Here is a 72,089-nt window from a genome sequence, read left to right as displayed (position 1 = left end):
TAGTTTTTGCATAATAAATTTTTTGTTTTTTTGCTAGTTGCATCATTTATCATATCATGATTGTTTGTTCCTTAATGCAAAATACTAGCACGTTTATTATCTAGATTCATGATGTTGTAAATGATGCTAGTAGTAAGCTTTATGTACTTCTTTTCTCTATCTTGGGTATCATGAAATAAGCTAAGAATCATATGGAGATGAGCTTTAGTCTTGGCTTGACCTTAAGAATCTTACTTTCACTACACTTTGACTTGATACTTAAATGGTTGATATCATTGAAATAGTCATGATTAGGGGTGAGCAGTCAATCTGTCAAACCGACCAACCCGCTTATACCGACCCGAACTGAACCAAAAAAAAATAATCCGCCGAATATAGGGCCGGATGTAGGGTCCTAATATTGCATTATCTGATCTAGTAGGGCCGGATAGTTTTTTATCCCAATAACCGAACCAACCCGATCCGATCACCCCTACTTGTAGCAACTAATGTTGATAAGCTGTTATACGTTGTAGTAACTACTGTCGATAAGCTGCTACACGTTGTAATAGTTATTTCCGATTAGCTGCTATAACGTGTAATGAGTAATGTCTATTATCATTTTAAAAAATTTTATTTTTTTGTTATATTTATATTTATATTTTATATTTCATTGGATATAGGGTCGGATATCCAAATAACTGACAACCCGTCGGATATCTGAAACATAAGAACTGCTGGATATAGGGCCGGATGTAGGTCCCGATTTTGCATTATCTGATCTAGTAGGGCCGAATAGTTTTTTACCCTAATAACCAAACCAACCCGATCCGTGATCACCCCTAGTCATGATTCATCTTGTTTGCTTAGTACTTGGTTTCCATGGTGATTTTTCAAACTTCATTTTGGTTACTGGATGAGGCTCAACTCATAAAAGCTCATTTGGAAAAATCAAAATATCCCAACATTTGTGCTAAAAGTACACTTGTGAAATAAGATTTGCACAATGCAAATGCTCATGAAAAAAAAATTGAAAAAAAAAAGCAATGGAAAAAAAAAAGTGAATATGGGATATAAAAAACAGTTGTCGCGAGTGGAATCTAGCAAGTCACCCCTTTGAGAGCGAGTTAGGTTACTGGGGAAATGACTGCTTAGCTTCTCTTGAGATTGAGCACACCTTTGAGACCTTGGGTTGGTTGAGAAATATGAACCAAGTGAGTGGCAAGTAAGTGTCTATCAATGATTACTTGTCTTTCACCGAAAACATTAGGAATTCAAATTTGATGACGACTTGACTAGGTCATAGATTGAAACTTGAAGGGTTTTTTAGTTACTTTTACACTGTGCACAGGATACTTAAGCTTGTGCCATACTTGATTTGTTTCCATGATTATGCTTGTTAGTGGAACTCTTTGATAGAGTTAGGAAAGTACATTAGGGTTTATGAATGCGTTGTAGAACATATGAATTTAGATTGCAACATTTTGCTTGAGGACAAACAAAGGTTTAAGTCTGGGGGTGTGATGTGCGTATATTTTATATACTTTTATGCATGTTTAGACGCACATTTACATACTTTGAGCATGCTTGATCTATGTATTTTTGTACTTCCAGTTTTCCTTTTAACATATTTACTCTTTTTGTTCGGAGATCTGCTTTTGTGCATTTTCTGTACACAGGAGTCGAATTCGGTGAAGATTCTGCATTCTTGGACAAAACTTATGAGCTAAGCAAGCGAGAAGGCACCTGGCCGTGTACTAGACATGACCCTGCATTGGTAGGGAGCTCTGGCCGTGTGGAGTTCAGAGGTCGTGTGGCAGCAACAACAAAGGAAGAAGACCTGGCCATGTGAACCTCACACGGCCGTGCCAAGTTTTGAAGCAAATCAGAGTTCAATCTTTACATGACCGTGTGGATCTACATGGCTGTGTAAGGTTTCCAGAGACCAAGAAGGCCCTGGTCGTGTGCATCACACGGTCGTGCAGGTTCCCAGCACTTAAATGTGTTATGGTCGTGTGCACCACACGGCCGTACCAAGTTTCCAGAAGCTGGGGCAGTCCAGGCCGTGTGGATCTACACGGCCGTGCTTGGAGGTCTTGATGGGAGTTGTCCACGGCCGTGTACACCACACGGCCGTGTATGGATGGTAGAGAGGGGAAAGGCTCTGGCCGTGTGATCCTCACACAGCCATGCCTCAGGGTCGTGTGGCGCCCGAAAGCCTCCCTCTATTTAAAGCCTCTTTGAAGATTTGAAAGGGGATCTTCTCCCCTTTGGGAGAAAGCAAGATTTGGTGGATTCCTCCCATTCTTGGGAGGATTTTTGGGTGATCTAAAGGGAGATCTTGGCGAATTCGACTCCGGGAGCAAGGATTGGATCCGAAGATGGAGCTATATTGTAGATAAGTTTTCTTTCTCTCCTCTTCTTGGATTGGGATTGAAGGAATTCTTGTAATCTTCCTATCTTTGGTTTTCTTTCTTCATTTCATGGAGTAGATCTTGTTGTTCTAGGATGGAGGGAGTATTTGTGAGATAAATTGATGTAAACTCTTGTGGATTTGTCATTTCTTTGTTTCTATGATGTTGCCTAGTTTGTATCGATTGGATCTTGTAACACCCCAAATTTCCTCAATTAGAGTCCTAAAAGTAATTTAAAAATATTTAAAAATTCTATAGAAATATTCTAGGGATTTTTAGAAATTTTTAGAGTATTTTTATGTAATTTTTGGAAGTCATTTGGTATTTTTACTAAACGAAGGAAGTTTCGACAAAAAATTATCCAAATCGAGAATTGAACCCACGACCTTTGACTCGGTCAAAACCCAACTGACCAGGTGGGAAAACAGATTTTTCTGTTTAGAAAAGGTAGCGAATTTATTTAAGATAGTTAACAGAATATTATAAAAGGGATAAGTTGATCTTGGATTTGTTTGTTTAGAAAAGGTAGCGAATTTATTTAAGATAGTTAACAGAATATTATAAAAGGGATAAGTTAATGTTGGATTTGTTTGTTTAGAAAAAGTAGCGAATTTATTTAAAATAATTAACAGAATATTGGATTATAAAAGGGATAAGTTGATGTTGAATTTGTCTGTTTAGAAAAAATAGCAAATTTATTTAAGGAGTTAACAGAAATATTAAGTTATAAAAAGGGATAAGTTGATGCTCTGTTTTCCCGTGACTTAAACCATTCTCTCCTTCTCTTTTGCGTACGATGGCAGAGCTCGGGCAGAAAATGAAAGGGAGTTAGGGCATCATCTCCGGCGGACGGCCAAGGTCCTAGAAGCCCTTTTTGTTCGGTTGTGAGTCCAAGAAGCAAGGTAAGTTGCTACTCACCTACAGTAGGATTGCTCCGAGATTTTCTTTCCTTGCTGTCGTGGTTTAAGGATTTTGGTTTTATGCTTATTGGCGTGAGTTAGATTTCTGAAGCATGTAGTAGGAGTAGTTTTCGGACTTGTTCTTCTTGATTTCGAATCATGCTGTAAAGATTATGCTTGTTCTTCTTGATTGTTGAAGCATGCTGTAAGGAGTTTTGTCTTTGAAGATTTCTGCCGTGAGTGTTCTATAGGTTATCGCTTGATTTCTAATTCTTTTTGGAAGTTAGAATGTTGGAGCTATGTAGCCCTATCTTTGCATGATTGTCTATTCCTTTATATCGAAAAGGTTAGTAGTTGTTTGAATTTTCCTTGTTCTCCGAGTTTGGAATGGTAACTTAAGGATAATGAGCAAGTGATTCTATTTCCTGTATCTTTTCTGTTCGAGTACTTTGTTAGAGAAGGTTATTAGGTTTGTTCTTCATATCTAATTTGTATAAGGATTATTCTCTTTTATTAGCAGCAGTAATCTTTTTCTTATTACTTTGCTTAGTTGGAAATAATTCAACATGTGTAGATCTAGTGATGCATGCTTCAGTATACCACGTGTAAAGGTCGTTAGCAGCAGTAATCTTTCTTATTGCTTTGCTTAGTTGGAAATAATTTAGGATGTGTAGATTTATTGAGTTATTGTTCTTGAATATGCAGATTTATTTTCCAGTTTTGTTTGCTATGAGTTAAGCTTAAGATGCAGATTTTTGATAAGCTTAGTATGCAGACCTTAGATAAGCTTAGTATGCAGATTTTGTTAAGCTTAGTATGCAGATTTTAGATAAGCTTAGTATGCAGATTTTAGATAAGCTTAATATGCAGATTTCTGTTTAAACTTGTATGCAGATTTTGTTTAAGCATTGCAAAGTTAGAATTTGTTTAAACATTTCAGTTTTGTAAGAAGCATTCTTTTATAAGAAAAGTATAAGAAAGATTAAGAAAAGAAAGAAAAAGGCCAAGGCCTTAAGTAAATCCCAAAGTCAAGACTTTAGGGATTTTGGCACACAAGGTGCTAAAGAAATGCCGAGGCATTATATAGAAGTATTAAAAGATAACAAGTATTTTACTTTTATCAGTGGCACTGTGTTGGACTCTTTGTCCTTGGGCTGGGCTCCCATAGTCGTCCCTAGGTTTAGATAACCTAGTAGTAACGGCTCGGCCGACGGTCGACGGTCGACGACCATAGGGTCGCCAAATGGGCCGCCAAATGGGCCGCCGAATGGGTCGGGTCGTTACAAAAGTAAAAGCACAGTTGTCGGGCCCAAGAGAAGTTGATTATTATTTTGAAGTATTATAAGTATAAGTTTTTGAACAAGTAAAATGAGTTTTACATAAGTATAAAGTATTAAAGAATAAGTCTTTAAACAAGTGGAATAAGATTCAGAAGGTGTTTAGAATTCAGTAAGTTTAGTTCTTTATTCTACCATGTTTATCTAGTGGATGAGTAGTTTCATGTCTACCTATTAGATGAGTAGCATGATTAGCGAGTAGAATTACATGAGTAGATTTCTTAGCTTTTCTTTGCTATTAGTTTGACATGAGTAGTTATGTTTATGCTTTATTTCTTTTTAGAGCATATAGTTTTTAGTTCTTTTCGTATACATGCACATTCATGATTTTGTGAGTTAGATAGCGCTTACTAAGCAAATTTTGCTTATAGACTACACTTCCTCTTACTGCAGATACAGGAAAGGAAAAGATATAGAAAGGAAGGCGACAAGGTGGCGCGGATGGTGTGTGATGCCAGGACTATGGAAGCCTTGGGACTTAGTTTAAGAATTTATTAACATTGCCATTTATTAAGAATGTATTAGATGAGTCATTTAGTCTTCCGCTGTTAGTTAATTGTATGTTTTTATTTTGTTTTCGCTATTCATTACTTGCATGATTTGATTTCATTAAACTGCGTGGTGATGTTATTCCTTCTGTGTGTTTGATATGTGTTCCAGCCGCATGTGGCTGTGTATATTATGTTATGTATGTCAGTTTAAGGTCACCGGTACAGGGGAGACTCTGCCGAAATTTTTCGGTAGGGTTTCCATGTGATTTTTAATCATACCGGTTAAGTAGAGTTAGTAGTTAAGTAGCGGTCATCCTTAGAGAGTAGTAGTAGTAAGAAGGGTGGTCGTTACAGATCTTGAATGATTAATTATGATTAGGGCTTAATTCTCATTCTTGATTAATTGTTTGGATATCTTATGTACTTTGTAGAGATTAACCCTCACTCGATTTTTCGAGGGATCCATGTGACAGGTGCAAGCCCGTGTAAGGACGTTTGAGGGATAACCTTGAAGGGGAAATGAGAATATTCAAGAGGGTAGGATAGAATTTATGATTCAATCCTTGTATCTTTATGGGTTAAGAAGCTATGAACTTCTATGTTGGTATCCGAGGGAAGCATAGTAATAGGTGCAATCCTATGTAAGGACAACGTAGGTTCATATCTAATTGATCACATTTAGGTACATTTTTCAGTCCTAAGCCGGTTATCTATTGCAAGAGAGAACCGGCAACCTTCTACAAATATTAGAAAATTGAGAAATAAGAATTGGTAAACCATTTACATTCAAGAGATCTTACAAAGAAACCAAAAGTCCTAGAACTTCCCTTTTTCATAACTCAAACCCCAAACTCTTATTTGTTAATCTTTCATTTTTTATTTGTTTTTCATCCTTAGCATTTGAAACCAATTGATTAGTTGTTTAGCTAATTCGCTTTGAGATTTTTCTAGTGCTTATTCCAGTCCCTGTGGATACGATAATCTTTTATATTACTTGCAACATTTCCATACACTCGTACACTTGCGGAGAGATAGGAAGATTACAAGCATTCCTTCGATCCGAATCCAAGAAGAGGAGAGAAAGAAAACTTTTCTACAATATAGCTCCATCTTCGGATCCAATCCTTGCTCCCAGAGTCGAATTCGCCAAGATCTCCCTTTAGATCGCCCAAAAATCCTCCCAAGAATGGGAGGAATCCACCAAATCTTGCTTTCTCCCAAAGGGGAGAAGATCCCCTTTCAAATCTTCAAAGAGGTTTTAAATAGAGGGAGGCTTTCGGGTGCCACACGGCCCCAAGGCATGGTCGTGTGAGGTTCACACGGCCAGAGCCTTTCCCCTCTCTGCCATCCATACACGGCCGTGTGGTGTACACGGCCATGGACAACTCCCATCAAGTCCTCCAAGCACGGTCGTGTAGATCCACACGGCCTGGACTGCCCCATCTTCTGGAAACCTTGCACGGCCGTGTGGTGCACACGGCCATAACACTTTTAAGCACTGGGAACCCTGCACGACCGTGTGATGCACACGGCCAGGGCCTTCTTGGTCTCTGGAAACCTTACACGGTCATGTAGATCCACACGACCATGTAAAGATTGAACTCTGATTTGCTTCAAAACTTGGCACGGTCGTGTGAGGTTCACACGGCCAAGCCTTCTTCCTTTGCTGTTGCTGCCACACGGCCTATGAACTCCATACGGCCAGAGCTCCCTACCAATGCAGGGTCGTGTCTGGTACACGGCCAGGTGCCTTCTCGCTTGCTTAGCTCATAAGTTTTGTCCAAGAATGCAGAATCTTTACCGAATTCGACTCCTGTGTACAGAAAATGCACAAAAGCAGATCTCCGAACAAAAAGAGTAAATATGATAAAAGGAAAATTGGAAGTACAAAAATGCATAGATCAAGCATGCTCAAAGTATGTAAATGTGCGTCAAAACATGCATAAAAGTATATAAAATCTACGCACATCAGCTATCTCCCAAGATTCATCCACTCTGAAGTTCTATTTTGTTGCAGTGTTCAACTGGATTCACATCAGACTTGCCAAGGAAAGCTTCTGGTGCTCTTGAAGAAGATGAGGCTATTTGGGTAATTTGCCTGTCTTGAATCTTTTGGTTTGTTCAGTGTTGTCCATTCTTTGAGTGAGTTGCTTGATTTCATTTTTCATTTTGAATTACGTTGCATGGACCTCTTCAAGCAACTTTTCTAGTTGGGATAGTTGGTAGCCTTCTTGTTGTGGTTGTTGTTGTTGTCCCGGTTGGTAGCTTTGCCTTTGATTATAGAATTGACCTTGGTCTTGGTTATTTCTATAGGAAAAACTTGGGTAGTTCCTCAATCCGGATTATATGTGTTCGAGTACGGATTATTTTACCTTGGATTGAAACTTGCCATAGCATCACATTGTTCAAACTATGAAATCTAAGAAGAAATGGCCCCAAGTGGGTAAGCTTCTTGTGCATGCTCCGTACTACCACAAAAATCACAGATTCCTACAATAGCATTCATCGAACTGGTTCTCATTGATTCGAGCTTCTTTGATAATGCATCAACTTTTGCTGACATAAGTGTAAGTGCATCCACATCAAATTTGCCCTATGCCTTCATCGGATTTCTAGGGAAAAAGCCTTCACTTCGCTCTAATACCCATTTGTAATAATTTACTGCCACACTTTCGATAATTTCCTCAGCTTCTTCTAACCCTTTGTTCATTAGTGCCCCTCCAACTGCAGAGTCTAGGGACACTTTTGTATGATAATTTATGTCTTTATAAAACGTGTAGATGACTAACCATTTCTCCAAACCATGGTGGGGGTACATTTTGAGCATGCTCTTGAATCTATCCTAAGCTTTATATAATAATTTTATGTCAACTTGCTTGAAACTAGCCATCAGATTCTGCATATAAGTTGTTTTACTTTGCGCATAGAATTTATTTAGAAATAATTGCCCATATTGCTCCCATAAAGTTATATTGTTGGTCGGCAAAGAAGTGAGCCACATCTTGGCTATTTCCCTTAAAGAAAACCTCAATAACATTAATCTCACTGCTTTTGCTAGAACTCCATTCATTTTCATCGTACCATATATTTCATAAAAGACTTCCAATTGTTGGTATAATCTGACTCTAAAAATAGGTACCAGAATACATGCACTCTATAATTTAGTTGAGGTTAATACAAACAAAAGATTTAACAAGTTTAAACTTCCATTTTCACAATACAAGTGGATCATGTTTTCTATCTTGAATACCCTATGAAGAGAAGATTTTCTAGTGAATGGTTGGTTGTTTATCGAATGAAGCCTCGCTTGACCATAGAAATATTGAACACTATCACTACTCAAAACCATAATGTATTTCAAAATAATAAAGTGGAGAGACATTCAATTGATTCACAACTTCAATCCACATCTCAATTACTTGTAGATATTAATGTCACTTATGAGGAAATATATGATGGAGAGATATCTAACAGTAAGGAGCTTATTGAACTAATAGAGTCTAGTGATGAGCACTTAGAAATTGTTAAAGTTCATGATTTAGATTGTAATGATAATTAAATATTAGCATTATTATCATCAAGTAAGATATGGTTTCATCTTATTTTTTTCATATATCATTATGTTAGTAATAATATTATGATGAGTTGTAATATTATTTGCAAATATCTAGACCAGGCAATTGCACCCCATGGCTAGATTATGGTGAGGGCTATTGGGGACTCGTAAGTATTTATGTTATTAGTAGTTTAAATTTATATATGACTTTATTTATAACACATTTCAAATGCCTTAATTTTGTTCATATAGTTTTACTCCATATTGTTATCGAGTAGTGACATACATTATCGAAAATTTTAAAGAATGAGAGTGTGCTTCTGGTGCTATATATAGGATCAAGACATGCTAGGGGGGTGAATAGCACTCGTGGTTTTCACATTCATTTTTCAGAAAATACAAAATACATAGTGGAAATAAAGAAATAGACAATCACAAATCCACCAAGATTTACTTGGTTTGGAGCCTGTGGTGACTCCTACTCCAAGACCCGCACTTGAGAGTGCTTTCATTGGGAAATCACTATAGTTTTAGAAATTTAAATACAGAGATGAAGTACAATGATAATGTAATTAAAGTAATATGAACAATTATACCGATGACTTTAGAGAGTTGGAGATGTGAGCTTTCAATCATCGGAGCGGCGTTATGGCTTCGGGGACTTGTCTTTGGAGCAACATGCACTAGAGAGATCGTTAGAGTTCGTTGTCGAAGTGCTTGGTTGAGGCCTCATTTGATAGCCAAGTTGAGCCAGATCCAGATCCATGGATCAGGGTTAACTCGACGTTGATCGATCGATTGAAACATCTTAATCTGCCCAGCTTCCCATCCAAATTCTGTCGCTTCGGATAAAGCCTTCGTTCAGTCGACCGATCATGCCATTCGGTTGACTAATCCTGTCATTCGATCCACCGATCTCACTATCCTTTCTGGCTTATTTGGTCCGATCAACTTGGTTCAATCAAGTCTCTACTTATCCACTGTTTGGTCGATTAAACCCGAGGTTCGGTCAACCGATCCCTTGGTTGAAAGTTGGTTGTGACCTGATATGTACTATGGAGTTCAGTCGATTGATCCCGATGTTCGGTCGACTGAATAAGACAAATTCTAACCCTGTAAAATATTAGTCTTCCTACAAAATAGAGTTAGAATAATATGCAAACAATATATAAAAATTAACTTTTTGATAGTCTCCAGGTTGTCTGGTCCTAACTTTGAGTTTCTTTGAAACTCTAGATCGGATCGACACCTACTGTTTCCTCTTCGGGGAATGCGTCCTCACTTACTTCTTTCAAGAGAAATTATCTTTTGTCAGACCAATCCTCCAGACCATCTAGACTTTTGCTCAACATCTGAAATTTCAAGATTTTTCTGTTGGGCGTCTGATCCCCGACCCATCCAGTCTTCCGCCCGGTGTTCGAGACCCCCAGGACTTCCACCTAGAATCCATAATCCTAGGATTTTGCCTGACATCCTCAACTTGCCAAGACTTTGCCCAGTCCCTTGGACTAGAACTTTGTTGCCTAACCGGAAGTAGAACTTTCCTTTGCCTAAGATCACTTAGGGTTTTCCTGCACACTTAGTTCAACTTGTTAGATCACAAGATAGCTTAACTTTGAACCCTTTGCCATAATCAAAACTTAGATTCGATTTTCTGGTGCTCTCTGTACGAACAATCTCCCCCTCTTTGATTATAACAACCTGGTTCAAAAGTTAAGTTTAAACCAGTACATAATATTTCAAACAAGTTAAGAGCAAATGTTTTCATAAGTAAGATTTTGAAAGAGTTATTAAACAAATAAAGTTTTTCAAAGGAAAATTTCTAAGTTTGAGATTTTAAACTCCCCCTGGAATATAACACTTTCTTAGCTTAAAAAAAATTTAGCTAAATTCTTAGTTTTAAAACTAGACTTAATTAAAAAACACTTAGCTAATGACTTAGCTTTTAAAAAAACTTATCTTTTTCAAAAAACTTAGCTAAATTTTTAGCTTTGAAAATGACTTAGCTTTGAACACTTTCTTTTCAAAAATTACTTTAAGTTTTTTTTTAAAAAAAAAAACTTAACTTTGAAAACTTGCTTTTCAAAAATTCCTTTAAGTTTAAAAAAAAACTTAAATGTAAAAAATTGCTTTTAAAATATTCCTTTAAGTTTAAAAAAAAAACTTAATTGTGAAAACTTGCTTTTAAAAATTACTTTTAAGTTTTAAAAAAACTTAACTCTGAAAAATTACTTTTAAGTTTTTAAAAAAACTTAACTGTGTGAAAACTTGCTTTTAAAAATTACTTTTAAGCTTAAAAAAAAACTTAATTCTAAAAAATTACTTTTATGTTTTTAAAAAGACTTAATTGAGAAATCTTGCTTTTAAAAATTAATTTTAAGTTTTAAAAAAACTTAACTTTGAAAAATTACTTTTAAGTTTTGAAAAAAAACTTAATTTTGAAAACTTGCTTGCTTTTGCTCCCCCTTTGACATAAATCAAAAAGGAATTTCAAATGAAGAAAATCTATTAATTTTAAAAACTTTAATTTTGAAAAATTAACTTTAAAAAATATTTTAAATTTAAATTTCCCCTTGATTAGTACCTTAAAAATTTTAACTAAGTGCTTTTAGTATAAGGGGGCAATAGTGCTTATTCTAGAATCCAAGCAAAAGGGAGTTTAAAAAAATATTTAAAATGATCATCTATTTTCCTTAGAAGAAATGTTTGATCATTAGTTACTAGCTTTTTATCATAAGATAGTAGCATTCACTTTGTTAGTTAAGTTAATTATGTAATTCAGTTAGTTTGACTAAAAAGGATAACTTAACTTGATCAATTTGAGTTGGTATTTAGAGCCCAGACTTATGTTGATGCACAGATATAAGTATTTTGAAGTCTAGGCAGTACCCTATGCATCTCACTCTATTCTAAGTATTTTTCATATACAAGCAAGGTATTTCTAGTATGCTTGTGAGATGCTCTGGCTGAAACCTATAGGTACATGCTTTCTAGAGGGATAGAGACCTAGGCTAGGTCTAATCTATGAAAATACTAGTAAAATTAGGAGTTTTGAAGAAAATAAAATAATTTATTGTAGAATTTTAAAACCAAGTTGATTTTGAAAAGATAATATAATTTTGAAAATTCATAACTTCTGAAAAAAAAACAACACTATAAAAGGAATGATTTTGAAAATTTTAGAATATATTCTATTAAGCACATACCTAATTGTCTTCTAAGTATACTGAACTCAAGTTCAGGTAAGGGTTTTATGAAAATATCTGCTAGATTTGACTTGGACTCAACATAGTCAAGTATAATATCTCCCCTAGCTAAATGATCCCTTACAAAGTGATGCTTAACCTCTATGTTTAGTCCTTGAGTGGTGTATTGAATTTTTAGTTAGATTGATTGAGCTTATGTTATCAATTAAAATTTTTATATTTTTATATTTTAATTGATAATATCTTAAAGTGTGTATCATCCATAATAGTTGAGATGCACATTCTCCCATGGCTATGTGCTCTGTTTCAATAGTGGAGAAGGTAACACAATGCTGCTTTCTATTGGACCAGCTTACTAGGCACTAACCTAGAAGTTGGTAGCTTCCACTTGTACTTTTTCTATCTAGTTTGTACCTAGCATAGTCTAAATCAGAGTACCTAGTTAAGTCAAATGTGCTAGTCCTAGGGTACCAAAGTCCTACATTTAGCGTCCTCTTAATGTATCTAAGTATCCTTTTTACATTAGTTAAGTGTGATTCTTTTACACAAGATTGGTACCTAGCATACATACCTACTGCAAATAAAATATCAGGTCGACTTGTAGCTAGATAAAGTAGACTTTCTATTGTACTTTTATAATATTTTAAGTCTACTAATTTTCTATTTAAGTCAGAATCAATTTTAACATTAGTTTCCATTAGGGTATTAATATTTTTAAAATTTTCCATTCCAAGTTTCTTAATTAATTCTTTGGCATATTTTATTTGAAAAACATAAATTCCCTCTTTTGTTTATTTTATTTGTAATCCTAAGAAAAAATTAAGTTCTCCTACTAGACTCATTTCAAATTCATTTTCCATTAATTTAATGAACTCTTTTAAAAATTTAGTATTTGTTGAGCTAAAGATTATGTCATCTACATAAATTTGAGCTATAAAAAATTATTTTTCTAAGTTTTAGTCTATTTGGCCTTGGTTAAATCCTTTAGATATTAGGCATGTTGATAGTCGTTCATACCAGGCCCTAGTTACTTGTTTTAATCCATATAAAGCTTTTTTTTAACCTAAAGACATGGTTTGGGTGGTCTAAATTTTTAAATCATAGGGGTTGTTTTACATAAGCCTCTTCTTTAATGAACCTATTGAGGAATACGTACTTTACGCCTATTTGATATAACTTGAATCATTTATGTGCTGCATAAGTTAGCAGCATCCTAATAGATTCAAGTTTGCCTATAAGTGCATAAGTTTCATCATAATCTAACTCTTCTACTTGGCTGAACCCTTTAGCTACTAGTCTATCCTTATTCCTTACTATTTCTCCTTTATTATCTAGCTTATTTCTTAATACCTACTTGGTATCAATTATGGATTTATTTATGGGTTTAGGCACTAGTTCCCAGACTTGGTTTCTTTCAAATTGAGTTAGTTCCTTTTGCATCGTAATTATCCAATTTGGGTCAGGTAGGGCTTCCTCTATAGTTTTGGGCTCAATTTTGAAAATTAGTGCTATTTGGTTTAGATTTCTATAAGATGATCTAGTTCGAACTCCTAAGGTTGGGTAACTCAAAATTTGGTCAGGTGAGTGGTTGATTCTTACCCTAGGTGGTCTTATTTCAGGGTTAACACTTGGTTCTTGTAATTCACTTGATTTAGGTTTAATTTCATTATCTTCATCATCTTCTATGTTTCTTGTATTTTGATTAATATTTTCATTGATTGAGTTAGGTAAATTATTTTCTTCATCAAAAATTATATTGGTTGTTTCTTTAACTTTTAGGGTATTTTTGTTATAAACTCTATAATACCTAGTGATTTGAAGTACCCTAAAATGATCCCTGTTATTGATTTTGATGTAAATTTATGTAAAATACTGAAAAAATGGCGAATAATGATAAGAGAATTTTTCGAAATTTTTAATAATTTTTCTGAAATTTTTCGGAGAATGTATGGACGAGTTAACGGGGATAAAAACGGGGCCCGGGAAAGCCTGTTTAGGCTACCCCATTTTAACGAGGAAAAGTTTATTTATTTTATTTCTTTTTCCTTTTCCTTTTATTTCCTCCGTTGCTACTGTGTCGTTCCCTTTCCTCGACTCGTGCCTGTGCCTCACGCCATTTCTGTTTCTTCTTCTTCCTAAAACTGACGACGCCGCCCCCTGCGCCGGTTCCTTTTCTTTCCCCCTGCATACAACCGCCGGCCGAAGGAAGCCTCCAGCGCTTCCTCCCATTCTTCTCCTCTCCTGCCCGGTGCTCTAGGATTTTTGTTTTCCCTCTTCCTCCCTTCTGTCGACACCGCGGAGTCTTAGATTTGATTCGCCGGCCCTCTCCGATCTCCTCTATGCTAGCCACTGAGATTCCTCGCACCTCTCCCTCACGTTGCGCCACCCCTACTGGATTGCCACCGTCGATCTCGCCGGTAGTCACCACCATGGATCTGTGCCCTGACCACCGTCGTCTCCACTCTGTGCCCTAGACTTGTCCCTGCGCGCCACTGCCGACCGCCGGATCGGGTTATTCTAGCCTCTCTGAGCCCCCCTCTATGAACCATAATCACTGCGTGTTGCTACCATTGTTGCGACCAGAAACGGCTAGCATCTGTCGTTGACCTAGGACCATCGTTGGCTCTGGCATTGCCGACATAAATCTGTGGTAAGGTTATAGAATCAAGCTTGATTTGATTTACAAGACTAATTGGTGGATTCATTAATTGGATTGTTATGCTGCAAGGGAAGGAGGTAGAGGACAACAGTGGATTGTTGTTGTTGGTCGTGAGTCATTTCCTGTACTCCTAGCTGCTAAACTTGGGTAAGACATGTTGAGATTTGATTTGATTTCTACATTAGATTTAGTCTGCTAATTGATGATGTTAACCATGGATTTTGGAGTTAGTAAATCTATTATGGTTTGTGTAATTGGGATTGGTTGAATATCATGATGGTATGTTTGTTGTTAGGCTCATTGAATTGATTAACATACGTGGAGTGTTTGATTATTGATTGAGGATCATTGGATTTATTCGATGAGTTAGGAATGTTGGATTAAACCTGACTCAATCAAATGGATTAGATGAATCGAGATTTATTGTTGGATTGAGGTTTCCTTAATTAGTTTTAGGGATTTTATTTAGCTATTTAATCCATGTGAATTTAGCTAAATAAAATATATTGATATAGGACTTTGATTGAGACGAGCATCTCGACGTCGGATTTAGACTGGATTGGACCTTCCTATTGGAGGCGGGTACCTCTTGACTTATTTTTTATGATATTGTCAATTGGATATGCATAGTATTTTATAGCTACAACCAATGATCATGTTTGTCTTTGGTATGTCACGGTTTGATACCCATAGCATGTTCTGTTTTGTCGCTTGTTATGTATCCATGTTTATACCTTGTGATTATTGCCATGAGTACCTTAGTTCCTAGAGTAAGTGACATACCATACTTTATTGAGTTTAGGACTAGATTCTGGATTTTTATTATCTGGCATGTGTACCTATATTTTTATATCATATCTGGTCTATGTACCTAGACCCTTTTGCTTTGATCCATGTATATTATTGGTACATATTTTATGGAGGTGGATATGTTCAGGACCTAGGTTGTTATGCCATAGAGGACATGTATACCCTAGATCTGTGGATTTGACTTACTAGTACTAGGGTACACATTTATATATATATATGGATTTGGTTCAGGATATTGCCATGCTTAGTGTCATGCATCATTCACATGATTGCATCCTGTGCGATTGTCAGCTCCATTATTGTTAAGCACATCGCCAGTTACATGTATCTGCACACACGACCACTCATGGGTTAGTGGTATATTCAGGCAGGGTGTGTTGCAGCAGGTGCTCTGTCAAGGGATCCGTTGGTCCACTCATGGGTTAGTGTGACGCAGCATTGTAGCAGGACAGGGATCCCTCCCCGTCATTGTGTACCGGGGGATGAGAGCATTGAGCTCCCCCATTTATGATTTAGGGTAGGAGGATAGGTGTACTCCGACAGCATCCCGTCCACTTGGTCACTCATCAGGAGCAGTGACGGCAGAGTGCACGGTTGTCATAGCCCTACCCACTCAGTCTCACCATTGTGTGTGAGATGGCTGACTGGCGTCAGGGGTGACCATGTCATTGGCATCATACGCATTGATGCATTTATTGCTTGTGCTTGCTGCATTTATTTGCTGTATTTGGTTGGGTGCATATGTTTGACATGCATACAGGATTTATGACACTCTCAGTTTGACGACCCTTTTGTTCTGGATAGGAGTTCCTGGTGAGTACAGCTTCCTCAGTTACCTTTCAGTCTTGCATTTTTCCTATATATGATTAGGAAGCTGTATTCCATGTTTATTGCTGTTAGATATATCTTACTAGACATGTCTATTGGTATTCGCTGAGTTGTTGAACTTACCTCCGTGGACACTATCTTTTCCAAGTACCAGGTTGTTTATGGAGTTGCTTGGAATATCCTGTCTGCTGGTCCCCACGTTACATCAGAAGACCTGTCTCCGCTTGTGTTTATTTTGTATTGCTATATGAAATTTGTGTATTTGTCTTTGTGTTCCGATTTTGTTTACGTAGTGTTATGTTGTTGTGTGGTGTAAGCCTAGCCGGCTAGCAGTGTTTTGTTTTATTTTGTATGAGCTTGTATTTATGTTTTTCCGCTGTATTGGTTTTGATTTCAGTCGAGTGGGCTGATAAAAATATATATAACTGCGTGGTTGTTATTATATTTGTCCAGCCATGTAGGCTGAGATTATTAACTGTGTGGTTGTGTATATATTCCAGCCGCATGTGGCTGATGTATATTGTGTCTGTAGAAATGCTTCAGATTGTCACCCGTATAGGGGAGGTGCTGTCGAAATTTCTTCGGACAGGGACTTTCCCGGGGCGTGACAATTTAGTGGTATCAGAGCAGGTATACGATACTTGCTATGTGTTCTGGATTATCGAGATTTATCTTATACCAATTTATTTGGTATCAGAGCACGATTTACGAGTTTTATATCCTGTGTTTTAGATTTCGTGTTTTAGTTTTCTCGATGTAACTTTTCGAGTTTTGGGACCTGGCAGCAGCAGGACATCTCCAAGCTATAGGAGGTATGTTGGTATACTGTTACCCTACCTTTTTGTTAGTATATGTACCGTTGACTATTACAGTTTATGACATGTATTAGCATTCTTTATTAGTACCTGTCTAGTTGATATAGCATATATTTTTTGTGTTAGGTAAACCCCTGATCATGGTCGACTTTAATAGAAATCAAGGATTACAGTCTCTGGTGATTTTTCATATCATATCACCAGTAGTTTTAGCTTCTGTTACTACTAGTTGGTTAGAGGTTGGAGACACATACCAGTCTCTGTTGTTATTGGCTAGGTCCTAGGTAATGATTAGTAAGTACATATTTTTGTTGACTCAGCCAGTAGTGTACTGATATACTTTAGTTAGTTTCGTCAGGAAATGATTGATTTACTCTGGTTAGATTGGTCAATAGAAGACTGATTTACGCTGTCGACTTGGGTAGTCGTAGATCGATTTACCTTAGTTGCTTGCGGAGGATTTGTGTACATTCGTTAAATTTAGATAGTCGATCACCGATTTATTTGTTTTGGTTGGTCCGATCAGTAAGGGATCGACTTACTCTATTTTATAGAGATGTTGATCTTTGGGTTATTTGTGCTTAGGTTGGTATCTAGAGCACATTTGAGTACATGTTTTGTACTAACGTAGAAAAGACTGAATTGACCGTATACCATTGTCAATTTCGGTCAGTCTATAGAGGATCGATGTATCCTATTCCATGTGGACTTTAATTTTTGACTGTATGTACCTAGTTGGACAACTTAGAAGGTGACCCTGCCGTTTCAAAATGCAAGGTTGATTGGATTAAATATGTTGATTTTGCATATCTATGTGGTGGGTACATATGATTGTTATGTGTTGTAGGAGTGTTATGATGGACGGTTTAATTGCATGTAGTGGGTGTATACTTTTCTAGTTATGATTGATGTGGATTTCTAGTAGATTATACCCGAGTGGTCTGATTGGTTTATTGGAGGTATTTTGTCGATTATGATTTGTTGGAAGTATTACGTTGATTATACTCTTGACATAGGTGTATATATGTCATGTGAGTGTTGTTTGAGGTGTATTGTCGATTATACCTATATTGATATGTGCACACGGGTTCGGTATGCATTGTTGGAGGTATCATGATGGTTTATACCTTTGTTGTGAGTATGTTTAATGTGTACTAATTGGAGGATTATGTCGATCATACATATGTTGTGTGTGCACGTGTGCCAAGTGTATGGTTGGTAGCATCATGATGATTCTACCTATGTTGAATGTAGAATGTTGAGTGTCTACATTATGTTATTGGTTATATTACCCTGTCAACTAATTCTCCTATTAGTGGGTGACCGACCCACTAGGATGATGATAGAGTTGACTATGGATTTGATTTGCTTACTGGGATGTTATACCCTAGGCTACCCACAGTGATCTGTGGTAGAGAGATCTCGTGCAGTCTCTAGCTGGACAGTTAGGTGCCGTAGGCACTTATGTATTGTTTGTGGTGGAGCGTTGCTCCCACACATGTTATGGATTGTCTGTGGTGGAGCGTTACTCCCACATATTGCGGATTGCTTATAGCGGAGCATTGCTCCCATATTTATTGCAGATACACATTTCGGATTATTTGTGGTGGAGCGTTGCTCCCACATATGTGGTATTTCATGTGATGGAGTGTTGCTCTCACACTGGAGGATCTATTCTTTGCTGATTTATATCGCTGGTGATCAGATTTCCTGACTTGTTGTCGGGGATCTTATGGTTAGGAATGTCTGTGATACGGACATTATGTGTCTTGGTTTTACCATTTAGGGTTACAGTGCCCTAGATGTTTTCATGGACTCGATGATTTTTGGTATTCCTAGGATGTTGGATCGGTTTCCATTGTCTTTGTTGACAATGTTATGATCTATTTCAGATACGAGGTGAGTCACGTACACCATCTTCACATGGCTCTAGAGATGTTTCAACGAGAACATCTATATGTGAAGATCAGTAGTGCGTATTTGAATTGTCTCATGTGAGATGTTTGGAGCACACGGTCACCAGTAAGAGTATACCGTGGTTCCATAGGAGATAGAGGTTGTTACCGTTTGAAGCAGTCGAAATTAGTGCAGGAGATCCGCAGTCCTTGGGACTGGCAGGATATTACAGACCTTTCGTTGAGGGTTTCTCCCGCATAGCTATGTCACTGACACGCCTGACCAGGAAAGGCGTGAAGTTCACGTGGTCCGAGGATTTCGAGACCAACTTTCAGGAGCTGAAGCGGAGATTAGTGTCGACTCCAGTTTTGGTTTTACCTTCTGGAGAGGACGGATTCGTGCTCTATACCGATGCGTCTCTTTAGGGTTTGGGCGTTGTTCTGATGCAGCACGGTGGGTTAGTCTCCTATGCTTTTCGACAGTTGAAGGAGCATGAGAAGAACTAACCAGTTCATGATCTGGAGTTAGCCGCCATCGTCTTTGTTTTGAAGAGTTGGCGACATCATTTATACGGCATTACATTTGAGATTCTCACTGATCATAAGAGTCTCAATTATATTTCCACCCAGAAGGAACTTAATCTCCAATAGAGGAGATGGATGGAGTTCCTAAAGGATTATGATTGTACAATTAGCTAACATCCGGGGAAAGCTAATGTGGTTGCCGATGCACTCAGAAGGAAATCAGGAGTCACTTTGGTTTGCCACCGGACTTCAGTCACATACTTGATTCAGGGTTTCTCCGAGTTAGATCTTGGGGAGCAGGGACAAACAGAGCAGGGTATTCTTGTTACCATGGTTGCTCAATCGTCGATCAGGATGAGGATCCGAGAGGCCCAGGCTGGTGATCAACATTTGCAATTTATAGGCAGCCAGATAGCTTCCGGGCAGCAGACCGAGTTCACATGAGACGAGGAGGGTATTATATACTTCCGAGGCAGATTATGCGTACCTCAGTCTCGCCCGGTCTTACAGGAGCTACTTCAGGAGGCTCATCGCTCTCGATTTATGATCCACCCAGGCGGGACTCGCAGGTGTCGAGATTTGAGGCGTTCATGCGAGTGGAACGGTATGAAGAAAGACATCGCGAAATTTGTAGTGAGATGTATGGTCTGTCAGCAGGTGAAGGCCGAACACCAGAGACCTATCGGCTTACTTCAGCGGATTCCTATTCCTGAGTGGAAATGGAAAACACATTACCATGGACTTTGTAGTAGGTTTGTCGAGGCCATGACACGATTTGGGTAATCGTTGAACGATTAACCAAATCGACGCATCTCTTAGTGATCCGGAAGACTGATTCCCTGGATCGAATGGCAGATCTGTATTGTCGGGAGATCATCAGATTACATGGTGTCCCGTTGACTATTATTTCAGATAGAGATTCTCGGTTCACGTCTCGATTTTAGCAGAGTCTGCAGCAGGCCTTGGGCACTCAGCTCCAGCTTTCCATCCACAGACAGATGGACAGTCAGAGCGGACCATTCAGACTCTAGAGGACTTGCTGAGGTCAGGTGTATGGGATTTTTAGGGGCAGTTGGGAGGACCACTTGCCATTGGTAGAGTTCGCCTATAATAACGGTTTGCATTCGGCTATCCAAATGCCACAGTTGAAGCATTGTATGGTAGGCCTTGTCGTACACCCACCCTCTGGGAAGAGGTTGGGGAGGCCCAGTTATTGGGACCTCATAGAGCTCAGCATGAGGCAGAGTTGATCCGTACTATCAGACGGAGTATGTCAGAGTCGCAGGACCGCCAGAAGGGTTATGCTGATCGGAGACGCAGACCCTTGGAGTTCTCTACATGCGACCATGTATTTTTGCAAGTTTCACCCACGAAAGGGGTGAAGAGATTTGGCCTCAGAGATAATCTAGCTCTGCGGTACATTGACCCTTTCCAGATCCTGGAGGGGATTGGAGTAGTAGCTTATCGGCTGGCACTACCACCGTCCCTAGCAGGCGTTCATGACATATTCCACGTATTTATGCTGAGGAGATACGTAGCCGACCCAGCATATGTGCTGACAGATATCTCAGATCCCATTCAGTCTGACGTCGCTTATGAGGAGGTTCCGGTACGGATTCTGGACCGGAAAGAGCGTCAGTTGCGAAACAGGACAATCCGACTGGTTAAAGTCGGATGACAACATCATTCGGACGAGAAGGCTACCTGGGAGCTCGAGGATACTATCCGAGCTCGATACCCCCATCTTTTCACTTGAGGTATGTGATTTAATTTACCGTTCAGCATTTATACTCTTTACCTGTTGTTAGTATTTGCTGATGGTAGATAACGAAATTTGGGGATCAAATTTTTATTAGTGGGGGAGAATGTAAAATACTGAAAAAAATGGTGAATAATGATAAGAGAATTTTCCGGAATTTTTAGAAATTTTTCTGGAATTTTTCGGAGACTGTATGGACGAGTTAACGGGGATAAAAATGGGGCCCGAGAAAACCTGTTTAGGCTACCCCATTTTAACGAGAAAAAGTTTATTTATTTTATTTCTTTTTCCTTTTCCTTTTATTTCCTCCGTTGCTACTGTGTCGTTCCCTTTCCTCGACTCGTGCCTGCGCGTCACGCCACTTCTGTTTCTTCTTCTTCCCAAAACCGACGACACCGCCCCCTGCACCGGTTCCTTTTCTTTCCCCCTGCATACAACCGCCGGCTGAAGGAAGCCTCCAGCGATTCCTCCCATTCTTCTCCTCTCCTACCCGGTGCTCTAGGATTTTTGTTTTCCCTCTTCCTCCCTTCTATCGACACCGCCGAGCCTTAGATTTGATTCACCGGCCCTCTCCGATCTCCTCTGTGCCAGCCACTGAGATTCCTCGCACCTCTCCCTCACGTTGCGCCACCCCTACTGGATTGCCGTCGCCGATCTCGCAAGTAGTCACCACCACGAATCTGTGCCCTAACCACCGTCGTCTCCTCTCTGTGCCCTAGACTTGTCCCTGCGCGCCACTACCGACCGCCGGATCGGGCTGTTCCAGCCTCTCTGAGCCCCCCTCTATGAACCATAATAACTGCGTGTTGCTGCCATTGTTGCGACCAGAAACGACCAGCATCTGTCGTGGAGCTAAGACCATCGTTGGCTCTGGCATTGCCGACATAAATCTGTGGTAAGGTTATAGAATCAAGCTTGATTTGATTTACAAGACTAATTGGTGGATTCATTAATTGGATTGTTATGCTGCAAGGGAAGGAGGTAGAGGACAACAGTGGATTGTTGTTGTTGGTCGTGAGTCATTTCTAGTACTCCTAGCTGCTAAACTCGGGTAAGACATGTTGAGATTTGATTTGATTTCTACATTAGATTTGGTCTGCTAATTGATGATGTTAACCATGGATTTTGGAGTTAGTAAATCTATTATGGTTTGTGTAATTGGGATTGGTTGAATATCATGATGGTATGTTTGTCGTTAGGCTCATTGAATTGATTATCATACGTGGAGTGTTTGATTATTGATTGAGGATCATTGGATTTATTCGATGAGTTAAGAATGTTGGATTAAACCTGACTCAATCAAATGGATTAGATGAATCGAGATTTATCGTTGGATTGAGGTTTCCTTAATTAGTTTTAGGGATTTTATTTAGCTATTTAATCCATGTGAATTTAGCTAAATAAAATATATTGATACAGGACTTTGATTGAGACGAGCATCTCGACGTCGGATTTGGACTGGATTGGACCTTCCTATTGGAGGCGGGTACCTCTTGACTTATCTTTTATGATATTGTCAATTGGATATGCATAGTATTTTATAGCTACAACCAATGATCATGTTTGTCTTTGGTATGTCACGGTTTGATACCCATAGCATATTCTATTTTGTCGCTTGTTATGTATCCATGTTTATACCTTGTGATTATTGCCATGAGTACCTTAGTTCCTAGAGTAAGTGACATACCATGCTTTATTGAGTTTAGGACTAGATTCTGGATTTTTATTATCTAGCATGTGTACCTATATTTTTATATCATATCTGGTCTGTGTACCTAGACCCTTTTGCTTTGATCCATGTATATTGTTGGCACATATTTTATGGAGGTGGATATATTCAAGACCTAGGTTGTTATGTCATAGAGGACGTGTATACCCTAGATCTGTGGATTTGACTTACTGGTACTAGGGTACACATTTTTATATATATATGGATTTGGTTCTGGATATTGTTATGCTTAGTGTCATGCATCATTCACATGATTGCATGCTGTGCGATTGCTAGCTCCATTATTGTTGAGCACATCGCCAGTTACATGTATCTGCACACACGACCACTCATGGGTTAGTGGTATATTCAGGCAGGTGTGTTGCAGCAGGTGCTCTATCAAGGTTCCGTTGGTCCACTCATGGGTTAGTGTGACGCAGCGTTGTAGCAGGATAGGCATCCCTCCCAGTCATTATGTACCGGGAGATGAGAGCATTGAGCTCCCCCATTTATGATTTGGGGTAGGAGGATAGGTGTACTCCGACAGCATCCCGTCCACGGTCACTCATCAGGAGCAGTGACGACAGAGTGCACGGTTGTCACATCCCTACCCACTCGGTCTCACCATTGTGTGTGAGATGGCTGACTGGCGTCAGGGGTGACCATGTCATTGGCATCATATGCATTGATGCATTTATTGCTTGTGCTTGCTGCATTTATTTGCTGCATTTGGTTGGATGCATATGTTTGACATGCATACAGGATTTATGACACTCTCGGTTTGACGACCCTTTTGTTCTGAATAGGAGTTCCTGGTGAGTACAGCTTCCTCAGTTACCTTTTAGTCTTGCATTTTTCCTATATATGATTAGAAAGCTGTATTCCATGTTTATTGTTGTTAGATATATCTTACTAGACATGTCTATTGGTATTCGCTGAGTTGTTGAACTCAACCCCGTGGACACTATCTTTTCCAGGTACCAGGTTGTTTATGGAGTCACTTGGAATATCCTGTCTGCTGGTCCCCACGTCACATCAGAAGACCTGTCTCCGCTTGTGTTTATTTTGTTTTGCTATACGAAATTTGTGTATTTGGCTTTGTGTCTGCTGGTCCCCACGTCACATCAGAAGACCTGTCTCCGCTTGTGTTTATTTTGTTTTGCTACACGAAATTTGTGTATTTGGCTTTGTGTTCCGATTTTGTTTACGTAGTGTTATGTTGTTGTGTGGTGTAAGCCTAGCCGGCTAGCAGTATTTTGTTTTGTATGGGCTTGTATTTATGTTTTTCCGCTGTGTTGGTTTTGATTTCAGCTGAGTGGGCTGATAAAAATATATATAACTGCGTGGTTGTTGTTATATTTGTCCAGCCGTGTAGGCTGAGATTATTAACTGCGTGGTTGTGTATATATTCCAGCCGCATGTGGCTGATGTATATTATGTCAATAGAAATGCTTCAGATTGTCACCCGTACATGGGAGGTGCTGCCGAAATTTCTTCGGACAGGGACTTTCCCGGGGCATGACAATTTATCTAAATAATCTTTAATGTTTAGTATATGGACTTTACACCCGAATACCTTTAAATAATTTAAGTTAGAAATTTTATTATAATATATTTCATAGGGGGTTTATTGTAAGATTTATTAATTAATATTCTATTTTGAATGTAATATGCTGTGTTTATTGTTTCTATCCAAAATTGGATACTTAAGTTATATTCATTTAGCATGGTTCTAGCCACTTCTTGTAATATTTTATTTTTTCGTTATACTAGACCATTTTGTTAGGGAGTCCTAGGATATGAAAATTCATGATTATATCTATTAGTTTGATAAAATTCAATAAACCTATGATTTTCGAATTCCCCCCATGATCATTTCTTATTCTTTTAATTTTATATCTTTTTCATTTTTCTATTAATTTACAAAAATTATTAAAGAATTCAAAGATTTCATCCTTAGTTTTTAGAAATTTTACCCAGGTAAATCATGAGTAATCATCAATTATAACTAAACAATATTGATTTCTACTTAGTGACTTGGCTCCGTGTAAATCAAATAGGTCTAAGTGTAGGAGCTCAAGTATTGAGTTGGTCCGATTTAGGTTTGTTGGTTTGTGGGTTGACTGAGTTTGTTTACCTTATTAACAAGCATTATAAATTATATTTTAAAATTTTTTAATTTAGGTAGACCTCTAACTAAACCATTTTGACTCATTTTTGAAATGAGTCTAATGTGAGTGTGACCCAATCTTCCATGCCACAATTTGATTTTCTCTTGTTGTGTCAAGAGACACTTGAGTGAGGAAGTTGGTAGGTCAATTGTGTAAATATTATTTTTTCCTAATTCCCTTAAGTATAATTTTACGATTTTTTCTATTTTTAATTATACATTTAGAGTCTGAAAACATTACTAAGTAGCCAGAGTCACACAGTTGACTTATACTAAATAAGTTAAACTTGAATTTCTCAACTAATAAGACCTTTCTAATAATAAAATCGAAACTTAATTCAATATTACCTATTTCGATTATCTTAAGTTTTCAGTCGTTGACAAATGCAACCGACTCTAAGTTCTTGAGTTTTAACTTAGTGTCCCCGGGGCCATGGTGATGCGGTAGGACATCCATGTTGTCACCCAGGTACCCGTGGTTCGAACCCCAGCTACAGCTTATTTGTAGAAATTTTTTCTCCAAATGGGGGCATAACCAAAGGATGTTAGGGTTCTGGGCTGACCACCGCATGCGCTTCCCAATTTACCCTGGTGACCGGTGGGAAACTGATAGATCAGATGCGAGCGATAGAGGGGGGGTGAATATCGCTTCTTTTAAAACTTTTCTTTTACTTTTTAAATCAGTATCGTGCAGCGGAAATAAGAAAAGAGACAAAGTCATTTACTTCATTCGGAGCCTAGCTCGACTCCTACTCGAAGGCCCGCGGTCCTTGACCGCACCGATGGGCAAACACTATAATCCTTCTTTCCAAAATCTTCAGAAAGGAGCGAATCGTACAAGTACAAGAATGTAAGATAGTAACACTTCTACTATCTTATATAAAAAATTAAGTGCAATATAAATGAAATATACCGACAGTAATAATTAAACGTCGAAGCTCGGTAGGACTGAGTAGCTTGCAGGGTTGATGAAGACTTGTAGCACGAGAAGCTTGCAGAAGAGAACTTGAATCGATCAGAATGTTATTCTGGCCTCAGACTTCAAGCCTCATTTTATAGGTGTAATGGAGGTTCGGTCGATCAATCCATCTGTTCGGTCGACCGAACCAGCTCCCATCCTTTCCTGGCTGGAGTCTGACACTGGCTCGATCTCTGACATTAACTGATCTTTAATGGTTTGGTCGACCGATCTCATTTTCTATCGACCGAACAAGCTTTTTCCTTGTTCGTGGAAATCTGCCGAGATCTTCAATTAATACAACTTTAATGTTGATTGGATCAGTCGACTAATCCTTGGGTTCGGTCGACCGATTGACTTCTTTTCCTTTTCTGCTGATCGATGCTGATGAACTGGCTGAGTTGAGTCATCAAGGTTCGGTCGATCGATATTACTATTCGGTCGACCGATCAAACTTTGATCGGACTGTACTCTGTTTTGGTCTGAACTAATACCTGCTTTGAGTTGATATGGTTCGGTCAACCGATCCTCCTGTTCGGTCGATCAATCGGGTCGAACCTGTAAAATAGTGTTAGATAATAATCCTACAAAATAGAGATTAGCACAGTAATATTATAATGCATGAGTAGTATAAAAGACAATAGAACTGTCCTGATCTCAACTTGGAAACCTTCCCGATTTCTTCAGTTTGATCAACGACCTTAGGTTGTTCCTTTCAAGAACCCGACCTTACTGTCGCTCCTCCAGTTGTTTACCTCAACTTACCTACCAAACATGGTCCTCCAGACATGTTTAGACTTTTCCTGCTTAGTGTCTAATCACCCGATCCACTAAGACTTTTCCTGCAATACTACATTAGCCAACAACAATAATAGTAATACAGAATACAATGGTAAACTTAAACCTAGATTTACCGAGATCTGCTGGTCCGGTCGACTGCGCGCAGTCGACCGGAAACCATCTGAACAACCTTGCTTGGAGTTCACTCCTCCAAGACTTCTCATTACCTAAGGTTATCACCCCCTAGGATTTTCTCAACCGGGCTTCACTCACCAGGACCTAAGGTTACCACCCCCTAGGGTTTTCTCAACTTGGCTTCACTAACCAAGACCTAAGGTTACCAGCTCCAGGATTTTCTCCATTTGGCTTCACTCGTCAAGAGTCAGTATTCGGCTAGTCAGGGATCAAGTCTTCCAGACATATCCACCTGGCTTCCACGATATACCAAGATTTTTCCCCTTGCCTAGCCTACAACTAGGACTTCCCTTGATCAAGTTCCATACTTAAGCATACTTAAACATATTTGTCTGACATTAAAACCTTGGAGGTCGATTGCACTAATAATCTCCCCCTTTTTGATGTTTGACAAATATGTTTAAGTTAGGTCAATTCAAAAAGATTTAGATTTCTAACTTAAACCCTTCTTCTCCCCCTTTTGTCATACAACAAAAAGAACCCCTTCTAAATGACTTTAAGTGCTAAGATTCCTAAGTTTTGCACCAACAATGATGGAATACTTTTAAATAATTTCAAGATATTCCTAAGGTATTCCCTTACCCTTTTTTAAAAATAAGATGTATATTTGGATTTTTAAAAAAATGATTCATAGATATTTTGAAAAAGCATCAGTCCACGATTCATATATTTTTGAAGAATGCACTAAGTAAGGGCTTTCAAGAATATTTTCAAAAATATTTGAAAATAGTGTTTTCAAGCTTTCAAAGATTATTTCAAAGTTGGGTTCAAAATATTTTCAAGTAATTTTCAAGGAATTCTCTAAAAAAAAATTATTTTCAAGAACTATTTTTTAAACTATGATTTTTCAAAAAGTTTTCAAAAACTATGAGTTTGAAGAATATGATTTTGAGTTATATTTAAAGGATAAACTTTTGAAGCAATTTTTCAAAAATATTTTCAAGCTATTTTTTAAAAAAAAAAATGTTCAAGACTTAAGATGTTTTTACAAAAATAAGAATATGATTTTGAAAAGATAATGCTTGAGCAATGTTTAAAAGATAGTATTTTGAGTTTTGTAAGCAATTTTTCAAAAATATTTTTAAGTTAATGTCAAAACCAGAATTCTTTAAATAAGTTTGTAAAAATAATTTTCAAAAAGTATTTGATTAAGAGATTTTAAAGATAATTTCAAAAAGATTTATAAAGAAGTATTATCAAGTATTTTTCAAAGAGTGTTTTGAAACATTTTTCAAAATATGTTTTCAAAAGCATGATTTTGAATAATATAATAAAAAATATGTCCTTCAATCAAGTCTCTCCCCCTTAACCAGATACTATTTTTAAATATCCTTGTTACCCATAAGGAAGACTTTTCTAGGTGTGTTTAAGGGTCACGATTGACTTAAGATTCTAAAGACTTAACCGGTGAATAATAATAATTTTTATATATAATATACCCAATCAATCATCAATCAAGATTTGAAAAATATTTCATTAGAAAATAGAATTATAAGTTTTCAAAAACATTTTTTTAAAAAATAATAAATTTAAATTTTCTTAGCATCTCACCCATTTCAAATTTTCAAGTATAGTAATCCTATAATTGTGTGAGATGACTTTATTGATTGTGAGTTTCGTTGCAATTAAGTTAAAATTTAGTTATAGTTGAACTTATTAAATTAATTTTAGGTTAAAATGGATTAGTAATTAAGTTGATGGTAACGTTTAGTTTAGGAATTATAAAGTTATTTGTTAAAGATAATTAGCTAATTAATAAAGGATTACTTAAGTTGACTTGGTCAAGAATTTGGTTTTTTTTATTTTTTTTAAAAAATATTTTAGTTATAGGTTGATTTGTTTGATTATTGATTACTTTAAACTTAATTTAAAAGTTAGTTTCAATTTAGTTTGATTTAGTATGATTACATATTTTTAATTAATTAAGGATTAAAAAGTTGATTTATATTTAATTATTACTTATTTCAAATAAGGTTGATTATAAGTGTCATAATTAATAGTTATAGATTAATTGACTATGAATTTAATTAGTTTCTTAGGAATAAATTAGGGAAAGATTTTAGAATTAGTTTTGAAAATTTAATTTTGTTTAATGTTAAATTACTTTATTTTTTGACTTAAGATTTCAAGTTGAGATTAAGAATTAATTAAGTGTATTAAGTTAATTAAGTTAAACTAGTTAATGATTAGGGTTAATTAATTAATTTAGTTTATTAAGTTTCTAAAATAATTTTAATAGAATTAATTAATAAATTATTTTAAAACAATTTTATTTAAGTTTTAAAATAATTTTAGTTAAGTTTCAAAATAATTTTAATTAACTTTTAAAATAATTTTAATTAACTTTTAAAATAAATTAAAATAATTTTAATAGAATTAATTAATAAATTATTTTAAAACAATTTTACTTAAGTTTTAAAATAATTTTAATTAAGTTTTAAAATAATTTTAGTTAAGTTTCAAAATAATTTTAATTAAGTTTTAAAATAATTTTAATTTAGTTTTAAAATAAATTTAATTAAGTTTTAAAATAATTTTAATTAAGTTTTAAAACAAATTGAATTAAGTTTTAAAATAAATTTAATTAAGTTTTAAAATAATTTTAATTAAGTTTTAAAATAATTTTAATTAAGTTTTAAAATAATTTTGATTAATTTTAAGTTTTTAATTAAGTTTAAAAATAATTAAGTTTTTTTTAAATTTAAAATAATTTTGATTAATTTTTAAAATAAGTTTTAAAATAATTTTAATTAAGTTTTAAAATAATTTTGATTAATTTTAAGTTTTTAATTAGGTTTAAAAATAATTTTGATTAATTTTAAAATTATTTAGTTAAGTTTGAAATTATTTTATTAATTTAATTATGTTTGAAATTATTTAAGTTTGAATTTTTGAAAAAGGTTATTAAACTCATGTTAGATTCAAACTTAGCTTTGGGTTAATCAAGCAGGCTTCCTAAGGATAAGCTTTCAGTTCAGTACGTGAGGCATATGACCTTCTAAACTGTTCCCGCCCAAAAAACTTAATACTAAATTTTGGTCTAACTAGCCCATGTTTGACTGGGGTAGCTTCGGTCAGATCCACTAAGTCTAGTGCACCAGGTAGAATTTCATATTCTACCTTGGAATCAGAATTGTGCAGCGGAAATAAGAAAAGAGACAAAGTCATTTACTTCATTAGAGCCTAGCTCGACTCCTACTCGAAGGCGCGCGGTCCTTTGACCGCACCGATGGGCAAACACTATAATCCTTCTTTCTGAAATCTTCGGAAAGGAGCGAATCGTACAAGTACAAAAATGTAAGATAGTAACACTTCTACTATCTTATATAAAAATTAAGTGCAATATAAATGAAATATACCGACAGTAATAATTAAACGTCGAAACTCGGTAGGATAGAGTAGCTTGTAGGGTTATGAAGACTTGTAGCACGAGAAGCTTGCAAAAGAGAACTTGAATCGATCAGAATGTTATTCTGACCTCAGACTTCGAGCCTCATTTTATAGGTGTAATGGAGGTTCGGTTGACCGATCCATCTGTTCGGTTGACCGAACCAGCTCCCATCCTTTCCTGGCTGGAGTCTGACGCTGGCTCGATCTCTGACATTAACTGATCTTTAATAATTCTGTAACAACCCAAATTTCCTCATTTCGAGTCCTAATAGTAATTAAAAATATTTAGAAATGCCTTAGAACTATTCTAGAGATTTTTAGAAATTTTTAGAGTAATTTTATGTAATTTTTGGAGTTCGTTTGGTATTTTTATCAAAAGGAGGAAGTTTCAAAAAATAAATAGGTTCGGCCGAGGTTCGAACCCGCGACCTCGACCCGACCTGAACCTTAAGCAAATCTGACTGACCAAGTGCCCAAGCGGGCATTGCTGATCAAATAAGGGACGAAATATATTTTAAGGGTAGTTGATAACAGAAATATGGGGTATTAAGAGGGAAAGTTGAGTTATTTGCTCGTGACCTAACCCATTCCCTTCTTCCTCTTCTGCGTGCGATGGCGGCTCTATTGGGCGAAACCAAGAGGGAGACTAGGGTTCACTTCTGGCGGTCGGCGAGTGGCTAACTCCGAGAGTTCTTCACCAATACGAGGTCCTCTCGTCGAGGAGGAGTCGTAAGCACGAAGCAGAGGTCGAGAGCTCGGGTTTTCCCGAAGCCCTAGCTGCCTTTCTTCGGTTGAGAGTGTAACGCCCGAAAATTCTCAAAACTATTTTAGAAATATTCTATGATTTTTTTGGAATTTTTAGATATTTTTCCGAAATTTTTAGAATAGCGAAAGTAGCAAAAATAATTAAAACCGCAAAATAGCTTAGGCGGGAATCGAACCCGGGACCCCTCGGGTCCGCTAAACCTTTAGACCGCTTAAGTAACCAGTTGAACCCAGCAGGGCCGTGCTGAAAGGAAAGGGAATCAATTAAATTTATATTGGAGTTGAGCGAATTAATTCCTAAATATAAATAGGAAAATTATTGAGGAGATTATTTTTTAACGTGACCTATCTCCTTCCTCACCCTAGTTTCCGCCGACCCCTTCTTCTCCTCTCCTTCTCTCGGCGCCAACCACAAGAACAACCTAGGGTTCCTTCCCTAAGGGCTCTAGGAGCATCTTCCAGCAACATCAAAGGCACGAGGATGCTCCTCTCCGCGAGAAGAACGCGTAGACGCGAGAAGATCATCGAAGAGATCTCTCCTCCGGAAAACCTAGCGCTTAGATCTGTAAGAAAATCCAAACAGGAGGTAAGAAACCCCTTACCTGCAGTATAAGTAGCTTTCGTTTGATTGCATGCCTTTAGTTTAGCTATATGCAGATTTTTCGGCACCTAGGGTGTGTTTAAACCCTCCTCGCAGATTAGGGATCTAGTTGAGCACCTCTAGATGGGCCAAACACGTTGTTCTCCTTCAGTTGGAGGCTCTAGACGTTGTCGGGTGCCTAGAGGTGGTCTCCCTATTAGAGGGGACCAAGTGTTCGACAAAATGATTAGTGTAGCTAAATATTATCTCAGATATTTTTAACAGCTCAGTTAAATGCATTAGTAGCATTTAAATCAGTATATTAGTCTAGTTTCAGCTTACATGGGACTATGGTCCAATGGGTGGGCTCCCACAGTCGCCTCTAGGTTTAGATAACCTAGCTCTAGGTTCAGATAACCTAGAAACAGCAAAATAAACAATTAGTAGCTATATTCAGTATTTTATTTTTAGTGGCACTGTACAGGATTAGATATCCATTGGGTTGGGCTCCCACAGTCGTCCCTAGGTTCAGATAACCTAGTAGACCTTACTAAATTCGGGATTTGCAACCTCGGGTCTAGTTAAGGATGCACGCACAGCAAGTATAGTTGTCAGGCCCAAACAGCAGCATGATTACTATTTTCACTTATTATGATAATAGCTTTCAAATTCGTAATCTAGTTATGTGAATATAGTTTTAGCTCAGTTTTAGTTTCAGTTTCAGTTTAGTTCTCCTAGTTGATACCATGAGATAGCTCCATGCTTAGATTTTATTATGCATGCCATGTTTCAGTATTTATGCCATGTAACTTCAGTATGCCATGCTTTAACAAATCCAGTGCATGTTTTAAATAGCATTCTTTAAAAACATGATTGCATCATTGCATGTTTTTGTGAGGTAGATGGTTTCTTACTAAGCTTAAAGCTTACAGATACTATTTTTCCCTTATACTACAGATAAAGGTAAAGGGAAGATGGACTAGCAGAGGAAGCTGGAGGTCAATGCAGAGATGGTGTGTGTGGATGGAACTTGGAATAAAGATCTTAGGGAATTTTAGCAAGCTTGTTTAAGCATTAGAACTTTTCAGTATTTGAGTAGTTGCACTTTAGTTGTTAATCACTATGAATTAGTAAATCATGCACCCTATCATGTTTAGAACACTATTTTGTGATGTTAGAATGTTTTGCATTTAGTTTAGAATTGTTATATGTAATTTTGGCACGAATTAGTGCTGAAATCAGAGTTTCAGTGCGAAATCAGAAACCCAGATCGATTTACGGATCGATCAGAACAGGGATGTGCCACTGGATCGGTCAGCTGACCGATCCAGTCGCGAACAGAGAGTTGGCGCCTGTTATGGATCGGTCAGCCGACCGATCCAGGTGCGAACAGAAGCTCACTGATCGGTCGGCCGACCGATCAGTGAGACACTGGATCGGTCTACCGACCGATCAGTGTACTCCTGGATCGGTCGGTAGACCGATCCAGCCGCGTACAGAAGCCATATAGCCACTGGATCGGTCAGCCGACCGATCCAGAGTCTTCTTCCATGCCAGTATCAAGCTGGATCGATCCGACAGCCCAATCGATCCATGGGTCGATTGAAATGCCTGATTACAGCTAGCAGGTCATCCGAGAGGCATAGATTATCTTCCCTAGCATGTGTACAACTCCTAGGTACACTTAGAATATTAAGTTCAGATTTTTCAGTAATCAGTTTAGCAAAATTTTAATCAATCCAGATTTTTTGCAATAGTAATTTAGCACAGCATAATGTAGCGATCGGCCTTACAGCCTAGTCAGTAGAAGGCGGGTCGTTACAGAGTGGTATCAGAGCAGTTTCCATACTTCCTACACACACATTAGCATTGTACCTGCAGCTTCCAAGTAAGAATACCTCTACTTTATTTATGTTTCTTGCTTTCTTGTTATAGCTCATGTTTATAGATAACTGATGCATGTTAGTATGTGATAGTATATAACATGATAGCAATAGTTATACAATTATGATTGTATTAGTTATGCATGTCCTATCCTCTATGTCTTTAGAAATGGCACGAGGACGTCCAGATAGAAGGGCACCAGCTACTGAGCCCCAGCATGAGGTAGGCAGTTCAGTGCCTCCCCCAGACCTGACAGCATTAGTGGCTCAGTTACAGCAGCAGCTAGCTGAACAGCAACAGGAGATAGCCACCTTAAAGGCTAATCAGCAGAATACTCCCACAGTCACCCCGGAACCGAACGTAGCGACGCCAGTGGTCTTAGAGGTTCCACCAGTCCAGCCTACGGCACCAGTAGCCCCAGCAGTAGTAGAGGCAAAGAGAGAAGCCTATCTGATCCAGTGGCAGAGAGTCAAGCCCGAGAACTTCTCAGGCACTAGTGAACCATGGGATGCTCAAGCCTGGTTCAAAACACTGGAGAGTACGATGGAGCTTCTGGACTGGCCAGAACATGAGAAGGTGAAGTGCGCCTCCTTCTGTCTGACAGGAGATGCACGTATGTGGTGGGAGAGAATCAGAGCGAAGCGCCCAGTGAACCAAATGACATGGGCTGACTTCGAGAAGGAATTCTTTGAGGAGTTCTTTCACGTGCGGGTCACCAACCGTCACTACGATGAGTTCACTGAGTTTCGTCAAGGCAACCTATCAGTGGAGGAAGCCGTAAAGAAATTCAACAGGTTGGCTCGTCTATGCCCTGAATTAGTCAGCACAGAAAGGGAACGAATCTGGTTGATGCTCAAGATGCTGAGGCTGGAAATAGCAATGAACGTGGCTGGTGGCGTTCATAGGCCACAAACCATAGAAGAATTAATGAGCAGTGCTCTAATCACTGAGCATTACCAGAATAGCATCAAGCAGCAGAAGCAAGTCCTCTCAGAAGCTAAAGGTCAAGGAGGCTCAGGCACTCAGAAGCAGCAGGGTCACAGCTCCCACGGCTCTAACTGGAAAGGGAACTCCAGCAACAAGCGCAAACCAGGGAGTTACCCAAAAGGAGGACCAGCCAGCAAGCAGCCCAGTTACCCAAAGTGTGCTACTTGTGGTAAATTCCATCCTGGAGTTTGTCGTAAGGGCACACGAGGATGCTTTGAATGCGGACAGGAAGGGCATATGGCCAAGCAGTGTCCAAACAAGACCAGTCTTCCTCAGCCACAGCCGATTCAGTATGGAGGCCAGCTAGCTCAGTTACACCAGATGCAGGCCGCTTTAGATGGTCCATACATCAGCCAGCGCAGATTAGAAGCCCCTCCAGCTACGACCAATGCGAGGATCTACTCACTCACTAGAGAGGACGTAGTAAATACCTCGACAGTTGTTACAGGTCAGATTAGTATTTTACAGCAAAATACAACTGTCTTATTCGATACTGGGGCAACCCATTCATATATATCCAGGGCATTTGCAAAGAAATTAGCGAGACCTCCAGAGGTACTCAGTAGTCAGTTTCTGACGACCTTACCTTCAGGAGAAGTTATGGCATCCACGCACTGGCTCAGAGCAGTGCCAGTCATTATAGCAAACAGAGATCTCTTTTGTGATCTGATAGTGCTAAATATGACTGACTACGATGTCATCCTTGGAATGGACTTCTTGATCAGATACGGTGCCTCCATCGAGTGCTGTAAGCAGAAAGTTGTATTCCAACCTGAAGTAGAAGCACAGTTTGAGTTCGTCGGAGAACCAAAGAGAAAGCCCAAGAAATTTCTCTCAGCTATGAAGGCACAAAGATTAATGGATTCAGGATGTACGGGATTTTTAGCACATGTAGTCAATACCAGTCAGAACAGGGACCAACAGCTAGCAGAGGTCCGAGTCGTATGTGACTACCCAGCGGTCTTCCCTGAAGAGTTACCAGGCCTAGCACCAGACAGGGAGATCGAATTTGAAATAGAGCTCATTCCCGGTACAAATCCTATCTCCAAAGCACCTTACCACATGGCTCCAGCAGAACTGAAGGAACTTCATGAGCAACTACAGGAGCTGCTTGACAAGGGCTTCATCCGTCCTAGTCACTCACCATGGGGAGCGCCTATATTGTTCGTGAAGAAGAAAGACGGGAGCATGCGCCTGTGTATAGACTACCGGGCACTGAACCAAGTCACAATCAAGAACAGGTATCCTCTTCCCAGAATAGATGACCTGTTTGATCAGCTAAAGGGAGCAGCAGTGTTCTCTAAAATAGACCTCAGATCAGGTTATCATCAGGTGAAGGTCAAAGAAGGGGATATACCTAAGACAGCATTCAGGACTAGATACGGACATTACGAGTTCGTAGTCATGCCCTTTGGTGTGACCAATGCTCCAGCTACTTTCATGGACCTCATGAACAGAGTATTCAGGGAATATTTAGATAAGTTTGTCATCGTGTTCATCGATGATATTCTTATCTATTCAGGAACTCAGGAAGAACACGCAGAGCACCTGAGAACAGTATTGCAGACCCTTCAGCAGAACCAGTTATATGCCAAGTTCACAAAATGTGAATTTTGGTTAGATCAGGTGTCCTTCCTGGGTTATATCATCTCAAAGGATGGTATCATGGTAGACCCCAGTAAGATAGAAGCTGTGAGTAATTGGAAAAGACCCAAGAATGCCAGTGAGATCAGAAGCTTTCTGGGATTAGCAGGTTACTACAGGAAATTCGTAGAGGATTTCTCCAGGATAGCCTCCCCACTGACAGCTCTTACCAGAAAGAACAGAAAATTTCAGTGGACAGAGGACTGTGAGAACAGTTTCAGCGAGCTGAAAAGGAGATTGACCAGTGCACCTATTCTGACTCTACCAGAGAACGCAGATAGCTTTGACATATATATAGTGATGCCTCGAAGTTGGGACTAGGAGCAGTGCTGATGCAAGATGGCAAGGTGATCGCCTATGCCTCCAGACAACTCAAGGATTATGAGAAGAACTATCCTACTCATGACCTTGAGCTTGCAGCAGTGGTGTTCGCTCTCAAGATTTGGAGACACTACTTGTATGGAGCTCAGTGCAGAGTGTATACAGATCATCAGAGTCTGAAGTACTTCTTCACTCAGAAGGATCTTAATATACGACAGCGCAGATGGCTAGAGCTGGTCAAGGACTACGATATAGACATCCTCTACCACCCAGGGAAAGCCAATAGGGTAGCAGATGCACTTAGCAGAAAGTCCAGTGCTACCTTATTATCTCTAGCAGCCATGTCACCACCCCTATAGAAAGAGATCACAGATTTCGGTCTCGAACTCATAGTCGGACAGCTCTCTACTATGACCTTAGAGTCGACATCCAGACAGCTCAGGAACAGGATCCTGAAATTCAGAAAATCAAGCAAGGATTAGCAGAATCAGAAGGTGGAGAGTTCAGAATATCAGATAGCGGGGTGTTGTATTTTGGCGACAGGTTGTGTGTTCCAGATCAGGAGGAACTCAGAAGGAAGATTTCAGATGAGGCTCACAAGACTCCCTATGCGATGCATCCAAGCTCCACCAAAATGTACCAGGACTTGAAGAAGCGTTTTTGGTGGCCCGGGATGAAGAGAGACATCGCTCGATATGTCAGCACCTGCCTAACCTGTCAGAGGGTCAAGGCAGAACATCAGAGACCAGGAGGAGTTTTGCAGCCCATGCAGATACCAGAATGGAAGTGGGAAGACATTTCTATGGATTTTATAGTGGGATTACCCAGAACCACGAATGGTTTTGATACCATCTGGGTAATAGTCGACAGATTGACTAAATCAGCCCACTTCTTAGCTATCAGGATATCCTACTCCATGGAACAGCTTGTTGTATCTCGAGGTAGATTACATGGAGTCAACCATTGGTTAGGCCTGTTGAGTTACATCCCTGACTGAGTGTCAGCTTTGGGTACGAAGTTAAAGTTTAGCACAGCCTTCCATCCTCAGACAGATGGACAGACGGAGCGAGTAAATCAGGTACTCGAAGATATGCTCCGAGCATGTGCCCTAGATTTCAAGGGAAGTTGGTGCAAATATCTGAGTTTAGCAGAATTTGCATACAACAACAGCTATCAGGCCACTATCGGTATGGCACCTTATGAGGCTCTCTATGGGCGGAGGTGTAGATCTCCAATCTGCTGGTATGAGAGTGGTGAACAGAAAGAGCTAGAACTCCAGACAGTGGCGGATACCACAGCAGCTATATAGCAGAGCCGCCAGAGGATAGAGACAGCCAAAGAGCTATGCTGATACACGGCGCAGACCTTTAGAGTTCTCAGTTGGGGATTCAGTGTTCCATAGAGTAGCTCCCATGAAGGGAGTAATGCGTTTTGGGAAGAAGGGCAAGCTAAGTCCCCGATATGTGGGACCATACCTTATCAGCAGAAGAGTGGGCAAGGTAGCATATGAGCTAGAGCTACCTCAGGAGATGTCAGCTGTCCACAATGTATTTCATGTCTCTATGCTGAAGAAGCATACCCCAGATGCCAACCAGGTGATTGAGCCCCAGTTGGTACAGATCCGCGAAGACCTCAGCTATGATAATGGCCTATTCGGATAATAGGCCAAGCGGTTAAGAAATCATGAACAAGGAAGTACCATTAGTCAAAGTTATTTGGCAAAGTCACACAGCAGAAGAGGCAACTTGGGAGACAGAAGCCAGCATGAGACAGAAGTACCCAGAGTTGTTCTAAGTTCGAGGATGAACTTTTTATAAGGTATGGGGGATTGTAACGCCCGAAAATTCTCAAAACTATTTTAGAAATATTCTATGATTTTTCTGGAATTTTTAGATATTTTTTCGGAATTTTTAAAATAGCGGAAGTAGCAAAAATAATTAGAACCGCAAAATAGCTTAGGCGGGAATCGAACCCGGGACCCCTCGGATCCGCTAAACCTTTAGACCGCTTAAGTAACCAGTTGAACCCAGCAGGGTCGTGCTGAAAGGAAAGGGAATCAATTAAATTTATATTGGAGTTGGGTGAATTAATTCCTAAATATAAATAGGAAAATTATTAAGTGAGGAGATTATTTTTTAACGTGACCTATCTCCTTCCTCACCCTAGTTTCCGCCGACCCCTTCTTCTCCTCTCCTTCTCTCGGCGCCAACCACAAGAACAACCTAGGGTTCCTTCCCTAAGGGCTCTAGGAGCATCTTCCAGCAACATCAAAGGCACGAGGACGCTCCTCTCAACGAGAAGAACGCGTAGACGCGAGAAGATCATCGAAGAGATCTCTCCTCCGGAAAACCTAGCGCTTAGATCTGTAAGAAAATCCAAACAGGAGGTAAGAAACCCCTTACCTGCAGTATAAGTAGCTTTCGTTTGATTGCATGCCTTTAGTTTAGCTATATGCAGATTTTTCAGCACCTAGGGTGTGTTTAAACCCTCCTCGCAGATTAGGGATCTAGTTGAGCACCTCTAGATGGGCCAGACACGTTGTTCTCCTTCAGTTGGAGGCTCTAGACGTTGTCGGGTGCCTAGAGGTGGTCTCCCTATTAGAGGGGAGAGTTGGAGCACACCAAGTGTTCGACAAAATGATTAGTGTAGCTAAATATTATCTCAGATATTTTTAACAGCTCAGTTAAATGCATTAGTAGCATTTAAATCAGTATATTAGTCTAGTTTCAGCTTACATGGGACTACGGTCCAATGGGTGGGCTCCCACAGTCGCCTCTAGATTTAGATAACCTAGCTCTAGGTTCAGATAACCTAGAAACAGCAAAATAAACAATTAGTAGCTATATTCAGTATTTTATTTTTAGTGGCACTGTACAGGATTAGATATCCATTGGGTTGGGCTCTCACAGTCGTCCCTAGGTTCAGATAACCTAGTAGACCTTACTAAATTCGGGATTTGCAACCCCGGGTCTAGTTAAGGATGCACGCACAGCAAGTATAGTTGTCAGGCCCAAACAGCAGCATGATTACTATTTCCACTTATTATGATAATAGCTTTCAAATTCGTAATCTAGTTATGTGAATATAGTTTTAGCTCAGTTTTAGTTTCAGTTTAGTTCTCCTAGTTGATACCATGAGATAGCTCCATGCTTAGATTTTATTATGCATGCCATGTTTCAGTATTTATGCCATGTAACTTCAGTATGCCATGCTTTAACAAATCCAGTGCATGTTTTAAATAGCATTCTTTAAAAACATGATTGCATCATTGCATGTTTTTGTGAGGTAGATGGTTTCTTACTAAGCTTAAAGCTTACAGATACTATTTTTCCCTTATACTACAGATAAAGGTAAAGGGAAGATGGACTAGCAGAGGAAGCTGGAGGTCAATGCAGAGATGGTGTGTGTGGATGGAACTTGGAATAAAGATCTTAGGGAATTTTAGCAAGCTTGTTTAAGCATTAGAACTTTTCAGTATTTGATTAGTTGCACTTTAGTTGTTAATCACTATGAATTAGTAAATCATGCACCCTATCATGTTTAGAACACTATTTTGTGATGTTAGAATGTTTTGCATTTAGTTTAGAATTGTTATATGTAATTTTGGCACGAACTAGTGCTGAAATCAGAGTTTTAGTGCGAAATCAGAAACCCAGATCGATTTACGGATCGATCAGAACAGGGATGTGCCACTGGATCGGTCAGCTGACCGATCCAGTCGCGAACAGAGAGTTGGCGCCTGTTATGGATCGGTCAGCCGACCGATCCAGGTGCGAACAGAAGCTCACTGATCGGTCGGCCGACCGATCAGTGAGACACTGGATCGGTCTAGCGATCAATCAGTGTACTCCTGGATCGGTCGGTAGACCGATCCAGCCGCGTACAGAAGCCATATAGCCACTGGATCGGTCAAGCTGGATCGATCACTGGATCGATCCGACAGCCCAATCGATCCATGGGTCGATTGAAATGCCTGATTACAGCTAGCAAGTCATTCGAGAGGCATAGATTATCTTCCCTAGCATGTGTACAACTCCTAGGTACACTTAGAATATTAAGTTCAGATTTTTCAGTAATCAATTTAGCAAAATTTTAATCAATCCAGATTTTCCGCAATAGTAATTTAGCACAGCATAATGTAGCGATCGGCCTTACAGCCTAGTCAGTAGAAGGCGGGTCATTACAGTGAGTCCAAGAAACCATTGTAAGTTGCTACTCACCTGTGGTAAGAGTAGTTTCGAGCTTCGTTTTCTCCTTCTTTGCTTTGGAACATGCTGTACAGAAATTTGAGTTTGCTAGGGGTTTTTGTTTCTTCTCTTTGCTTCCGGAAGGCTGTATAGAATCAGGATTTCTAGAGGATTAAGAGTAGTTCTTGAATCTTTGTTTCAGCCTTTATTTCCTGTAAAGTGTGAGGCTTTTGAAATTCTGTCGTGTACTTCAAAGAAGGGAAATAAATAGTATGGGTTAGGCATGTGGTTTAGATCTCTTTAGTTTCCTAACTAACATTTTCAGAATAGCATGAATTCTAAATAAATAGCATGTTAGATGTGGCTGTTGAAATTTGCTGCCATAAAACTAAATTCAAAATTTATTGGATTTGGATATGAACAGGTTTTAATTTGGAAATTATGTGTAGCACTTGGGTTTTTTTCCATGCCGTGGCACTGAGTATACAGAATGGTTTTGTTGCAGTTCTTTTGCAATTAATCGGACAAGAACAGTCACAAGGTGCTTAGTAGTTTGAGATCTTTTATGGGTTAGCAAGCCTGAACGTTATGCCTTTCTTTCCCCTTAATATGCAGTTCTAAACTTGTTTCGTTTCCAGTAACCGGGCATGAATAACTTTCTTTTATAACAGTGCAGATTTTTCTCTCCCGTACTGGTTTTTGTTGAAGGTGAATGACTTATTAGTTGGAAATAATTTAGAAGGTGTAGATCTATTAATTCTTGTCCTAGTAAATCACGTATCAACTTGTGATAGCAGCAGCAACTTTTTCCTTATGCTTTGTATTGGCAGTAGGCTTGTATCATATTCAATAGCAGTGCAGAAACTTAGATTTCCTTAAGCATCTAATTCCTTTTTGCATTTCAGATTCTGATACTTTCCTGTCTTCTTTTTCAAATACAAATAGAACATTTCTCCTTCCTTAAGCATTTCAAGTAGAATCGTCTTGCTAGACATTGGACAGGAATGGTCTTTAAGATGAGAATGCAGATTTAATTTTTGTCTTTTACCTTTAGCAATTAATTAGACATGTACAGCTAAGTATTAAGCATTCCAGATTTGCTTTGCATCAAACATCTAGTTCTTCCTTGCGTGGCAGTAGGCGTGCACAACAGATGAGGCAATGTAGAATTTTAGATTTCCTTTAAGCATCTAGTTTTTTTTTTGTAAGCTAATAGTGCAGATTTTGTTAAGTATCACAATGCAGATCTTGTTAAGTATTACAGTATTTTGAGTTTAAGAAAAGTATAAGAAAGATAAAGAAAAGAAAGAAAAGGGCCAAGGCCTTAAGTAGATCCCAAAGTCAAGACTTTAGGGATTTTGGCACACAAGGTGCTTGAAGAAAATGCCGAGGCATTATTTATTAGAAGTAATAAAAGATAACAAGTATTTTACTTTTTAAAAGGCTAGTACCCGACTTCCAAGGTTGTCGTTAAACAAATCCAGGTGACCAATTCCAAGTCTTGGCCCTGGTAAGACCAAGGTCTTTACCCTCGTAGGACTGGTGACTAGCTACCACAGTCTCTATTAGGGAGCGCACATTGGTACTAAGCCTGGGCCCAAGAGAAAAGTTTATTATTATTTTGAAGTATTAAAGTATAAGTTTTTAAACAAGTAAAATGAGTTTCACTTAAGTTTAAAATTCAGCAAGTTAGCTTCTTTTAATTCGAAGCATGCAATATTAGTTTTATTTGTTTCCTGATTAGTTTATTGAGCATGATTAGCCTTGTCTTCTAGCATGCAATTTTATTCTTGTATATCATGAGTATGCAAATTTTAGTGTTTTGCTATTAGATGAGCATGAGTAGTTTTCTTCTTACAGATTCAATTTTTAGCATTGCTGTATTTATATGCACATTCGAGTTTTTGTGAGTTAGACAGCGCTTACTAAGCATTCGCTTATAGTTTGCATTTCCTCTTACTGTAGATAAAGGAAAGGAAAAGTTATAGCAAAGGAAGGCGACAAGGAGGTGTTCGATGATGTGTGATGCCAGGACTATGGGAGAGACTTGGGGCATTATTAAGTTTCCGTGTTTTAGTGGTTAAGAAACATTTGAGATTATTCTTGTTTTAGTTCGCATGTTAAGATGAGTTCTGTTTAGTAAGTAGATACTTTTGTGTTTGCATTGAGATATAGTTTCATATGTTTCTGCTATTATGAGTTATATGTGCATGTTCTGAATTTTGGAGTATTGTATTGTATTTTAGTCCTGCCGAACAGCATATACTCTGCCAAAATTTTAAGTTTTCTGGAAAAAAATTTAAGTACAGTTTGTTACACTAGTTAAGTAAGAGTGTATAGTAGTTATGTAACGGACACCTTTAGAGAGTAGCGAGAAGGGTGGTCGTTACAGGTTCGGTCGACCGATCTCATTTTTCGGTTGACCGATCAAGTTTTTTCCTTGTTCATTGAAATCTGCTGAGATCTTCAATTAATGCAGCTTTAATGTTGATTGGATCGGTCGACCGATCCCTGGGTTCGGTTGACCGATCAGCTTCTTTTCCTTTTCTGTTAATTGGTGCTGATGAACTGGCTGAGCTGAGTCATCAAGGTTCGGTCGACCGATCTTACTGTTTGGTCGACCGATCAAGCTTTGATCAGTCTGTACTCTGTTTTGGTCTGAATTGATACCTGCTTTGAGTTGATCTGGTTCGATCGACCGATCCTCCTGTTCGATCGACCGATCGGGTCGAACCTGCAAAACAGTGTTAGATAATAATCCTGTAAAACAGAGATTAGCACAGTAATATTATAATGCATGAGTAGTATAAAAGACAGTAGAACTGTCTTGATCTCAACTTGGAAACCTTCCCAATTTCTTCAGTTGGATCAGCGACCTTAGGTTGTTCCTTTCAGGAACCCGACCTCATTGTCGCTCCTCTAGTTGTTTATCTCAACTTACCTGTCAAACATGGTCCTCCAGACATGTTTGGACTTTTCCTGCTTAGTGTCTGATAGCTCGATCCACTAAGACTTTTCCTGCAATACTACATTAGCCAATAGCAATAATAGTAATACATAATACAATGGTAAACCTAAACCTAGATTTACCGAGATCCGCTGGTCTGGTCGACCGCACGCGGTCGACCGGAAACCATCCTAACAACCTTGCTTGGAGTTCACTCCTCCAAGACTTCTCGTTACCTAAGGTTACCACCCCCTAGGGTTTTCTCAACCTGGCTTCACTCACCAGGACCTAAGGTTATCACCCCTAAGATTTTCTCCACTTGGCTTTACTCACCAAGACTCAGTATTCGGCTACCCAGGGATCAAGTCCTCCAAACCTATCCACCTGGCTTCTATGATATACCAAGATTTTTCCCCTTGCCTAGCCTACAACTAGGACTTCCCTTGATCAAGTTCCATACTTAAGCATACTTAAACATATTTGTCTGACATTAAAACCTTGAAGGTCGATTGCACCAACATAAACTTCCGTGGGGTTAGGCTGGTCACCTCAGAGATAGTCAATGAGGCTAACTGGGATTATCTTTTTTTTTTTTTTTTGAGTTTTAACTTAGTGAACTTCAATTGGTCTCCAATGACATGTCTGAAGCATCTACTATTCAACATCCATTGGTCCAAATCATTATGTTTCTACACATAAAGTATTTGATTTGGATCTAATTAAAATGGATTATAAGATAGATTGATTGAATTCAACTCCTTATTTTCCATATCACCCATTGTAGGTTGTCAATCATGTTATACCTATGGGTGCTTATGAGATGGTTTATTGAGTTTATTGATTTAATTTTAATTTTAATTTAATTTGATTTAGGTTTAATTTTATTTAAGTTTAATTTGATTTATGTTTAATTTAAATTTAGAAAAAATTTAATTTAAGTTAGGTTTAATTTATTTTAATTTATCCTTAATTTTAATTTAGGTTTAATTTTATTTAAGTTTAAGTTTAAGTTTATTTAAGTTTAATTTGATTTAGGTTTAATTTTAATTTAGATTTAATTTTATTTAGGTTTAATTTGATTTAGGTTTAATTTTAATTAACTAATTTAATCTAAATCCATTTCACTCTTTTCTAGATTATCAATCAGGAAATCTTATGGGTTTTGTAAGATGGTTATTATAATCTTCAATTTAGATTAAAATCTAAGCATTGATTTATATTTGAGTTAGACTAAGGTTTAACAGTTAGTCAATTAAAAATTTATTTCAATAATTGGCTTCGAGGCTATAATGAGGCACTAGGTCTTCTTGGATATTGGAACAACAACTACTTTTAGAATAAGTCTTTTAAAGAAATTAAATATTTAATTTTCTTTCTAAGAATCCTTGGTCTAACTAAACAAATGTCGATCAAGTCTAAGTCCTTATCTATCCTAATCTAGGCAAGTATAAGGAAAGTAAAAAATCAAACATCAAACAAATTTATTTAATAATAAGGATGATCTTTCTATTGGCTCCCCCTTGATCGTATCCTCAATAAGGTCTATCAAGGTAATGAATTTGATCATTGGGGATCTAATATTGATCAAGTCTAACTTGATTAATCAAGTTGGACTTGGGGACTCATGCTTGAACTACTTTTCTATTTGTTTGATTAACAAGAGACAGGTAGGATTTAAATTTACATTTGGCTTTATACCCAAGTCTGGATCGGTTGTATATGGTCCTTTGTTTCCCAAGAATTAGGTCAACATTTATGGAACCCAAAGTGAATCGTTCCAACAAGTCCCTAAGTTCCTTGACTTGACTTTTCAAGTTAGAATTTTCTTCCTCAAGTTGTTGGACTTGAGTTGAAGTAGCTTGAACCAATTCGTCAAGGAGTTTGGGTTAGTCACTTCCTTAAGGGCTTTGACCTCCTCTTGGAGTGACTTGACCCGAAGGTTGGATTTAGCCAATTTTTTAAACAAGTACGAGATCAGGTTATGAATCTAATCAAGGAAATTCTTACAGTGGATTAGAACCCTTCTTAACCCAATATGGATCCATGGTTTCACTCGGACTCAGCTTCTGATTCTGTCTCAGACTCAGATTCAACGACTTGCTCTCAGGCCGAAAGTGCAAGGACGCTTGTCTGTTCTAGATCTTTATCGAAGTCTTCTAATGAAGATTCTGTTAGGACCTTCGGATAGCGGCTAGAGAGGGGGGGTGTGAATAGCCGACCCCAAATTTTTATTTCTTCCTACAATTTAGGTTAGCGCAGCGGAAATACAATGTAGAAACGAAAGTGGAGAAAATCAAACACGATGATGTAACGAGATTTGGAGATGATACTCCTACTCCTCGGCGTGTCCGTAAGGTGGATGAAGCCTATCAATCTGTCGGTGGATGAGACCCCGGAGAACCGGCTAACAACAACTCCTTCTGGGTGGAGAAATCTCGCCACAAACTCTTTTGTAACAGCAATAAAGGAGTACAAGAAATAAAGCAAGAAACAATGGATAATATGAATGTAAATACACTCTACCAAGTTTGCTTGCCTTCTTCTCATCGACTGGAGTCTGTTGATGAAGCAACAACTTCACAGATGATGCCAGCAGCAGCTGATCAACCAGTCGAGGGAAGCTCACACGAAGCTTCAGCAAAGCTCAAATCGCAGTTAGGAGGAAGAAGAGTTACTGTAGAGGCGCTCAGCATCTGATTTATATCTGCACCTGCGAAGAAGAAGACAAAGAACAACACAGAAATCTAGCCGTTGAGTCACAACGGCTAAGCCTGGACCGATCAGGCTCCATCCTGATCAGTCCAGGAGGTCCTTGATTGGTCTGTGGACCGATCAGGCCCTAGTCTGATCGGTCCCCAGACCGATCCCCAACTCTTTGTGAGTGTCGGTTCCGAAGCCTGATCGGTCTGTGGACCGATCAGGCTATAGGTGGATCGGTCCACAGACCGATCCCCCTACCTTCTCTGCCTCCTGATCGTTTCCTGATCGGTCTGGTGACCGATCAGATTACTTACAGTGAGCCACTGTTTGGTTACTGATCGGTCACCAGACCGATCAGAAAACCCATAGTATCACTGGATCGGTCTGCTGACCGATCCAATGCCCATGTGGATTTAGAGCTTCCCATCCCTAAATCCTAAGGCCTTCCTGGTCTTGAGAACGAGCTACCAAGCCCTCTCTGACCTAGTCTGGAGAGCGAGCTACCGAGCCCTCTCCGACTTCCATGTCCGATCCAGAGAACGAGCTCCCGAGCCCTCTCTGACCTAGTCCGGAGAACGAGCTACCGAGCCCTCTCCGACTTCGTCCGGTCTAGAGAACGAGCTCCCGAGCCCTCTCTGACCTGGTCCGGAGAACGAGCTACCGATCCCTATCCGACTTCGTCTGGTCCAGAGAACGAGCTCCCGAGCCCTCTCTGACTTAGTCCGGAGAATGAGCTGTCGAGCCCTCTCCGACTTCCCATGCCAAGCTTCCATACTTGGACTTCTCCCGTGCCAAGCTCCCTGCTTGGACTTTTCCGTGCCAAGTCTCCATACTTGGACTTTTCTCGTGCCAAGCTCCCTGCTTGGACTTTTCACCAGATGTCTGGTCAACCTTGACCTATCTGGATTTCCCTTGCCTGGCTTTACTCACCAGAACTTTCCAACTGCCTGGCTTCACTCACCAGGACTTTCCAACTGCCTGGCTTCACTCACCAGGACTTTCACCTGGCTTCACTCACCAGGATTTCCCGAATCAGGTCGACTCACCTCGGGTCAACCAGGTCAACCTTGACCAAGGATTGCACCCACAATCTCCCAAGTTTGTATTCTGTCAAACATCAGAATACAACTTTTCTACTCTCGTCAAACATCAGAATAGAACTTTCCTATTTTTGTCAAACATCAAAATATACTTCGAGTCAGGTCAACTCGAGTCGGGTCAACCAAGTCAACCTTGACCTAAGGTTGCACCAACAATCTCCCCCTTTTTGATGTTTGACAAAAACCATAATCAAGTTAGGTTAACCAACCCGATAACCTAACTTAGGTTTTCCAATAGTTCTCCAATCAATGTTCTTCCTTGAACATTCTCCCCAAACTCCAATGTTCTTCCTTGAACATTCTCTAGACATTTCTCCCCCTTTTTGACACACATCAAAAAGAGTGAATCAAGGTTAAGAGTTTTTTCCTAATGAAAGTCCCATACCTTTCATTGAAACCCTTAATTTCCCCTTGATACTAAAGACAACAATCAACTTAGTGATCATCCCATGTCACTCATCCTCAGAAATCGAGTAAAAACTCCCCCTAAAAGTCAACTCCTGCTTGACCAATAGGTAAAACTCCCCCTAAAGGTCAACTCCCCCTTGACCATTGCACCAACAATGTCTTGGAGAGTTTCAATCCTTTAGAATTCTAAAATACCAACTTCCAGCTGAAATTTCAGACAATCAGTCGAAAATCAGCATTTTGGCATGCTCAACCTTTACTGGATCGGTCACCAGACCGATCCACACTTCCCTGGATCGGTCCAGTGACCGATCCAGACTACTCTAGACCGATCAGCATCCCCTCTGATCGGTCTACAAATCTCTGATAGGGATTTCTGATTTTTCTCCTGAAATTCAGAAACCCCTAAAAAAATCCCAGAAAATTCCAAAAATTATAAAATTTTGAGGATACATTCCTCATAACATATATTATCATGGAAAAATAGTTTTCTATGAAAATAACTTCCATTTTCAAATCTTGATACAAAGTTCGAAAAACTTTGAAATAGCTCAAGGTTAATCCATCTTTGTATCAACTTGCTCAATGATGAATGCTATCACTAGAAAAGCTTCATCAAGGTTTTTCAAATCAATTTTGAAATGATTTTAAACCATTCAATTTAGGACCACAATCTTAGGGCTAAATGTACATGACTTGTACACAAGCTTTCCCTATGATCCTCAATTTACGAATTAGGCTCATCTAGGTACAAGAACTATGCACCTTGATCCTAACTCATAATCCTAATATCTCACACACATCTAAGGTGTATCAAACGCATCCAAGTCAATTTTGATGTGAGATATGGGTTTAGGTCATCTTAAGCTAAGTTCTCATGCATTTTCTAGACAACAATTTGATCTCCATATCAAATTGAGTTTTTTATCAATTTAATTGATCATTAATGCAAGAGATGATGACATGGCATAAAATAATATCATAAATGAAAACATGTGCCAATGTCATGATGTCATGTCATAAAGTATGAAACTTAAATAAAGCATGACATATACCTAACCTAAGCATTATCACGACATTTCAAATGATAGTAAATTAGATATGATGTCATGACATGGCATATGGCAAATAACATATAAAGGTATAGAAAATACCTAATTCTAGCTTTAGTTACCATTTTTGATAATTTTGATCATTTTGCCATAAATTCTATATTCCTAAGTGCAATAGACCTAAAATCATATACTGAAGATTTTTAGATCACTATGTGCCAATTAGATTGATCTTAGAAAACTCCTCAAATGTGGTTGGCACATCCTAATCACCTTAGGAATAGTTCTTAATTTCATTTTCAAGGCTTGATTACACCTTGAATATTCCTAAAATATCACCTTTTGCCATGAGTAGGTTAACTACCTATCCAATTAAGGTTGGCACACCCTAAACCATCTAGCGCGAAGGAATCACGCTCCTAGGAACCCAATACCTATTTGAGCTCATTGGGTTCACTAAATATTCACTAGGGATGACTTCCCTAGCAACCCTCCTAATGACCCTCCTAGGCTTTAAAACCTTGGTCATTTGGGATTCATCAAGATCAACTCTAGGGGTGACTCCCCTTGTGACCTTGGTGATGGTCTTCCTAGCCCTAGATCTTGTTCCATAATCGAATGGAATATTATGATAAGTGAGCTTGACCACTTGGGACTTAGGTTTGTGACCCAAACCTCTCATGTCCTTGGGCTTTGATTTTTGACCCTTAGACCCTAGAGTTGGCTTCTCTAAATTCTTAAGGGTCTTTTCTAAGTTGTCAAGTCTTGACCTCAAGACTTGATTTTCCTTTTCTAATACCATAAGTTTTAATTTGTCATTTTTCTTTGAGGTATACCTAGGCATATGTCTAGTTGTTTTGGGATTCCTACCTAGGTTTTCCTTAACCTTAGATGAATTAATTCTAGGGTTGGTACTTCTAGTATTGTTCTTATCTATGCTAACATGTTTGGCACATAAACACGTGTATCTGTTACTATAGTTATCATGCTTATTATTATTGACAATAGCAATAAGGCTACTAGCATGCATCCTACTAGAATTGCAAGAATGTACCTTAGAGATTACCTTAGGATTTGCCTTAGCTCCCCCTATAGACGTGCTCGATCTCTTGTCCTTGTGAGATTGCCTCCCCCTCGGACATTTGCTCCTATAGTGTCCCCTTCGCTTGCATTGGAAGCACACCACGTGCTCCTTACCCTTGCATATCGGAACTCCGGCTTCCTTGACTTTTGGTGCCGGTGGAGTCTTCCTAATCCTCTTTGGACATTTACTCTTGTAATGTCCATATTCCCTACACTCAAAGCACATTATATGTAATTTACAAGAAATTAAATTGCTTGAGTTACCTAGTGTTGAGGGTGGATATGAGCTTTCTCCTTCATCCCTTCCGGAGGTAGAAGCTTCTTCTTCTTGCTCCAATCTTAAAGAAGAACTCTCCTCCTCTTCTTCCTTAGATGTTGAGTAGCCCTCAACTTCTAATTCCTTACCTCCATGAAGTGAGCTACTTGACTCACTTGACTCCTCTTCATGACTTGAATTGGAGCTTCCCTCATGGAACTTGGCCAAGTTGTTCCACAATTCCTTGGCATTGTTGTAACCACCTATCTTACACAAGATATCGTTAGGTAATGAGAATTCAAAAATTTTCATTACCTCGTCGTTGATTACGGATTGGTGGATTTGTTCCTTCGTCCACCTCTTCTTTTCAAGAATTTCTCCTTTTCATCCCTTAAAGGAACAAAACCTACTTGTACACAATTCCAATTAACTAAGTTAGTCATAAGAAAGTACTTCATTCTTACCTTCCAATACGCAAAGTCGTCGCGATCGTAGAAGGGTGGAATCGTGATGTCTTCTCCAAGTAGATCCATTCTCTAGCTCGTGCTCCCCCGGGTGTTAATCCGACGAAGAGCGACCTCGCTCTGATACCACTTGTTAGGACCTTCGGATAGCGGCTAGAGAGGGGGGGTGTGAATAGCCGACCCCAAATTTTCATTTCTTCCTACAATTTAGGTTAGCGCAGCGGAAATACAATGTAGAAACGAAAGTGGAGAAGATCAAACCTCAAACATGATGATGTAACGAGATTTGGAGATGATACTCCTACTCCTCGGCGTGTCCGTAAGGTGGACGAAGCCTATCAATCCTTCGGTGGATGAGACCCCGGAGAACCGGCTAACAACAACTCCTTCTGGGTGGAGAAACCTCGCCACAAACTCTTTTGCAACAGCAATAAAGGAGTACAAGAAATAAAGCAAGAAACAATGGATAATATGAATGTAAATACACTCTACCAAGTTTGCTTGCCTTCTTCTCGTCGACTGGAGTCCGTTGATGAAGCAGCAACTTCACGGATGATGCCAGCAGCAGCTGATCAACCAGTCGAGGGAAGCTCACACGAAGCTTCAGCAAAGAGGAGCTCAGCAAAGCTCAAATCGCAGTTAGGAGGAAGAAGAGTTACTGTAGAGGCGCTCAGCATCTGATTTATATCTGCACCTGCGAAGAAGAAAGACAAAGAACAACACAGAAATGTAGTCGTTGAGTCACAACGGCTAAGCCTGGACCGATCAGGCTCCATCTTGATCGGTCCAGGAGGTCCCTGATCGGTCTGTGGACCGATTAGGCCCTAGTCTGATCGGTCCCCAGACCGATCCCCAACTCTCTGTGAGTGTCGGTTCCAAAGCCTGATCGGTCTGTGGACCGATCAGGCTATAGGTGGATCGGTCCACAGACCGATCCCCCTACCTTCTCTGCCTCCTGATCGTTTCCTGATCGGTCTAGTGACCGATCAGATTACTTACAGTGAGCCACTGTTTGGTTACTGATCGGTCACCAGACCGATCAGAAAACCCATAGTATCACTGGATCAGTCTGCTGACCGATCCAATGCTCATGTGGATTTAGAGCTTCCCATCCCTAAATCCTAAGGCCTTCCTGGTCTTGAGAACGAGCTACCGAGCCCTCTCTGACCTAGTCTGGAGAGCGAGCTACCGAGCCCTCTCCGACTTCCATGTCCGATCCAGAGAACGAGCTCCCGAGCCCTCTCTGACCTAGTCCGGAGAACGAGCTACCGAGCCCTCTCCGACTTTGTCCGGTCCAGAGAACTATCTCTCGAGCCCTCTCTGACCTGGTCCGGAGAACGAGCTACCGAGCCCTCTCCGACTTCGTCTGGTCCAGAGAACGAGCTCCCGAGCCCTCTCTGACATAGTCTGGAGAACGAGCTGTCGAGCCCTCTCTGACTTCCCATGCCAAGCTTCCATACTTGGACTTCTCCCGTGCCAAGCTCCCTGCTTGGACTTTTCCGTGCCAAGTCTCCATACTTGGACTTTTCTCGTGCCAAGCTCCCTGCTTGGACTTTTCACCAGATGTCTGGTCAACCTTGACCTATCTGGATTTCCCTTGCCTGGCTTCACTCACCAGAACTTTCCAACTGCCTGGCTTCACTCACCAGGACTTTCCAACTGCCTGGCTTCACTCACCAAGACTTTCACCTGGCTTCACTCACCAGGATTTCCCGAATCAGGCCGACTCACCTCGGGTCAACCAGGTCAACCTTGACCAAGGATTGCACCCACAATCTCCCAAGTTTGTATTCTGTCAAACATCAGAATACAACTTTTCTACTCTCGTCAAACATCATAATAGAACTTTCCTATTTTTGTCAAACATCAAAATATACTTCGAGTCAGGTCAACTCGAGTCGGGTCAACTAGGTCAACCTTGACCTAAGGTTGCACCAACAGATTCATCCCACGTTGCTTGTAGCATCTTCTTCTTTCGTTGCTTCTTTGTTTCCTTCTGGTTTAGACAGTTGACCATGATATGTCCTCTCTTGTTGCAACCATAGCAGGTGACTTCAAACTTTGCCTTTGGACTTGGTTGGGTTATCTATGACTGGAACACCTTCATGATCTCTCTTTTGGTGAATCCCTTCTTCTTCCTGTATAGCTTCTGAACTAGATTCATGAGTTCGGCGATGATTTCGTTGTCTTCTTCCGAGTCAGATTCATCTTTAGACTTGGGTTCCATTCGGCACTTGGTTTTTGGTTTCATCGTTCTGCTTGTACCTGAGACCAAAGCAATACCTCTCTCAATTGGCAATGCATTAGTTTGTTCATGAAGTTCAAATTTTGAAAATAGCTCGTCTAGTCTAATTAAAGAAAGGTCTTTAGATACTTTGTAAGCATCTACCATCGATGCCCACAAGGTATTCCTAGGAAAAGCATTTAACGCATACTTTATTATATCATGATTCTCTACCTTTTGGTCGATCGCATGTAGTCCGCTAACCAGGTCTTGGATTCGAGCATGGAGTTGACTTGCTGACTTACCATCCTGCATTTTAATATTGTATAACTTATTTAAAATTAAGTCATGTTTGCTTACCTTAGTGTCGGAGGTGCCTTCGTGCAACTCGATCAACTTTCTGACTCGGTTGAACTCTTCTTTGGTTAAGCCACATTGAAGGGTCTGAGTTGCCTTTGCATCGACATCAATTTTCTTAAGAGTTGGTGCATCTCATTTGTTGCAGGGAACGAGAGCTCCATCTTCGGTTGGATATGTGAATCATGTTTGGATGATTATCCACATTCCCACTTGCGTTTTAAGATGGTACTCCATTCGGCTCTTCCAGTAGCTGAAATCCTCATCATAGAATAGTGGTGGGCATGCGGTGTTGTAGCCTTCTTAGTAGGCCATCGATTGATAATCTCGAGTAGTAGTGCGGGAGATAAAGAAATTACTCGAGTAGTATTGCACAAATTTCAAGGAAATAATAATAAAATAATATAAGAAGAAATAATAAAAAATATTACAATGTCAAATGCGATATTTCACCAATTTTTACTAATGGAAAAAGAAAATGAAACTGGAAAATAAATGAGAATTTTTCAAAAAAAAAATTGGAGGGAAAAAAAGAAAGACGTAAGAATATTTTTTTTAAACAAAAATGATACACAATTTTCTTTTCCAAAAAAGAAACCTCCTGCTTGATTGGTGGTTTCACCAATTCAGAGCACCCTTACTATGATACCAATTACAGGATCAAAAAGTGCTAAGGGGGGTGAATAGCACTCGTGGCATTCACATTCATTTTTTAGAAAACATAGAATATATAGTGGAAATAAAGAAATAGACAATCACAAACCCACTAAGATTTACTTGGTTTGGAGCTTATGGAGACTCCTACTCCAAGGCCCGCACTTGAGAGTGCTTTCATTGGCCAATCACTATAGTTTCAGAAATTCAAATTCGGAGATGAAGTACAATGATAATGTAATTAAAGTACTATGAACAATTATACTGACGACTTTGGAGAGTTGGAGATGCGAGCTTTCGATCGTCGGAGCGACATTATGGCTTCATGGACTTATCTTTGGAGTTGTTGGGACCGAAATGTAGCTAGAGGGGGTGAATAGCTCGGCGCGATCTCGTGCTCGTCATTGCTTGCTTCTTGTGATGAAATGCAGTGGAAAATACAAAGAGATAACCACACAACGCTAACTCGTAGATTTACTTGGTATCCACCTCAAGAAGAGGTGACTAGTCCAAGGATCCACACACTCACGCATCCTCCACTAATAAAACACTCCTTTACGGTAACTACCGAAGGCGGAGAAGCCCTACAATACTCTCAATACAACAAGAAAGCAAGGGAAGACAAATACAAGAAATATCTTACAAGATATGTAGTGAAAACCCTAACCCTAGCTTCTTCCTTTTGTTGTAGTCACGCCTCTTGACTTGGATGTCTCTCCAAGATCCTTCAAGAACTGGCGGTGAGAGTGGAAAACGCTGTGGAGAAGCTGCTGTGTAGATCGAAGCTGAACAGTGCGAGCAATGGCGAAGGAATCGCACGCCAACGGTTTTATCCAGCGCCAACGGTCGAATCCCGATCGATTGGATTGCTCCCAATCAATCGGGGAGGCTTTGGATCGATTGGTCGATCGATCCAGAGCGCCTCTGTGCTCTCGGGAAACGCCTGGATCGATTCACCGATCGATCCAGGGCTTATTGCGCAGAATCGCATCTCCCAATCGATCGCCCGATCGATTGGGAGCTCTGGATCGATCGGCTGATCTATCCAGCGATGTTCTGTGCGATTATGAGCCTCTCCCAATCGATCCACAGATCGATTGAGAGGAAGCTTGTCGCGGGGACTCACCCAATCGATCGGTCGATCGATTGGGCATGAGCCAATTGATTGACTGATCGATCCAGCTCCTTGATTTTGCCCAAAATCAAGTCCAAAGCCCTCTAAACCAACATCCGGTCACCTATGAACTATTACTACATAATGCCTAGCATCCGGTCACCCTTGACCTGCTAGAACTCGCTCACCAAGTGTCCGGTCAATCCCTTTGACCCACTTGGACTTTTGTTCGTACCAAGTATCCGGTCAATCCCTTTGACGTACTTGGACTTTTCCTCCTCGTGCCAAGTATCCAGTCAATCCCTTTGACCTACTTGGACTTTCACCACGAGGTGTCCGATCAACCTTGATCCACCTGGATTTTCTCGTGCCAAGTATCCGGTCAAAACTTTGACCTACTTGGACTTTTCTTAATTGCCTAGCTTCACTCACCAGGACTTTCAATCTACCTGACTTCACTCACCAGGACTTCCAATCTGCCTGGCTTCACTCACCAGGACTTTCAATCTGCCTGGCTTCACCCACCAGGACTTTCCTTTCTGCCTGGCTTCACTCACCAGGACTTTCCTTTCTGCCTGGTTTCACTCACCAGGACTTCCCTTCTGCCTGGCTTCACTCACCAGAACTTCCCTTCTGCCTGGCTTCACTCACCAAGACTTTCTTTCTGCCTGGCTTCACTCACTAGGACTTTCCTTCTGCTTGGTTTCACTCACCAGGACTTTCCTTCTGCCTGGTTTCACTCACCAGGACTTCCCTTCTGCCTGGCTTCACTCACCAGGACTTCCCTTCTGCCTGGCTTCACCACCAGGACTTTCTAGTCAAGTATCCAGTCAACCTTGACCTACTTGACTCTTCTTCACAATCTCCCCACATGAACAATCGCACCTGCAATCTCCATGTGTTGTTTACATGTATTGTCAAACATCAAAACTCAAACATCAAGACTCGAGCTTGACTCAGTCCAAGCTCAGTCAACTTGGTCAACCTTGACCTGGGGAATATTGCACCAACAGGAGCAACGTGCACTAGAGACATCGTCAGAGTTTGTTGTCGAAGTGCTTGGTTGAGGCCTCCTTTGATAGCCAATTTGAGCCTGATCTAGATCCACTGATCTCAGGATCAGGTTTGACTCGACACTGATCGGTCGACTGATCCCCCTGATTGGTCGACCAAAACTTCTGAATCTATCCCACTTCCCATTCAGATTCTGTCGCTTTGAATAAAACCTTCATTCGGTTGACCAATTTCGTCATTCGGTCGACCGATCCAGCTATCCTCACTGTCTTATCTAGTTCGATCAACCCAGTCCGATCAAGTCGCTGCTTATCCACTGTTCGGTCGATTGAACCCGAGGTTTGGTCGATCGATCCCTTGGTCGAAGCTTGGCCATGAACTGATATGTACTCTGGGGTTCAGTTGACTGATCCCAACATTCGGTCGACCGAATAAGACAAATTCTGACCCTGCAAAATGGTAGTCTTCCTGTAAAACGGAGTTAGAATAATATGCAAATAGTATATTAAAATTAACTTTTTGACAGCCTCCGGGTTGTCCAGTCCTAACTTTGAGTTTCATTGAAACTCTAAGTTTATCGATGCCTATTATTCCCTCTTAGAGAAACACATCCTCACCTACTCCTCTCAAGAGAAATTACCTTTTGTCAGACCGGTCCTGACTTTTTCTCAACATCTGAGACTTCAAGACTTTTCCACTGGACGTCCGATCCTCGACCCGTCCAGTCTTCCGCCTAGTGTCCATGACCCTCAGGACTTCCACATAGAATGCACGATCCTAGGATTTCGCCTGACATCCTCAACCTGCCAAAACTTTGCCCAGCCCCCCGATCCAAGACTTCGTTGTCTAACCGTAGCTAAAACTTTCGTTTGCCTAAGATCACTTAGGGCTTTCTTGCACACTTAGTTCAACTTGTTAGATCACAAGATAACTTAACTTTGAACCCTTTACCATAATCAAAATTTAGATTCAATCATCTGGTGCTTTCTGCACCAACACTATATGGAGAAATGTAGACCAAGCGATGAAGGATTTATATTATTTGAAATTCTTAGTAAGTAAATTGAATATGTTTGGTATTGTATCATATATCTATCCTTTTTATAGTAATTTGTCAACTTATTATTGTAGAAAAAATATACTAGAGAGGCAAGGAAAAAGGCTCAATTTAAAGACACTTGGAACACTTATTGTGCAAGACTGTACGAAGATCTTCTATACAATTTGAGAAGGAAGGGCATGAGACTAGCATATGTATCAGAAGAGATATGGGCAACATGGACTGCGACCTACCTACAGATAGGTGGAAGTCAAATTCTACAGTTGCTCGAGCAAATAGAAATACAAAGTCTACTGGTCATACTTTCGGATCCCGATCTATTATAGAGCATGCCATCAATTTGGTGAGTTTAACTTAAAGTTATGTAAGCAAATTTTAATTTAATATCAAACTTGTATAAATTTGATGCTACTTTGTGTGTGTGTGTATGAACATAATATTAACTTTATTATATATAACCATTAACAATGATTAACTTTAGTAATTATATATTAGATATTAATCATATACTTTTTTCACATAGAAGAAAATGATCAATATAGTGGTCCAGACATCTCAACCATCAGTAAATTAAAGAGAGGGGAGTCACAGACTATATCTACTGAGACAATAAATAACATTTATTATGATATTGTTGGTTGAAGAACAAAGAACTCTACCCGCTATGGCCTTGGCTTCCAGGCCAAAGAGACATATGATTGTTTGAGGATGCCTAAAGGTCATCCTAGTTCTTCTTCTAATAAGGTGCAGTGCAATCATTAAGATAAGAAAATAAAGACCCGAGGGATTGACTGACGACAATGAAGTAGAGGATGATCAATCGGGATATAAGAAATGATGTTGTCTTGGCTGAGATGTGAATAGTCATTACTCAATTTACCCAATCATAACATCGTTTTGAGTCATAGGATACTCAAGACCCTCGGGGCTATGTTGAGTAGCATCTTTATAAGGTATGTTCAATTACAACTTAATTTTTTTATCACTCATAAATCATACAAAATATATTTATTCGGTTTTGATATTATAATATGCTCATTTATAATTGTATTACATTTTCTCATGAACAATTCATTGGGAATGATATATTCTATATATCACCACCATTAGATATCCAAAATATTATTCAAGTACTTCTTTTTTTACTTGTAAAATTAGTTATACATTTATATTTTTAATGTATTTTCTCATTGTTAATTTTTGAATCAATTTGCCTCACATGATTTTAATAATAATCTATCATATTTTACTTTTTACAGGATTTGATAGTACTATTTCATAGGATTCTATTTGAATATCTGTATAGTAGATTATAGACATGGTTTGTATGTCTTTAAAGTTATGTATCGTTATTTGATTTGGATAGTTTATTGTGTTAATTTGTATGAATTTGGATAGTAGATTTGATTGTTTATGTATAGATTGTAATGAATTTGTGAATGTATAATTTATTGGATTAGTTGTTTGTATATGAATTGTAAATATTTGTGTATAGTGTAATGGAATGTAAACAATGTTTGTGATGATTTGTATTGATATGAAAAATGTAAGCAAGGTAATTGCAAATTTAAAGAAGAATTTGCAATAATTTTGAAGTTTAACGATAGAATTAAAGGTTCTATACTAATCATTGACGGAATTTACTATTTCATCGGTAATTATCGTAATAAGACCAATGTTTTATCTATGATAATTACCGATAGAATTTAGAATTCCATCGGTAATTAGCGTTATGGAAACAAATTTCCGTTCACTAATTATCGACGGAATAGTAAATTATGTCTATACATTTAGTTGCAAAACTATATATTCTATCGCTAGGTACCGACGGAAAGTAAATTCAATCACCAAAATCGACTACGACCCAATCTATTTCAACTACCATATTTTCATTGTAATTACGCCACTAAACCCAAATAATAAAGGAATAGCGACGGAAATACCTATTGTTAATACGGATTTTTTTGTGTGAGCTTGATAATTCAACTTGTTTATTTATTTTAAAAGATTATTACTGAATATTATTCACGAATGTTATTCATGAACTTTAACGAGTTGAACATATATATATATTTAAATTTTTTTTGTTTAGTTTAATGAATTATTTAAACTTATTTATTTAATTAATTTTATATGTATTGAACGAATATAAATAAATTTTTATTGAACCGAATACTAAATTTAGTAGTGAAGAATTTATTTATAACCCTACGTACACTGATTCTATCCTGGCAAAACAAATGCGTGGGGCATGATCGTAGTATTGCAATTTTGGGATAAAAAAAAAGACAAGACAAAATTTTAAGTGCGACAATGAAGTGGTCCAAGTGGATGGTTTTGAGTGAGTCAAACAAGGGTAACACTAGAATTTTCACTCGACTGCCGTTCATTCTAGATAAGCAAAACAAATAGGCGATACACGAATAAAAAACTAAGGAAAGACAGAGGTACAGAATGCAAAAGCTTTAGCAATAATAATAATTATTATTATTATTATTTTAAATTCTAGACAGGGGAGTTAAGGAGGCTGCAGGGCAGCCCTGACACGAGTACTGCATGCATTTCCAACTACTCCCACCATGCACCACTGGCTTCTCCTTAAACGAAGATCGAAGACGACTTCACAAAGTGGAGCAGTTTAATTTCCAGGCATATGCACCAGCTAGCACTCACATTGCTGCCTGTAAGTAGGTTTTAACTCGGTGCCTGGATTCCCAGTAGTACCAGAAGAAAGACACCGACAGAGAAAAGGACGTCCCATTTTTTCTTTCTTTATTAAATACAGATCACGAAGAAAAGAACAATGAGCTATGTAGCTATAGCTATGCACAGCGTTTGCTAGCTGCAGGGGAGTTATAAGGACATCCATCCATTGCATGCAATGCAAGTTTTTCAGTAACTCGATCGTCACTGTAAAACCAACTCTACATCTATATATCTATTTCGTAGCTATAAAATGAATAATGTCATGTCATGCATGGCACTCATACAAAGGTGTGTTGTCGGGCATTGTTGTTTGCTCTGTGCAGCTAAACGTCGAAGTCTCAACCTTAACCTGGCGAGCTAGCTAGGGCTTTATTAATTAATTGTTTGTGTCGAGCACGAGCACAGAGCACAGGGCACAGGGCACGGGGCACAGGGCACAAGAGCGGTGTGTCTCGATTTTGGTACTCTTTTTCAAATCCAACGTCGACGTTTCTTGTATGACGGACGACGTCCAAAGAATCTGCAGTTAATGGCGGCAGCACGGAGGAACGTGAAGCACATTAACTTGCGTCGTCCATGCCTCGGAGAGTGTGAGTTCATGCCTGTTGAAATACAAAAATAGAACAAATAGTATGAAAAATATATATTGAGAAGATCATTGTTTCATTCTATTGATGATTATAGTAAGTTAACCGTATCTTAAGGCAGTGACGGTAAAAGGTTGGGCATTTCTCCCAAACAGTGAGAATTTGATTCCAGCGCACGTACGCATGTTTAATGATGCATAGTCATATCAAGAGTTGTCATATTTCTTAGATTTACTTGATGAAAGAAATATAGGACCAGACCGTTTACCCTAAGATTAATCAAATTATAAAATTTAAATATATAGTATATAAAAAAATTGTAATAGGCTAACAAGCTTAGACCACTCTCATTCCCATCTTATAGAAATCAAATTCTGATTAATATTCTAAATTGCTATATTTGTCGTTATTATTATCGACTCACTTGAGTTGGGTCAGTCATAGTGAAATCGTCCTTTCCCACTGTTGGCGTTAAAATTCGCTATCTCATTTGAGATCATTGACAAAGTTTTTAAGATTATTGAAGATGCACTCTTCTTCCGATCGACTTGGTAGAATTTACGATAAATAATGTGAGGTCCTGATTTGCTCTTCAGTATTTGACATAGTCGATTTTAGTCGACTGTCAGGACTTCCGGGAGATTGCTGTCGGGAGGAAACAAACTGAGTTGTCGTCGAGGCTAGTGTTCGACACTATCTCCGTAAAATGATATTGCTCCGCTACGGTGCTCACGGATAGTAGCAATTCGTTCCCAAGATACAACGACGACGTTTCGAAATAGTAGCACTTCAAATTTCGAGACCGACGAACCTTCTCGTAGGCTTTTTGAACCTTCTTATGCAAGAGATGGACGAATAGTTTGAATGCAAATACTTTTCGAATGAATGATTTCCAAGAAAGAGAGGGATCTATTTATATTGGGTGAAGAGGTAAATAACCCTTGGTTTGGACTGATCTGGATCATTTATTTTGAAAGGGTACAACCCTTTAATGGTGATCTGAAGAGTTATATCTCTTCAGATCTCATCTTGATCTCATCCAGATTACAACATTTAATCCGACGCTTCAGATCAAGCCTTCCCTTTCAATGCTAAATTAGAATCCGACGTTTCATCATCTGTTCGCCCAATCCAGTCATTGCTCTCTACACAGTCATATGCCACATAGGCACTGCAGAGCATAAATTAAAGCTCCTCGCGACAATGCGAAGTGTAAAGTGCGCCAACAAATCGCCCATTGCGCGTGTGGCGGGCTCGCAGGTGCGAGCACATGCTCGCCCAAGGGTAGAAAGCACCTATGCTTTTGTATTAACAACATTAACACAACAACACATATAAGGAAATGCTGGCTCTCGCCGGTTAACGATGTGGGACTAAACCCCCATCTTTTTCCTTAATGTTAATTTGAGCACATCTTTGAATAATTAATTTTTCATTCACCCGTAATCGGTTTTAAGCAAATTAATAGTCCAGATTTATCTACACGAAAAGTAGATTTTGATTTTTGAAGTTAAACTTGACTTTCAACGATCGATGACACCAAAATTTTAATTTACAAAATCGTATCCAACAAATAACACACATAAGAGGACTCACCGAGAATCATCTCGGTAAAGCTCCTCGATGTTTAAGTCATCACAGTGCACCAAATAATATAATAAAAAGAGAAAAACTAATAAGAAAAAGAGTTTCATAGAGCTATCCCTTTTTCTCGGAGCATTTGCTTTATATTTATAGGTGTGTGAGAGCAAAATACTTTAGAAATTATGGAAAAGTAGTACATCATGAAAAAATGAGGAGTACATCATGGGAAAGTGAAGAGCACATCATGGCCCATATTTTCTTGTAATATGCTGAGTCTGAGTAAATGAGCCTGAACTATCTAGAAGGTGATATCGAGTAGAATAATGATTATCCTATGGATTATTTATGGCCTATATTTTCTTGTAATATGCTGAGTCTGAGTAAATGAGCCTGAACTATCTAGAGGGTGATGTCGGATAGAATAATGATTATCCTACGGGCTAACGAGAAGAATAATTGAGGAAACAAATAATAAATGAAATCATCGCCCTCCAGATTTTTTTAAAAAATAAAATTATATTTAATAACTAAGAATAATTTCTCAAACAGTCAAAAATGCACTTATATATACAAACCCTAACTCATAAATAGACAAAAGGCCAAAAAAATATACTCTAAATATCAAAAAAATAGAAATTATCAAAAATAGTAAAATAAATATTTGGAGCCTTTGAAAAGACACAAAATGCTATTTTTTAGATCTGAAATTTACTAATAATGGATTCCACCTGGTAACAAATCTAGGTCGATCTGAACAAGCTTCGTTTCAAGCCAAACAAAGCATTGTTTTAATACTTGAGTTAAAAGCTATAATCCTTTAAAGTTTGGGAGATCTTCGGAAGGTCTTCTTAGGTCGATCTTGCATCATTCACCTCCGGGTTGAAAAAAATTATCCTCGAGTTTAGAATAGTGTTATGTGGTAACCGAAAAAGAAAATCATCTAATATCAACTCAGTAAGAGTGAAGGGACTACTATTAGGGGATGTTGCTAACTGATTTTGCTGCAATAAGAGATCCATATGTACACAGGTTCATTGCCGAAAGAAGTGTATTACTTTCATAAGTGACTGTGCCATCACAGTTCTTCACCATTCTTCTGTGCAAAATATTACCTTCTAAGCAAATATGTTGCTTCACACCAGATTCATTAGTTACAAAAACATCTTCTTCAACATATGTCTTAGGATTAAAAGCTTTGGTTCAATGCCCATGATGTGAGACACTTTAATGATATTCATCCTATCGACTGGGTGGAAGTTGCAAAGGAACATCCAAAACTAATGGGGGACCAACTAGTTTTACTTTAGGCTTATCCTTAAAATTTTCATCCTCTGTTCCATATTGCATGTCCTTATTAGACACTATATCTTCTCACTTTAGATCCTATTCATAGTTTGTTTCCTCCTCTATAGGAGATATATGTGAATCATGCTCAATTTCATCTTGAGAGATATGCCAATTTTCAATAATCTTGTCATTAAATTCATTATCATTCATCTCATGTCTATCATAATTGGTGTCAGGATAAGAGGTTTGATGAACTTCATCCTCCTCCAAAGTATTATTATTTTCATTATCCTCATCCAGAAACCTAGATATATAAAGAAGATTAGTAATCTTGGTTGTCAGTATTGGAATGGTTCCTTTCCATTGTGGCACCAACACAATTTTTTTTCCTTGATGTGAAGGGTATAAGTCTTCTTCTGTCCATTGTAGATAACACTAGAATCATACTGTCAAAGATGCCCCAACAGTACATGACATGCATCCATAGACACCACATCACACTAAGCATTTTCAAAATATTTATTGTCAATTGAAAAAGATACCAGACATCGCCTATCTATTGTTATCTCACTGTCTTTATTCAGCCACGACAACTTATATGGCTTAGGATAATAGTCTGTCTTCAACTGTAATTTCTGGGCAGCCTCCTCGGATACTATATTCTCACAACTGTCGTTGTCAATGATCATCTTATAGATTTTATTCGTGACTGAAAAATATTAATTTTCAACCACTCATCCCTTGAATCTCCCTTGGGAGTCAGCAAACTCTTACAAATGACCAAATTCTCATAGCCATCACCATAAAGCATGTCATTAGCTTCATACACTGGTTCACCAATAGCAGTTGTCTCTTCTTCCACGTCTTCCTCGATCAATAAATTTTTGCCCTTATTATCACAGTAGCAGGTTTCCTACATTGTTTTACTCTATGTCCTCATTCATCACAATGAAAACACCTGACAGGGACCTTAGAATTAACCTGTAGTGGATGTTGTGAAGGACGAGAATCCTGAGGCAAAACTGGCTTGCTATTTTAGTCGCCTATATCCACTGGTTTTTTATTCTGGTATTTTTCGACAACTAGCGTATGCTGGTAGGCCTTAGACACTGTCCACAATGAATGAAGGCTAAGGATATCTTACTAGGGTTGGCGTAACCCCCCTAAGTATCAAACCACCATCTGCTCCTCCGTCTCGGTTAAGTCATTCTTGGAAACCAACTGGTATAACTGTCGATCGATCTCGCATCCTATCTTAATGCATAAAGTCACTAAAATAGAATGACTCCTCCTGACCATGGCGTTCTTGGTATATAGCCCGCTGGTGATAAGGGTTCTCGAAGATAGACTCAGATGCATGATATGAGATATCACGATCTTCAAGAGTTCGCACCGCTGCCACTAAATGTTGGGTTAAATCTATGACTTGTCTCTGTATATCCTTAATCGCCATCATGTCTTGAATATTAGGATCACGGTGTTTGCCTTCCTCAATTGGAACATGCATCTTGATACGACTACAACGACCTTCCATTAGATTTGATGCTCTACTTCCTCAATCAAAATCTACCAGCTTTGATACTAACTGACACCGAGCAGAATAGTTATTATCCTACGGGCTAACGAGAAGGAGGATTGAGAAGAAAACAAGAAGAGAAACCACTATTGTCTATATTTGTTTTGAAAAAAGAAATTTTATTTAATAATCAAGAATAATTTCTCAAATAGACCCTTACTTATAATGGGCCTAACTGCCAAAAATATCCTAAATATCAAAAAAATAAAAATTATCAAAAATCGTAAAATATATATTTGGAGACTCTAAAAAGATACTAAACGTTATTTCTTGGATCCGAAATTTGTCGATTACGGGTTGCATTCAGTAGCAAATCTAGGTCTATGAACCAGCTTTGTTTTAAGTCAAACAGCACCTCATTCTGATATCTAAGTCAAAAGTTATGACCCTTTCATGTTCGGGAGGTCTTCTCGAATCGATCCTGCATCAAAGGGTTTGATCTAATGACTCGTCAACTCAGCAAGTCAGACTAGCCCAACGAGTCAGACTAGATCGGGATGTCGATAGATCGGCAACTAGTCATCTCGGCAAGTCAGACTAGCTTGGCAACTCCATAGGTCAGACTGATCCGGTAGCTCAAACCAACTTGGCAGCTTCAATGGGGCCACATAAGCGCATCCTACTGACCTAAAGCAGGTTGGATACTCACGGTATCACCCACATTTGTCCCCATGAATCTAATAGCATTTGCACTTAAACAACACACGACAACCATATCTAGTGCGCTCAAATGGATAAAAGAGGATAGAGGATCTTATCGCAGTGAAACCAAGTCAGGAAGATAGCATTTGTATGTACAATTAATTTACCATATTCAGAATTCACATATACTCTCGAAGATCAATAATAGCAAATATCGATGCATACATTCTTCGCATAAGTTTTCGTTCGAATATGCATACGTTCTTGTATTGCATCATGACATCATCGTAGAGATCGTAGAGATCGCATTCTACGAGAACAAATCTAAAAATAAAAATAAAAATAAAATGAAATGAAAATCAATCTCTCTTTAGCCTCAGATACTGTTGAAGATCTGAGACACAGCTGTAGGGTTGGGCCACCTGCTGCTTAATTTATTCTGTCATTACTCCTCTCACCTCTTCCTCCATCTTCCCCTCCTTTCCTTTATTGCTATTTATCTTCCCCCTTCCAAACAACACCAACGCCATGTACTCTATGTCTTCTCCCTCTTCATCAGCTAATCATTTCACTTATCATCACTTCTCTCTCTCAGGTTTAACCTCTCTATATCCTGTCCGGATTGCAAGCCGAGTCTCCAGGGACAGAGGGAAAAAAGAAGAAGAAGAGGAAGACAGGAAGCTTTTCCTTTGAGGGGAATGTTGTCTGGATCGAGGCCTGCGTCGATTGTCTTTCTTTCGAGATCTCGGACCAGGCTTCATTCCCCCCAATAGTAGCTTCCATCCAGTAGAAACTAAGTTAATTATTCTCAGGTTAATTTGTTAGATGTGTTTATCTATCTATCTATCTATCTTCACATGCATGTTTTTCTTCTCGGTTCTGAAGATCAGATCATGGGGGATTCACAAGGAGAAGCTACTGATTGGTGTAATGATGGTGAATCTTGACCAACATATCTTTTTGCTCTTCTTCTTCTCTGACAGGATTGTTGGAGGAGTGGGAAAAGGCATCATCATTACCTTGTCATTCTCCATTAATTTTTCATGAAGATTACTTTTAGGTCTTCTTTCAGCTTTTGCTCTCCTTTTTTTTTATCTTTCTTTTATGAATTTCCTTTTCTATTCCATGCATGAGTTCAAAATCTTAATTAAATGACTTGAACAATTACGTTTGATCAAAAAGAAATATGTATTTTCTTGTTATATATATATATATGATGTTATTTTTTTATTCTCTTAAGTACTTTCCCTGACATATAAATCACATGATCTGACACAGGTCGATACATATGAGTGGTCTATATATGCAAGCCGATGACCTTTAGTTCTGTTTTCAGTTCATGTTTTCTTGAATCAAATTGCAGCTCAAACACTGAAGACACCATTCCGAAGCAACGCTATGTGAGTCGATCGGTGAAGATAAACACGATCGCATGCGTGTTCTTTATATTTTGGTTTGTTTGTTTGTTTGTAATTAAGCAATTTGCAGATTTTCAGAGGAAAACCCCAAAACAATACTGTAAAAGGATCACATGTGTCATTTGGCAAGATATATAGTACTGGTGAATTGGCTTCTGGAAGTACAAATCTTGTGTTCAAAACAACTTCATGAGGGTTAGGGTTTAGGGTTTGGGTTTAAGAGGGCAGTAAAGATAAGTCCTATAAAACTCTAAAGTTTGTCAATTTGGCAATGTGCCTATTTTTTTGATAGCTTTTATTCTTCATGCTGATAAAATGTTCGATCTATGGGTTAGAATTTGAGTCATGTGTCTATGGCAATCGATAATATAATTGTTCATATATTGTGGCATGAAACAAGATGAGAGTAGATGACATCAAAAAATGATCACTCATTATGGTCCTATATATTCTAATGTGTAGATTTTGGTCCTTTGAAATTATGATGATATTAAGGTTTCAAATCTCATTTTGAGTTGGGGTTTTAGTCTCGGGTCGGAACTAGATATTTTAGTGTCGTGTTGACAGTGCTAACAAATGGTGTTTATGATATAATTGATGGGGGGAGGAGAGAATTGAATCAGAGGAGACAAGAAAGATCGAAGGAGGAAAGGAGACTATGTGTTGTAGAAACTCATGAAAGAGTTATGTGTTGTAGTGGTCGTCATTGTCATGGTATATGATTGAGCGGCTTTATCATCTCGGATAGGGAAAACCTCAAGCCACTTCATCTCGTACAATAGGAGCCTTGAGTGACTTTGACATAAGCAATCAAAGCACCGAATGGTCTTGTCTCGAACAATGGAAGCCTCAAGTGGTTTTGTCTCGGGCAACAAAAGTCTTGAGTGACTTTGTCCCCAAATTAAAGATGAAAGCCTCTAGCGGCTTCATCTCAAGTGGGGAAGCCTCCAATAGCTTCATCATCTCGAAATGTTGTAGAAGATGCTTCATCTTTGTTGTCAAAATCTTCGTCATCATAATTTAAAGAGTTCAAGATATATATTGCAATGAATCCAAAAATGGAATGGATTTTTATTGTAGTTTTACTATCTTAAACATGTTCCACATGTTGGTCGAAGGATGAAATGAAATACAGTAACTACTTAGGGTTACTATGTCTTATATAATTGGGTTTGTGATGACACCAAATCCATTAGAAAGTTTCATTATAAATGCCAAATTTAATGCACCAAAATCCTTACCTTGTGTGACAATATCTTAAACATCGCATAAAATTTTTAAATAATTTTTAATATCGCAAAGACCACCACAATTTAACGAAAACCCTTTTGCAATGACTTTTCTTCAAGTAAACCACATTTGCTCTAGTTGCTCGAACATGTGTAAGGTCATCATAGATACTTTGTAATTTTGTAGTATTTAAAATTGTTGGTGCAATCAACATTTGATCAAAGTTGACCTGGTTGACCAACCTTGATCAAAGTTGACCTGGTTGATCAACCTTGAGTTGAATTAAGTTTCAATTATAATCAATATGTGTGTTGACGAGAACAAGGCGACAAGCTAAGTAGAAGGAGAGTTTGTTAGAGAGGGAAATTGTCGGTACAATTGACCTCAAGTCTGATTAACCAAAATTGATGTGAATGTGGATGTTTGAGTAAATAGTCAAGTAGATCAATATTGACTGAATACTTGTAGTGAAAAAATCTAAGTGGACCATGAATAACTGAACACTTGACAAAGGTGAAATCTAAGTGGATCAAGGTTGATTGGACACTTAGCAATGGTGAAAGTTCTGATAAGTCACAGAAGACTGGATGTTAGGCTGTTAGGTGCAAGAAGAGTAGTCCAAATATGTCAAAGATGATTGGATGTTTGGTAATTATGAAATCTGTTGGTATGGGAAGCATCCGACGATCGAACTCAAGTTTTAATAATGGCAAAGGGATTCAAAGTTAAGTTTAATTGTTATCTAATGTGTATGATTGAGTGTTTCAGGAAAGTCCTAGCTGTGGTTAGGCAAGGGAAAAACCCTAGGGGGTGGTAACCCTAGGTCATAGGGGGTGGTAACCCTATGCGGAAAGTCTTGGCGGGTTGGAGCTTCGGGCAAAAATCCTAGGAGGTGGTAACCCTAGGTTAAAATCCTGGTGTCGCGACCCGGGTAGAAGTCTGGATGGGTCGAGGACCGGACTATTGGTGCAATATTCCCCAGATCAAGGTTGACCGTGTTGACTGAGCTTGAATTGAGTCAAGTTCGAGTCTTGATGTTGTGGTTTCGATGTTTGACAATACATGTAGTCAATACATGAAGATTGCAGTGCAATTGTTCATGTGTGAAGGAGAGTCAAGTAGGTCAAGATTGACTGGATACTTGACTGGAAATCCTAGTGAGTGAAGCTAGGTGAAAGTCCTAGTGAGTGAAGCCAGACAGATGGAAAGACCTAGTGAGTGAAGCTAGGCAGAAGGAAATCCTTGTGAGTGAAGCCAGGTGAAAGACCTAGTGAGTGAAGCTAGAGTGAAGATAGGCATAAGGAAATCCTGGTGAGTGAAGTCAGGTGAAAGACCTAGTGAGTGAAGCTATGCAAAAGGAAGTCCTGGTGAGTGAAGCCAGGCACGAGAAAATCCAGATGGATCTAGGCTGATCGGACATCTGGTGTTGGAAAGACCTAGTGAGTGAAGCTAGGCAGAAGGAAATCCTGGTGAGTGAAGCCAGGTGAAAGTCCTGGTGAGTGAAACCAGGTAAAAGACCTAGTGAGTGAAGCTAGGCAGTTGGAAGACCTAGTGAGTGAAACTAGGCAGTTGAAAGACCTAGTGAGTGAAGCTAGGCAGAAGGAAGTCCTGGTGAGTGAAGCCAGGCACGAGAAAATCCAGATGGATCAAGGCTGATTGGATATCTGGTGTTGGAAAGACCAAGTAGGTCAAAGGGATTGACCGGATACTTGGCACGAGGAGGAAAGTCCAAGTAGGTCAAAGGGATTGACCAAATACTTGGCACGAGGAGGAAAGTCCAAGTGGGTCAAAGGTATTGACCGGACACTTGGTGAGCGAGTCCTAGCAGGTCAAGGGTGACCAGATGCTAGACACGATGAACCAACAGGTTATGGTTGACCAGATGTTGGTTTAGGGGACTTTGGACTTATTTTTGGGCAAAAACAATGACCTGGATCGATCAGCCAATCCATTGGCACATGCCCAATCGATCGACCGATCGATTGGGTGAGTCCCCGCGACAAGCCTTCTCCCAATCGATCAGTGGATCGATTGGGGAGAAGCGTCGCGCGAACAGAAAGCCTCCCAATCGATCGACCGATCGATTGGGAGCCTCTAATCAATCAGTGGATCGATTAGGAGGTGTGGCTTTCACGTGATAAGCCCTGGATCGATCAGCCGATCGATCCAGGCAATTCCTGAGAGCTCAGAGGCACTCTGGATCGATCAGCCGATCGATCCAAAGCCTCCCCGATCGATTGGGAGCAATCCAATCGATCGGGATCCGATCGTTGGCGCTGGATAAAGTCGTTGGCATGCGATTCCTTCGCCATTGCTTGCACTGTTCACTCTCGATCTTGGGGAAGGCAAAAATCCACTGCCAGGGGTGGAAAGTCCTAGTGAGTAACGGCACGGCCAAAGGGTCGTCGGTCGACGACATGAGAGGTTGCCAAATGGGCCGACGACATAAGGGCGGCCAGTTGGGCTGCCACAAGGGCCGCCTAATAGGCCAAAGGGCCGGGTCGTTACAATAAAAGGCACATTTGGCGACCAAAGAATCCTGGGGGAGGCAAAAAAATCCACTGCTAGGGGTGGAAAATCCTAGTGAGTAACGACACGGCCAAAGGGTCATCGGTCGACGACATGAGAGGTCGCCAAATGGGCCGACGACATAAGGGCCGCCAGTTGGGCCGCCACAAGGGCCGGGTCGTTACAATAAAAAGGCGTCTTTTTATTGTAACGACCCGACCCTTTGGCCTCTTGGGCGGCCCTTGCGACGGCCCACTAGCGGCCCTTATGTCGTCGGCCCATTTGACGACCTCTAATGTCATCGACCGACGACCCTTTGGTCGTGCCGTTACTCACAGACTTTCACTGGCGTGGTTTTGCCTCAGATTCGAACTCAGACCTCCGGGCTTAAGTACTAGAGTTTATGATCCTGGTAGCCAAGTGAGTCGCCACTTGACTACCGGGATTCAAAAACTCTAGTACTTAAGCCCGGAGGTCTAGAGTTCGAATCTCGGGAGGCACTACCAGGGGTGGAAAGTCCTAGTGAGTAACGGCACGGCCAAAGGGTCGTCGGTCGACGACATTAGAGGTCGTCAAATGGGTCGACGACATAAGGGTCGCCAGTGGGCCGCCGCAAGGGCCGCCCAAGAGGGCAAAGGGCCGGGTCGTTATAATAAAAAGGCGCCTTTTATTGTAACGACCCGGCCCTTTGCCCTCTTGGGCGGCCCTTGTGGCGCCCCTTGGTCGTGCCGTTACTCACTAGGACTTTCCCCCCCTAGCCAATGGATTTTTGCCTCCCCCAGGATTCGAACTCTAGACCTCTAGGCTTAAGTACTAGAGTTTATGAATCCTGGTAGCCAAGTGAGTGTCACTCACTTGGCTACCAGGATTCATAAACTCTAGTACTTAACTCTAGTACTTAAGCCTGGAGGTCTAGAATTCGAATCCTGAGGGAGGCAAAAATCCACTGGCCAGGGGTGGAAAGTCCTAGTGAGATAAAAAGACGTCTTTTTATTGTAACGACCCGGCCCTTTGGTCTCTTGGGCGGCCCTTGCAGCGGCCCACTAGCGGCCCTTATGTCGTCAGCCCATTGACGACCTCTAATGTCGTTGACCGACAACCCTTTGGCCGTGTCGTTACTCACTAGGACTCTCTGTTGGAGCAATCTGGGTACCCTAGGTTTTGATGTTTGGATAAAGGTTTAAGTTAGGTTTATTGTTGTATTTGATATGTATTGTGAGTGTGCAGGATACAGGTACAACAAGGAAAGTCCAAGGGTGAGTCTTGGCGGTGTAAGTCCAAGCATGTAGTCTTGGCAACGTAAGTCCAAGTGTGATCTTGGCAAAGGAGGAAAGTCCAAGGATGAGTCTTGGCGGTGTAAGTCCAAGCATGTAGTC

The sequence above is a fragment of the Zingiber officinale genome, chromosome 3B, assembly GCF_018446385.1.
Source record: "Zingiber officinale cultivar Zhangliang chromosome 3B, Zo_v1.1, whole genome shotgun sequence".
In the NCBI taxonomy this organism is placed as follows: domain Eukaryota; kingdom Viridiplantae; phylum Streptophyta; class Magnoliopsida; order Zingiberales; family Zingiberaceae; genus Zingiber; species Zingiber officinale.
Note: the sequence above shows the minus strand (reverse complement) of the source record.